This window comes from Nyctereutes procyonoides, unplaced genomic scaffold (assembly GCF_905146905.1).
Source record: "Nyctereutes procyonoides isolate TBG_1078 unplaced genomic scaffold, NYPRO_anot_genome, whole genome shotgun sequence".
Lineage (NCBI taxonomy): Eukaryota > Metazoa > Chordata > Mammalia > Carnivora > Canidae > Nyctereutes > Nyctereutes procyonoides.
In genome coordinates this window covers 50759230-50831318 of record NW_026575140.1, presented here as the reverse complement: position 1 = coordinate 50831318, position 72089 = coordinate 50759230, and the positions used below count along the sequence as shown (strand labels likewise).

The 72089-nt window shown below is 43.1% G+C and overlaps 1 protein-coding gene across 2 annotated transcripts; it reads right to left on the bottom strand.

The window, feature by feature from the left end:
- Nucleotides 1-38439: 38439 nt before the first annotated feature.
- PMP22 (peripheral myelin protein 22) lies at nucleotides 38440-70822 on the bottom strand. 2 transcript variants are annotated; one of them, XM_055306428.1, is made up of 5 exons: nucleotides 70654-70822; nucleotides 66220-66331; nucleotides 64656-64755; nucleotides 47305-47445; nucleotides 38440-39761 (listed from the first exon to the last, which is right to left on the bottom strand). In XM_055306428.1, exons 2-5 carry the CDS (start codon nucleotides 66295-66297, stop codon nucleotides 39598-39600), a joined length of 483 nt encoding a protein of 160 aa, XP_055162403.1. In that variant the 5' UTR covers nucleotides 66298-66331; nucleotides 70654-70822; the 3' UTR covers nucleotides 38440-39597. The 2 variants fall into 2 exon arrangements, with proteins under 2 accessions (XP_055162403.1, XP_055162402.1); XM_055306427.1 differs by lacking the exon at nucleotides 70654-70822 and adding an exon at nucleotides 67988-68137.
- Nucleotides 70823-72089: the final 1267 nt, after the last annotated feature.

Here is a 72089-nt window from a genome sequence, read left to right as displayed (position 1 = left end):
CTTTCTTCTCTTTCTTTGTGATTTGATTATTTTCTTTAGTGTTAGCTTTGGATTCCTTTGTCTTTATTGTTTTGTGTTTCGATAATAGGTTTTGGTTTGTGGTTTCCATGAGACTTATATATAATAACCTATGTATAGCAATCTATTTTAAATTGATGGTTATTTAAGTATGACCACATTTTAAAAGCCCTACATCTTCCCTACCATGTTTTTTGGTTTTGATGTAATATTTTCCATATTTTCATTTTGTGTGTCCCTTAAACCAGCTTAGGGAATTTTCAGCTATTATTTCTTCAAACATGCTTTCCCCCCTTTCTCTCTCTCTTCTCCTTCTGAGGCCTCTATAATGTGAATGGTAGCATGCTTGATGTTGTTCCAAAGGTCCCTTAAACCATCTTCATTTTTTTAATTTTTATTTGTCAATGTATGGTTTGGGTGATTTCTACTACCCTGTCTTCCAGATCTTTGATCTGTTCTTTTGTATCATCTAATCTGCTTTTGGTTCCCTCTACTGTACCGTATTATTAAAATGGTACCTTTTATTATTCATTTTTGTTATTGTGTTCTTTAGCTCTAATTGGCACTTTCTTATATCTTCTATTTCTTTGTTAAAATTCTTACGTGTTCTCCATTCTTTTCCCAAGTTTGGTAAGCATCTTTATGACCATGACTTTGAACTCTTTATTGGGCAGATTGCTTCTCTCTATTTAGTTTAGTTCTGTTCTGAAGTTTTATTTTGTTCTTTTGTTTGGAAAATATTTCTCTGTCTCCTCATTTTGTCTAGCTCTGTTTGTTTGCATGTATTATGTAGTTCAATTATATCTCCCCATCTTGATGGGGTGGCCTAATGTAGGAGATGTCCTGTGAAGCCCAGAAACACACCCCCATTTGAAAGGCATCTGCTATGTGGACACATGCATCCTATTGCTGTGGTGAAGCCATAACTGCTATTGGCATGTGGATTGGTAGGGTTATTATCCTGTTGACTGTGAGGCCTGGCAGAGGATTGTGCAAGTCTCTCAGTACAGTGTGACCTTTGGCATTAGCAGTCTAGAGGGGAGTTTCCAAAATGGTGCCCATCAACACCAGTATTCCTTCTTCCTCTGGAACACTGTGCCTTGGATGTGTTTTTTTCCTTAGTGAGACCTTATGTCTGCCTCTTCTACCCATCTTGGTGCTGTTTCTTGTTATGGAGGCTCAGTTTATCCAGTTTCTTGGTTCCTTTCAGGTGGAATTTTTCCATATGTAGTTGTAGATTGCTGTGTCCATTGGTCAAGGTGAGCTCAGGATTTCCATACACTGCCATATTGAACCCTCCCTGGTCATCATTGTTATTACTATGTTATCTAGTATTCTTATCTAATTATTTCATTAAGCAATTATTCCAATTATTGGAATTATTCCATTCTAATATTTTTTGTTCTACTTGGCCAGCCAGAAAGTGTGCTACTTCTTCCTGTCTGGGCACATCTGCATCTTTTTAGTTTGTATTCCCCTTTGAAGTCAGAAATTCACTTACCTAAACTCCCTGAGGCTAGGACCCAGACATGTGATCCACCAATACAATATGACCAAAAATACAAATTCATGAGAGACTTCGGGATTTCATAAGGCAAAGACATCATTCAAACGCTATTTCTGGTACAGGTTGTGAGTGTAACATCTAATTTTCAGAGACTACATTTGTTCTAGAGGTTGTACCCAATGTCCAGTTTTAAGTAACACGTTGAAGTCCCTATGCTCAGCAGGAATAGTAATAGTATCTCCATGAACACTGTTCTCATGTGGTTTAAATTGGTGGTTATTACTAACTCCATACTCTTGTTCTCTGGCTCTCTTGAAGAATGAGTAAGGTAGCTGATTGTTATGAGCTGCATTGTACATCTCCCAAACTTCATGTTGTTGAAGCCCTAATCCCCAGTACACCAGGATGTGACTGCGTTTAAAGATAAGGTCTTTAAAGAAGTGACTAAGCTAAAATGAGGTCATCACAGAGGCCTTTAATCCAATCTAGCTGGTTTACTTATAAGAAGAGGAGATTGGGGCACAGCCACAGGCAGAAAGAAGAGCATGGGAAGACATAGCAAGAAAATGGCTGTTTGGAAGTCAAAGAAAGAGGTGTCTGCTAGAGGAAACCAATCCTTTTTTTTTTTTTTTTTTAGATTTTATTTATTCATGAGAGAGACAGACACACAGAGAGAAGCAGGCTTCCTGAAGGGGGCTGAATGTGGGACTTGATCCCAGGACCCCAGGATCACACCCTGAGTAAAAGGCAGATCACACCCTGAGCCAAAGGGAGACGTTCAACCACTGAGCCAACCAGGAGTTCCGAGGAAACCGATCCTGCCAGCACCTTGGTCTGGACTTTCAGCATCCAAAAATGTGACAAAATAACTTTCTGTTGTTTAATTCACCCAGTATGTAACAGTTTGTTATGGTAGCCTTAGCAAACTAATACATTGATATTGCTTGATATACCTATTTCCTACTTGAATTTACTAAAATTGACTTGGTTATTTGAAACTAAGAACACTGAGTCTTGAGTCTTAGTGTTTTAATTATAAAATATTATATAATTATAAAAATTGTTTCCACTTCTGACAAGACCAAATAGATTCTTATTGAATCAATCTTCCTTCAGATTACAAGTATAAACCCTGAACAAATTAAACAAACAAAAATTAAAAATTAAAAACAACAATTCCAACTAAAGACACTGGAAAGCAACCAAAAGCAGACATATTCTGGAACAGACTTGATAGTTGACAGATGGGGGACAGCACTGAATGTTTCCTGTTTTCACAATTTCTAGCCTGAAAGCAGGCCCCAATCTTTGCCATGTGGGCATGGCAAAAACTTTAACAGAAAATCTGCTGGGTTTTGGCCAAAAACACTGAAAGAAAGTGTTTGAGGAAAACCCAAGTACTGGAAAGTGAGGAAGGAAACTTAGAAAGGACAGAGCAGAGGAGGGAATCCCAAGTTCTGTGTATGTACTTGGATCACATTGCTGGCTAATTCCCAAGCCACACGTGTATGGGACAGGCTCCAAGCAGCTGAGCTAAGGATAAAATAACAACTGAAACTTGAGCTGCTGCCCAAGAGACATAATTTGCAGTTTTAGTCCTACCAAATTAATTACCTGCTAAAATAAACAGAAAGCAATCCTCTTCAGAGGAGTATTTTAAAAATCCAAGAGTCTTTATAACACATTTATAATTCCCAAGATATATTCTAAAATATTCTAAAATAATTTTACATATAAAAACAAACATATGTGACCTATTATCAAGAGACAAAACAATCAATAAAGACTACTCCAAGATGACCCAGATGTTTGAGTTAGGATTTTAAATCATTATTATAACTATGCCCTAAGAAATAAATGAAAATATACTAACAATGCATGAAGAGATAGTAATTTTCAGTAGAGAGAGAATAGCAATAAAATAAAGGGAAATTCTAGAACTAAAAAAAAAAATTGAAATAATTATTTAAATACATATATAAAAATACAGAGAAATACATGGGAATCCAAAATAAGAAAATGAGCAGAAGCTTCCACAAGTAGAATGTTCTCTCAGTCTAGATTGTTACCCAGAACCTAGGAGAGAAAGGCCCATGACCCTTCAAAGGGTGCCAGGTACTTCATGAGAGGGTGAATAGAAAAGATGGGACAGGTCTACAAAATTCATTAGCAATAATCACCTTATTTTGCCAAGATAGAACTTTTTTTAAAGGTGAACTTCTATCATTACTATCATTTCATTTGAAAAGAGAACTTTGGAAGGAAAAAGTATACAATTTCAGAATATTTGACAGTCCTTCCCCATAAAGCTTATATTTGGCAATCTTACACTGATTGTCAAAAAGGGGGAAGGGATGGAGAAGAAGATTTATTTGAAAAATAAGAATACAATAAAATCACAAATTGAAATGTTATTTAACGGTACTGCATCATATATAATTGCTTTCCTGGTACAAATTTTAGATCTATAGTTTACATTATCATGTTTTTAGATACTTCCTTTTTATTTTAATCCAGTTAAAATATGAAAATCCAGTTTCACACAGTTTTTTTTTAATTTATTTATTTATTCATGAGAGACACAGAAAGAGAGGCAGAGACACAGGCAGAAGGAGGAGAAGCAGGCTCCATGTAAGGAGCTTGATATGGGACTTGGATCACGCCCTGAGCCAAAGGCAGACGCTCAACCACTGAGCCACCAGGCGTCCCGACACACAGTCTTTTTTTTAATGAAACAAAATTCTTAATACCATTTCACTTAATTTATAATATTCTGAGTTAACAGAATTTTCAAGAAGAAAACTCAACTCTTTTTTTAGGTTTTATTACCTATGGGCTGGGAAAAAAACAAGTGAAAGCAAGAATGATTCAGATGATACAAGCTGCAGGAATAGAGCTAAAGACACTCCACAGTCAATAGCTTTACCCTGTGCTCCAGGGTAGCTCAGAGCCCTGGAGACCAATACAAAGCCTAAGGAGTTAAGTGCCCTGGTGAGACCTTTAATATGGGTCAACCATGAGGGAATACTTAGTACCCACTGATCTAATGTCCTAAGGAAATATGACACACATGTTCTGACTTGGTCTGTGAAATATATAAAGCCCATCCTGGAATTCAAGCCACCAGGGCTGATTAAAACTAATGAATTCAAGTTTAAGGACTTTTGGCCCAAGAGTGCTTCCAAGTTTCTTCAGGGTCATCCATGGGATCCGTCAATCTTCCCCTGTCTACCAGACTTGAAACTGGAGGATTAATTTCCCAGCATCAGTCAGGCCCACTTTGCTCAAGAAGCCTACATCTAAAATTTGTATTGCACTAACCTTCCTGAAATGGATGATTGCTTAATTTGGGGAAGATATATATATATATTAAGAGAATGTTCTACTAATATGTTAGGCCTAGGCCAGTCACCTGTAGCATTTATCTATTACCTCATCATTATCATGTCTTCTAATTCATGTCATCTAATTCTGATTTTCAGCACAAATCAAAGTGTTTACTGCCTTCATTTTTTTAACTTTGACAGTGGCTTCATCCTTATGCAATCTCACATTGTTGCCATAATTCACGTTTTATAGATGTGATGCCATCATGAATCTTATTAAAACACCAACTGGAAGATTTTTTTTTTTGAAAGTCTCTTCATTCCACAGGGTTTGAAGGAGAGAATTGCTTTATACCATATTGCTTCTTTTCCTGAACAGCTATATATTTTCAAATGACTATGATTTATATGTGGTGTTTTTCCCCCAACTTTTCAAAGGGCATTGATCCAGTATTTGGAATAGAGATGGATTATTTTTAGGAATTGCTTTTTTAACATTTTTGCCCTTCTGGGAGAAAGCAACTATTTAAATTTACTCCAGTGTCACTTTGCCAGATCAGAGACCCAGCAGCATGAAGAAATAAGAAAGTTTTATCCATTAGCCATATAATTTCTCTTTCATATTTATTGTGGTGGTTGGAATTTATCTGACCTCAATCCCCAATTCTCACTAATACATCTCCTTTGGTAGCACCCATTTGTGGAAACACCCCTGCTTTATGCTGGCCTGAAGTTGAGCACCACAGAGCGTTTTCAGCTGTGTGATCTCCTGGAATATAGGCAATGTTTGCATTCTAATCCATCCTTCCATGACCACAGGCCCCAATGTCTACCTCTTGACCTCTCTGATCTAAATTAGAAGGCATTAAAGGACATTTTCACTTATTTCTTAATGAACATTGCTTTTTCACATGTAAAACATATTAGTAGAACATTCTCTTAAATTCATTGGATATTGAGCAAATATGCTTCAAAGTTTCTAGTATGTGTTTGCATGCTATGGGAACATGAATTTTTCTTTATTTTTAAGTAAAGTCAATAATCAAAAAAATAAAACTTAAGGAGGCAGGCACATAAAGAGAATTAAATATATGTGACCAACTCCCTATCTTAATTATAATCTACAGGGCACATACTATTTTGTCTAATCAGCATACCCTTTTTAAGGAAACAACTCAATATTTTATCCATCTAGTTTAGTGGTTTAACCCCATCCCCACTAATATAGAAGTAAACATGTGACACAGGCCTGATCAATCAATTTCTAGTCCCCACCCACATTGGTCCAGGGTAAACACATGACCCAGGCCTGGCCAGGGTCTTCCTCAGAACTTGGATTTATTGAAGCTATCAGAAAAGATGTACTCATTTCTCTGAAGTCAGGGGCTCTAAGGACCATATAGGCTGGTGGCCACCGAGGCCATCTGCGCAACCATGTGGAGGGAACCTATTAGAAAGTTTCCAAGCAGAGGCAAGAATTTTTAGGAGATAAGGAGAGAAAGAATCTTGATGATGTCAGCCAAGTAATTCTCTGAGACACCAGCTAGGTGTCCTACAGCTTAACCTAATATGACAGTATCTACCTGGAAAGAGCATCTGATCTCACAGGTTAAGGCCTCAATCCCACAAGACTCCCCCTTACTTCAGATGCTAATCACAAGTAAGTCTCCTAGTTACCCACAATTTCTGTCCAACTCGGTTATAAACCAGAGGTTCCCATGACCCCATCCTTGGGTTTGACTAATTTACTGGAAGGCTCCCAGAACACAAGGAAACAGTAAATTTTGTTCACCAGCTTATTAGCTTAAAGGACATGGTAAAGGATACAGATGAACAACTAGATGAAGAGATACATAAGAAGTCTGGAATGGTACCAAGTGCAGGAGCTTCTGTCCCTGCGAAGTTGAGGTACATGACCCTACTCATATATGGATATGTTCACCAATCTGGAAGCCCTGCAAACCCCAAACTCTTGGGATCTTTATGGAAGCCTCCTCACTAGGCAAAATCAATTATTAATTCCATTTCCAGCCCCTCCCTCCTCTCTGGAGAATAGATGATGGGGCTGTAAATTCTAAGCTTCCAATCACAGCTTGGTTTTTCCTGTGACCAGCTCCCCCCATCCCAGGAGCCATTCAAGGACCCTCCCAGAGTCACTCCATTAAAAGATACCCCTATCTCCCAGGAAATTACAAGGGATTAGAAGCTCTGTGTCAGGAACCGGAGACAGAGATCAACTTTTTTTTTTTAAGATTTTATTTATTTATTCATGAGAGACACAGAGAGAGAGGCAGAGACACAGGCAGAGGGAGAAGCAGGATGTCTGTGGGACCCTAATGCAGGATCATGCCCTGAGCCAAAGGCAGATGTTCAACCACTGAGCCACTCAGGTGCCCCCAGAGATCAATTTATATTTTCTATTATCTCACAGTACCCAATGCCAGGTTTGCTTTCTTGGATTTTCCAGTTACAGATGCTAATCAATTCCCATCTTATTTAAACTACTTTGAGCTAGATTTCTGTTGCTTGCATCCAAAATAGTTCTGACAATTGGAAAATCTGACCTAGCTACTTCTCTTATCATCACTAAATATATTAGTAAAATAGCCTTTTCCTATTCCATCTGGTTTATATGAACTATATGGTCTACTCCATATTTCCTACTCTGTCAGTCATTCATATGAAAAGACAAAATCATGAGAAGTAGAAGTCTGAATAAAACATTCACTGAGCACGTATGTCTTAGGATTCATGCTAGGCCTTTTATATCAGTTGCTTGATTTAATTTTCGCTGTTCTCTTTAGTACTACATTTAAATCTTACAACTCCTCTTAAGAGATATCATTTTCACTACTTTATGGGATAAAGACCCCCAAAGTCTCTATGCTGAGTTCTGAAGCCCTTTTGCCACCACCATGCAACCTCCTTCCTTCCTCCACCATTTAATTACCTCACAGAGATGAAGATACAGTGAAATCAGATTAATACAACAAAGTATAGAAAACATTATGTTGCCACCTTTAGGCTTCATTGAAAATCCCTTATTTTCATAGCATCTTTCATTTATTTTAAATAGACAAGTTAAAAATTTTTTGCATTTTAAAACTAAAAAATTGAAATATGCCTACAACTGATCTTACAGTTCAACAGATGTCTTTTCTTTTTCTTGACAAGTTTTTATTAAATCAAGGGCATATCAGACATTAAAAGTATGTGAGGATTAATGAAACGGGGCAATAAATCTTCTACTTAAGCCAGACCATGTCATTTACTTAGTGCTTGGAGTGCATTAATCCACCTGATGAGTTTTTCACCCAGCAGTCAACTGAGGCTAGACACAGGACACTTGGTAGAATAGAGAATAAGAGTATCAGATTTGCCACCCCAAAATATGCTACTTGTGGCATATTGATTATTTTGAGCTGGAAGCACCTGAAAAAACGAAGAGAAGGATGAAGCTTTCTCTGAATTCTCCTTATCTTCTTAAAGACAGATCCTCCAAAGGGACTCAATTGTCGTAAATCTGCTCCTCATGAGCTTCATCACCCAGGGAAGGCTGATTCTTGTCCCAGGAGAGTAGCCTAGAACTTGATCCCACACCCAGACAAAGTGTGTCACAGACTCACACCTCACATCTACCCTCCATAGGGCACATTCACTTTCCCTTAAAAATCGTTTGTTCTCCCCTAGGAGGCTGACATCCTCCTCCCCTTTCTCTATTAAGATGATATTGTTGAATAACAAAAATTTAACCAAGTACATTTTAAAGATCTAAATGGCCTTACTAAGCAATTCATGAATTGGGCAGCATCGCACCTAGAAGGAGAGGGGAGCTCCAAATGGCTACAGATAGGGAGAGGTTTTCAAAGGCAGGACAAGGGGGTCATAAACAGAAAACGATTATTTCATTATTTCAGTAATTATTTCATTATTTCATCAAAATGGTTTTAGCAAGTAGATTAGTTCATCTCTCTTTGAGGCAAAGGGGAGGGCGATGTGACAGATTGCCTCCTTGATGCTGATCAGAAAAATCCTGATTGACTGGTTAAGACTACATTTCTGGGGGGTTGAAACTGCAGGTAGGTGAGGTATTAAGTCTTGGTTTACCGACTAGGGGCCTTAACTTAAGTGACACTATTTGGGGGCATATGGCTTTCTTTTTAACAATATTAATAAATAATAATATAATAATAGTAATAAATTTATTAATAAATAATAATATAAATAATAATATTAAGAATGTCTTTTTTCTTAAGCTACCCAGGGAAATTACTTATTTCTCCCTGGAATCTCTCACATATACATCTTAGTAAACTTCTATTTGCTTTTCTCTTGTTAATTTGTGTTTTATTCAATGGTCTCAGCTAAGAACTCATAAGGGTGGAGGGAAATTATTTTTCCCACCCAACGAGAATAATACATCCCCTAGCCAGGACATTGCCAAAGGAAGTCTTCAGTCACCATTATTGTACAAAGGGTTCTCTGGAAGTGCCAGGATACTGAGAATCCAGAAGAGGAAGGAAGCAGAGTGGGCAACTGTGCTAGAAGGGGAGGGAAAGACAGAAGACAATTCACCTACCTGATCAGCATGACTCAAGCGCAACCATGCATGCTATTTCTTTTCGGGCTCCCTATTTGATATTCTTATCAAAAATAAATTTTTTCAAATTTTTTATTTATTTACGATAGTCACAGAGAGAGAGAGAGAGAGAGAGAGAGAGAGAGAGAGCAGAGACATAGGCAGAGGGAGAAGCAGGCTCCATACACCAGGAGCCCAACGTGGGACTCGATCCCGGGTCTCCAGGATCGCGCCCTGGGCCAAAGGCAGGCACTAAACCGCAGCACCACCCAGGGTTCCCTCTTATCAAAAATAATTTAAAAACTCAGAGTACCTCAGACTTCTTTTATATAAAATATTGTCTATCAATATTTACAAGGAACAAAACATCAAATCCAATAAGTGAATGCAAAGCCCATCATTTTTCTAGCTTTATTCCATAATGTGTCTATGACCAAGATTGCTTCTGCTTATTAAGCACATTCCATGGTACAAGGCCTAGCATTATATCACTATTGACTCTTAAATTTACATACAATAGTACTTTAATATCTTTTCATTTATCTCATCTGAGCTCCACGGTTCTGTTGTGAGATAAGAGAGAAAATTTGATTACCCTCTTTTTTCAGCTAACATGCCCAGAGTAGATCTTCAATAACTATTTATTGAATAGATAAAAAATGAAGAAATTGCAGTTCAGAGATTGTGTGTGTGCACATGTGCATGTGCATGTGTGTGCTTTGCCCCAGGTCATACAGGGCATGAAAAACAGAATCCATATTTTCTGCTATCAAGCCAGGATATTTTGCCTGCAATGACAGTCTTTCCTAAGCCTCTACCAGCCAATCCTCCTGGTGAAGGATCAAAGTGAGCCCCAGATCTCACCAGAGCCGGTCCCAAGGTGAAAATTTCAGGAATCACACAAAGAAGCAAGTACATTCTTTCACAACTCTAGTTCAAAGTCATATCTTGGGTGAGGCTTGTGACATAAATGATGACTTTCAACCAGATCACCAGGCAGAAAAGAGAGAGGACAGGATAAGTCTCCACTCTGGAGAGCTGGATCTCTTGATCTTCTGGAAGACAATACTTTTAATTTTCATCAGTGCAAGACTATGTACCAAACCAGAAGGGGTTTGTCTAATTCATCATGCTCCCTGGCCACACAATGGGACCCCTGACAAGCAGAACATTGGGGAGTGAGAGAAATGAACATCACGAATGCTCATGAATTGCAAATGCTTCTTCCTTAAAGGATGGTCTCTTGCTTGGGACCATCTGCTTGATATAACTGGATCCAGGTCCTCGGGCTAGAAACATCTGCCACTTTAATAATTTTACCTCTTAATTAAAGCACAACCATAAGGGAGCCAAGCATAGCTATGACCCCGGACATATCAGACATTAGCCACACAGAGTGGAGAATTCATCTGCCTCGGTTTGGCATGAATGAGATCACATAGGTGTGTAGTTCACCCAATGTGTGGGATCCCTACTGAGATAAAACAAATCCTGGCAAATGAGTACCTTTTCCCCATTGACTTTGTGTATCATTTCAAAAATACTTTATCTTCAGATTTAATTGCTCTTGCACTGGTGGGGCCTCCTGACCAGTTGTCTTTATGCTGCTCTGCCCTGCAGCATCTTGGTCAAGTAGTTAATGACCTATAAATAAACACTTTAATACACTAGGGGAGATGCTATTTAAGGGAACTCTGCACAAAACCTTTTGTACCACAAGAGTTCTTTTATAATGCAAATAGTCACCCTTTAATTGATCTATTTTGTAAGTTCAGGCTTTCATATCAGTTTCACATGCATCATCACAGAAATAATGTGTGAAAATACTCCAGTGCATACACAGTAAAGCACTAAATAAATGGTAGGTGACACTGTTATGTCTCACTTTGGGATGCACCCACATTATCTTGAACTTAGGTCAAATTGTAAGCATACCACAGAGATTCTGGGTATACATCTGTCTACACCCACCTCATTGGTCTATGGTCTCTCTAAAAGCTAGACACTTACATTGTTTATATTTTGTTTCTCCTTTAGCTGTTTTGTTTTGAGTGCTGTACCTTGGTAGTAGATGCCTTCAAAGTGATTAAGTGAGAAAGAGGACCCAATATTTGTACATCATTCATTCATTCAACAAATTCTTATTCAGCATCCCTTTGTGCATTGGGAATGTAGCCATAAGCAAGACAAGGTAATGCCTTTGTAGAGCTTTGTTCAAGTGGAGTAGAGAGAACTAAATATATAAATAAATAGGCTGCTCAGTAAAATGCCAGTAATAAACATTACCTGAGAGACAGAATGAAGTAGAGGATGGAGATGGAGAAGGTGTTTCAAGTAGGCTTGGTCACAGAACACCTCTCTTAGGAGCTGAAGAGAATGCTGAAGAGTGCCATGGTGGATGTCATGCAGAAGAAACAGCAAGTGGAGCGGCCCTGAGATTGAAATGTGTTTGGTATCTTTGGGGAACAGCAAGATGGAACATAATGGATGGGAAAGAAAGGATAAAAGAGATGATGGTAAGAAGCAAGGTTTAAGAGGTAGGTAGGTAGGTGCCAGATTATGTCAAACCTTGAGGGTACCAGGGAAAGGATGAATGCTATGTCTCACTGGACTGTGAAAGAGAAGACTTGTTATAGCCCTTTCAGTTCCTTCTCTGGAGGAAAAGAATACAGTTGAGTGATTATGAAACCCACAACAGAATTTAAGAGACTCTAAAAAGCCACCAAAACTTCGAAAACTACCGAGGTGTCAATAAAGACCCAGCATCCTCATTTGACTGTTGTAACCTGAATAAATTTTGGTATTTTATATGGTCCAGGCTCAAGGAAATGTCTGGCAATCAAAAATAATTAAAGTCATTCAAATATATACTTAAAGAATTGTAAGGGAGATTAAGTTTATAATGAAAAACTGCTTAAAGCCCCTCCCTTCTACCATTGGCTCACACTCCACCATCGCTTTATTTTATGTTCTCCTTCCTGGTTTCCTCAGCTTCTCCCACACATCTCACAAACACCCCAAATTTGCAGGCTCGGCTCTTTGCTCCTTCACCTAAACACTCCAGAAGGTACTCTGCCCCAGTAATGTCTGCAATGGCCAAAAAGACCCAGAAGCTCCACACCCCAATCTTCCTCCCTTCGATACTTCCTGGAGGGTATAGCTCTTCTCCCCTTCTAACTGCTTTCCTCATGGGAATACCTCCTAAAGACTCTGGAACAGAAAATCATTCATTCTACTCCACAAATAAGAAAAGATTGTGCTCAGAATGGGGAAGCAACATGTCTCTTTTATGGAATAAAACTAAGATCCCCCTGTGTTTTCAATACAGCACTTTTTCCAGGATGGGTAAAACACAATGTAAGTGCCAGATGCCAGGCATTGACACCTGCACCAACTCGTGTGGTCTCCAATGGAGGAAAACATTCAGGCTTTGAAAAGATGATTTTAAATTCCAAATGACACTCAGCTGCCATGTTCAAAGCCTGGAATGGAAGCCATGACTACCAAGGTCTAATCAAGTTCTCTTACACCTGGGCTTCTAATTTCAAGCCTGGTGCTCTCACACTAAGACAAAGGAAGGGATTCACTGTCTTCACACTATCAAAGGCAAGACTCCACTTCTCCCCCTGGGGACAGAATTTGAGAGAATAGTATTGATTTTCTATTATCTGCTTTGTGAATCATCCATGTCACACAGCTTATCTGTTTGGGGCTTATTTTTTTTTTCTGTGAATGGGCAATTCAGCCATGGGTACAATATTCAAAGGATATGAATGGGCTAAAGTGAAAAAGCAAGAAATCCTACACACTCCAGTTGTCTAGGTCCCTTCCCTACACGTTTTCCAGAAGTATTCTGTGCATCTATAAATGATAGATTGATGTATCAGTGATAGACTACTAAACTGATTTCCATCTTGTAGTTTTACAAAACACATAGTGTTTCATATATCTTGTTTTCTATAATAATTTATCTTCGTTCTTATTTCATGTTAGTGCACAAAGAGCTTTCTCATTCTTTGTGAGAGTTAAATAGTGTGCCATTGTGTGGGTGCACCACAACTATTTAACTGGTCCTCTGTTGATGAACATGTATATTACTTCCACTACTTGACTGTTGCAAATCTTGCTGCTACATTTAATTTCACATCATATCTCATATAGGCAACCATATCTAGCATATACCAAGTAATTTACCTAGCTTGGAATTACTGCATCAAGAGTATTTTTTCATTTTAATAAATATTCAATTGCCAAATTGACCAGGGCCTAGACCAATCTACAGAGCAATCAATGAATTATGAGCAGGTACCAAACACTTTTGTCCTGAATTAAAAATCTTACTCCAGGACAGACACCAAATTGCTTTCTTAACCATGCTTAGGGCAATGATTTCATAGTAAGCTTGAGAAGAGCTAATCATTTTGGAAAATCTACTAAAAAGGAAACATAAATGTGTACATTTTATAAAAATTCATACTTATGAAGAAAATGACAAGTGTTGTAATATCCAATTTCTAAAGAACTCTCAAAATCTGGGCTTTTAAAAGGACACAAATTAATAGATGATGTTTCTTTTTCCTAATGAAAGAGGCAGGGTGGAACATTTTTCACCTTTGATGAAAACTATAAAGCCACAAATCCAAGAACCTCAACAGCCCCAAGTACAAGAAACATGAACAAAACTATGAAACACATTATAATAAAATTGCTCAAAACCAGTGATAAAGAGAAAATGTTAAAAGTAGCTGGGGCGGGGTGGGGGTGGAGATATATTACCTAAAGAGGAGCAAAGATAAGGCAGATGACAGAATTTTTGTAGGAGATAATGCAAGTGGGATGACAATGGAGTGACATCTTTAAAGTAATGAGAGAAATTATTACCTTGGAAGTCTATACACAGAATAATCATCTTTCCAAACCAAAGTGAAATGAAAACTTTTGAAGACAGAAAAACTGAAGGAATTCATTCCCAGCTGACCGGTGCTACAGAAAAGTTAAAGTAATTAGGAAATCTTTCAATCAGAAAAAAAAAAAATTCCAGGTGGAAAATAGATCTATAAAAGGATGAAAAACACTAGAAATAGTGATGGTGTAGATAATATATAAATATAGAAGATATTTTCTTATCATTTAAATCTTTTTCAAAGATCATTGATGACTTCCATTCTGGGCAAAATGGTGTAGACTTATCTGTCCCTGTTTTTTCTCACTAATTAAAATGACAAATCCTGGAAATGATGCAAGAGACAGCCAAGGAGAATTCTGACAAGTGGAAAGAAAAAGGCAGATTGTTCAGAACTCCAGAGCAGGAGGAATGAGATAGAGGCAGAGTATCAAATGACCCCTCCTCTCTAAAGTCCTTCACACAACAGAATAAGGCAATTCCAGCATTTCCCAATCCTCAGCCTACAACAGATGATATCCCAGGTTAAGTTCATTTCTTCCCCAGATCAAAAGGGATTCCTAGGGATGACACCAGGAAGGGTAGCCAAACTGGCAGCAAAACTGATCAGAAGCCCCTGGCCCTCTAATAATAAGCTGCAGGGTGGGTACCATTCTTCCCTATTGGGCCTTATATTCATCTTCCTAATCCAGAGACATGGCATAACCAGGGACACCAACAAAGGGGAACCTGCACAACAAATTTCCCAGCCCAAGGAGTGTTCTGCTTCCATGCCAGTTGTAAGATACATTTCCACCACCAAGACTGATGGCTTTGCCATGGGCAGTGGCAAAAAGGGATCCCAACACAATAAGCACCCATGTTAGGAGGAGCTCTCTGTTCCTGTGAATCAGGGTCTTCTGCTTAAAGACATTAAGAATGGTCTGGTCTGAGGAAGCTCTTTCCACCCTGTCTGGCAGGAGGGACCCAGGGGAGCCATAGAAGCATTAGATAAACACAATAGACCCAGGTGGCATCACAAAGCATCAGATAAACATAACAGACCCAAGTGGCACCACCAAAATTAAATTGTGATTGGAACCTCGGCCTACAAAAAATAGGTCAGGATCTATGAGCTAATGTTAAACAGTGTGACTTCTTGACAAAATTTGAAAATGTAGAGAGTCGCTAAACTTAATATTCAACACTTGTCCAGGATAAAACACAAAATATATTGTCATATCAATAATTAGGAGAACCACGACTTGAATAAGAAAAGACAATTGATACCAACATGAAGATAAATCACATGTTGGAATAATGTAAACAGGGATGTTTTAAGCAGCTATCATAAAAATGTTTCAACAAACAACCACAAATTCTCTTATAGAAGAAAAAGGGAGTAAGTCTAATCAGAGAAAGAGAAATATTAAAAAAGAAACATGGAAATTATAGAGCTGAAACTTACAATATGATAAAGGACAGAATTATTTAGCTTGAAAACAGAACAAGAGAATTAACACAGTGTGGGTGTACCTGGGTGCCTCAGTCATTTAAGCATCCAACTCTTGATCTCAGCTCAGGTCTTGATCTCGGGATTGTGAGTTCAATCCCCATGTTGGGCATTGCACCTACTTAAAAAAAAAAAAAAGAAAGAATTAATACAATCTGAACAGTAGAGAAAATAATAGTAGCCTCAGAGACCTGTGGAAGAATAACAGAAGATCCAACATTTGTATCATTGGAGTCCCAAAAGGAGAACAAAAAGAGAGGGGACTGCAAAACCGTTTGAAGAAAAAAATGAGTGAAAACTTCACAAATTTGGCAAAAGACATAAGCTCTCAGATTCAAGAAACAAAAAAACCACAAATAAGATAAATCCAAAGAAAGTCATGCCAAGACACATTATAATTAAACTTCTGAAAACTAAAGACAAAAAAGAAAAAAAAAGCTTGAAATCAGCCAAAGAGAAATGATGCATTACCTTAGTATCAACTTGAATGTCAGCTGACTCTTTAACTGACATCATAGAGAACAGAAGGAAGTGACATTTCTCAGGTACAGAATGAAGAGCACTGCCAACAACAAATTCTACAACCAGCAAAACTACCCACCAGCAGCGAGGGGAATAAAAATGTTCTCAGACAAAGGAAAATTAGCAGAACGTGTTGCTGGCAGACCAACCATTATAGAGTGGATAAAAGAATTCTGTCAACAGAAAAGAAGTAACAAAAGAAGAAATTTTAAAGTGCCAGGAATGAAGATGTTAAAAAAACAACAAAAATAGAGAAACATGGGTATATGTAACACACTATCCTTCTCATCATGAGTTTCATAAATCATTTTTTAAAAGATTTTATTTAGGGATCCCTGGGTGGCGCAGCAGTTTGGCGCTTGCCTTTGGCCCAGGGCACGATCCTGGAGACCCGGGATCGAATCCCATGTCAGGCTCCCGGTGCATGGAACCTGCTTCTCCCTCTGCCTGTGTCTCTGCCCCCCCCCCTCTCTCACTGTGTGACTATCATAAATAAATAAAAATTAAAAAAAAAGATTTTATTTATTTATTCATGAGAGTCACAGAGACAGAGGCAGAGACACAGGCAGAGAGAGAAGCAGGCTCCCTGCAAGGAGCCCAATGCGGGACTTGATCCTGGATCCCAGGATCATGCCCTGAGCTGAAAGTAGATGCTCAATCACTGAGCCATTTAGGGGTCCCTATAAATAATTTTTGATGACCGAAACAAAAATTATAAATCATCTGATATTCAAGGTTTTTTAACAGAGAAGGTAAAAGGATCTAGATGAAAATAAATTCTCCATATGTCATTCAAATGTTGAAATGTTGATATCAGTTTATATCAGTAAAAAGTTACATGCAAATTTCAATACCCAGAGAATACACTAAAAAAACTACACATAGATATACAAGCACTATAAAGATATCCAAAATAATTGAAATCAGCATCTCAAAGAGATATTTGTATGCATGTTCATTGCAGCATTATTCACAATAGCTAGGACGTGGAAGCAACCCGTGTCCCTCATGAATAAGCAAAATGTGGTATATGCATATGAGGGAATATTATCAGTCTTAAAAAGGAAGAAAATTCTGACAGAGGCTACAACATGGATGAACCTTGAGGACATTATGGCAGGTGAAATAAGCTAGTCTTAAAAAGATAAATACTGTAGGATACCATTGAGTACCATGAGATACTCAAAGGAGTCCAATTCATAGAGATAAAAAGTAGAATGATGGTTGTCAGAAGTTGGGGAGAGGGACCAATGAAGAGTTATTGTTTAATAGGTAGCGAGTTTTAGAATTTATAAGATGAAAAAAGTTGTGAAGATGAACAACATTGTGAACGTATGTAATACTGCTAAACTATATACCTTAAAGCAGTTAAGATGGTAAATTTTGTTATGTGTATTTTACCTTAAAAAGTTGGAGGAAAACACTATAAAAGATTATTGTTTAGACAAGTACAACAATATAATGTGAGGTTGATAATATACGTAAATATATAATGTATAACAAGAAAACTACAGAAGTTGGGAGAAGAGAAACTCAAGTATACAATTGTAAGTTTCTTATACTGTATATGAAGGGCATAATATCAATTTATGTTAGGATATTATAAGTTGAAGATGTATCTTGAAACCCTAAAGCACTAAAAATGAAACAAAGAGCTGTAGCATATAAGCCCATGAAGGAAATAAAATCCTGCGATGGTTTTTGATGGGTCAACTTGGCTGAACTACACACCAAGGACAGGAGGAAGAACAGCAGTCATTTTGTGGCATGCACATACCTCTCCCAGTGTTCAATAAAACATTGATGGGGTGCTGCATTGAAGGAATTTTGCAGATATAATTGATATCCCTAATTAGTTGGCTTTGAAAAAAAGAGATTATCCTGGTGAGTTTGACTTAATCAGTGGAAACCCCTTAAAAGAAAGCTTAAGTAATTCCTGAGGCAGTTACTGAACAACAGTTCACTCTATACCTGCTCTCCATTTACTGAATTTTCCTTTCTTAACTGCCTGCAGATGACAGCTTTTACCTATGTTCATGGGGTTGTAGGCTACTTACCATTTTCTCTTCTTGACAGCTGGACTCATGGACTCAGACTTACTTAGCCAAGCTCCATAATTATCTAAGCCAGTTCCCTGGCTGGTCCCTAAGACCAGAAAAATACAAGACATCAAGATCAGAAATAAAGAAGTAAAATAGTATTTATTCACAGATTACATGATTGTTTACATAGAAAATCTGATGGAAACCGCAAAAAAGCCACTAGAATTAATTAGTGAGTTTAGCAAAGTTGTAGAACATATGTGACAAATAAATCGATTATATTTTCATATACTCACAACAAATTTTTGTAAATTGAAACTAAATAATAACACTTCTTATAATAGCATTAAAAATGTGGGTTAATGCTGATAAACCATATTAAAACTACAAAATATTGAGAGAAAATAAAGAGTATAGAAATAGAGAGATGGGCTTGTTCATGAGTTAGGAGACTCAATTTTGTTAAGATATCAGTTATTCACAAATTTACTTATATATTCAATACAACTCTGGTCAAAACTCCAGCAAGATTTCTATAGAAATTGACAAACTGCTTCTAAAGATCATATAGAAACACAAAGACATAGAAGAGACAAAAGAACATTGAAACAGAACATGAAGTTTGGTGTTAAGCTGATTTCAAGACTTATTATAAAACCAGAGTAATCTAGACTGTTTTAGCATCAAGATAGAGAAATAGACCAAAGAAGTAGAATAAAGCATCCAGAAACAAACCCTTGCATATATGGACAACTGATTTTTGACACCAGGGAAATTTAATGAAGAAAAGATTCTTTTCAACAAATGATCTGGGACACCTGGATACTCATGCAAAAAGAAAGGAGCTAGGGAGAAAGAAAGGAAGAAACAAATTTGGATCCACATGTCACACTATATAACAAAATTAACTCAAAATGGATTATGGAACTAGATGTAAAACCCAAAACTATGAAATATTTGAAGAAAATATAGAAAATGATTATGTCTTTGGGTTTTGCAAAAGTATCCAAAATCATAATCCAGAAAATTAAAAAACTGATCAACTGGGCTTTACCAAAATTAAGCTTCTGCTCTTTAAAATACACTATTAGGAGAATGGAAAGGCAAACCACAGACTAGGAGCAAATATTTAAAATTTTATACAGATATTGACAAGGATACAGAGGAAGGGGAACCCTCTTACACCATTGGTGGGAATGAAAACTGGTGCAGCAAACAGTATGCAGTTTCCTCATAAGGTTAAAAACAGAACTATTCTACAACCCAGCAATTGCAATACTAGGTTTTACCCAAAGAATGCAAAAATACTGTTTTGAAGGGTCATATGCACCCTGATGTTTATAGTAGCCCTATCAACAGTAGCCGAATTGTGGAAAGAGCCCAAATGTCCATTGACTAATGAATGGATAAAGAAGTTGTGATGTATGTACACAATGGAACATTACTCAGCCATGAAGAAGAATGAAATCTTGCCATTTGCAACAACATGGATGGAGCTGGAGTGTATCATGCTCAGCAGAATAAGTCAGTCAGAGGAAGACAAATACCATAGGATCGCATTCATATGTGAAATCTAAGAAACAAAACAGATAAACGTAGGGAGGAAAAAAGGGGAGAGGAAAACCATAAACCAGACTCTTAACTATGGAGAATAGAGAGTCAACTGGCAGGGGAGGTTGGTGGGCGGAGGGATTAAATGGGTGATGGGTATTAAAGAGGACACTTGTTGTGATGATCACAGGATGTTGTATGTAAATAATGAATCACTAAATTCTACTCCTGAAACTAATATTATGCTATAGGTTAACCACCTGGGATTTATATTAAAATCTTGAAACTCCAAAACAAAGATACACTGATTGAAATCAAGCACATCAAGAAATGTTTGACAAAAATAAAAAAAGAAAGAAAAGTTTGACAACCCTCATATGAGGTACTACCACATAAATACTAGAACGTGTAAAAACAAAACAAAAAAACCCACAACACTCATTTTCCCCCTCCTGTATGGGGAAACACCTAGCTCTTTCTCACTGTGTGTTTCCTCCCTGTGAGTCTTCTTTACTTTACTACTTACACAGAACACTATGATTCTGACACTTCTGGTCACCAAATGTGAAGTTTGTTCCACACCAAGCAATTCTCTGTGACACCGGCTGGGTGTTCCACGATTAGCTCAATTCTGGCACTGTCTACCCCGAGATAGCATCAGATCCCACAGGTTAAGGGCTCAATCCCACAAGACTGCCCCTCAACACACACACACACACACACACACACACACACACACACAGCAGACTCCAATCACAATCACTTGTGCTTCTGACCCACCAACTCTAGATAGAAAGTTCCAACTACCCCCACCTCAAGTTCGCTTCATTTGTTAGAGCATCTCACAGAACTCAGGAGAGTTTACTTATATTTACTCCTTTATTATAAAAGAATATGATATAGGATATGGATGAACATCTGGTTGGAAGAGTAGCAAAGGGCAAAGTATGTGGGAAGGGGCCTGAGGTCCCATGCCCTCTTTGGGTGTCTGCTCTTCCAGCACCTGCCACTCTCCCAGCACCCAGAAGTTCTCCAAACCTTACACTTTGGGGATTTTGTAGAGGCTTCCTCACATAGGTATGATCAATCACTCATTCCATTTGCAGCCCTTCTCTCTTCTCAAGAGACTGGAGGGTGGGACAGAAACTCCAAGCTTCTGACATAGCTTGATCTTCCTGGTGACCAGCTCTCATCCAAGAACTATCTGGGAGTCCGCCCAGAGTTGCTTCATTAGAAAAAAAGATGCTCCAATCGCCCAAGAAGTTGCAAGGTTTTCAGGAGCTCTATGCCAGGGACAGAGGTCAAAGACCAATAGTAGAACAAGACATTCTTCTAGCGTTTTTTTTTTTTTGTATGCAAGTGCTTTATTTAAAAAGAGCTTAAAAATAAAAAATAAAAAGTGTAATAATATATGCTATAAGACAAGAAAACACAATATATGATACAATAATAAAATAATATCTAGATTTAATTATTGTATTTGGGTCAGCATAGTATAGTAGAAAACTTTGCAATTAGCATATCTTGGGTTTCGATGTGACACTCACTAATTAGACTTAAGTAGGATTGCCAGAAAAAGAAATGCAGGACACCCAGTTAAACTTTTATTTTCAGATGAATAACATTTTTTTCCTTCAGTGTTAAGTATATCCAACTATTGCATGGGACATACACTTACTAAAACTTATTCATTATTGATCTGATATTTATTTTTTTTAAGATTTTATTTATTCATTCATGAGAGACACAGAGAGAGAGACAGAGACACAGGCAGAGGGAGAAGCAGGCTCCATGCAGGGAATATGATGCAGGACTCAATCCCGGGACTTGATCCGGCGACTCAATCCGGGGACTGGATCCGGGGACTCCAGGATCACACCCTGAGTGGAAGGCAGATGCTCAACCACTGAGCCACCCAGGCATCCCTTTTTCTGACATTTAAATTTAACTGGGCTTTTTGTAATTTGTTTGCTAAATCTGACAACCCTATATTTAAGTCAGCTTACCTTCTCTGATCAGATTTCCACTGAGAAATGTATAGAATTGTTGAATCCTTATACACCTGAACTAATATAACACTGTATGTTAATTCAACTTGAGTTTTAAAAAAAGAAAGATAATATAAAACTCTTTAATTTTGAGTTTTCAAGATACTATATTGTCTCATATGCTGCTGTATCGGGAGTAAAGTGTCCTAGAAAATCTGAAGTCACAGCTGCTCACAGTATCTCCTGTGGTCTCCCGGGATAGCACATCATTTCACAGACAGGAAACCAGCACCCAGTGTTCTTATCACTTAGGAAGTCACAAAGCATTTAGGATCCCTCTGCCAGGAGCCAGGGACAGAGAGCATTATATATTTTCTGCAGTCTCACAGAATAGCTAACACTGAAGATCAACCAAATGATGGCAAGAATGTGGAGGAACTTGAACTCTCGTGCATTGCTGGTGGAGACATAAAATCACTTTGTACACAGTCTGGCAGTTTCTTAACAAGTTGAACTTACACTGGCCAAAGGAGTCAGTCATTTTATTCTTATGTATTTGTCCAAGAGAAAAGGAAACATATGTTCATTCAAAGACTTGTACACAAATGTCCATAGCAGCTTAATTTGTAATAGTCCCAAAATGGAAACAACAGTAATGTCCCCTAACAACTGAATGGATGAACAAAATGTGTTAGCCATACAATGGAATACTCGCCCCCAATGAAAAGAAATGAACCATGGGTACACTCGACAAAGATATTTTTAAATACTTTCTAAAGTGTACAATGAGATAGATGAAATTAATTTCAAAAATTATATTTAACCCAATATATCTAAAATATTCTCATTTCAACATATAATAAATATACATATTATATATACATATATATATACACTGTGGTTAAAGTCAATATAAATTAATTATAACTAAGTTGAAAATTCACTTCCTTGTCACACTAGCGACATTTCAAGTGCTCAATGGCCCCTAGGGGCTGACAGCTACTGTAAGGAGAGTGCAGGTCTAGACCACTCAAGAATAGTCTAAAGTTTCTCTGTGGTTGGTATTTATGCAAAAACCAAAGGTCAACTTAATCCTTCAAATACTTGCAACCCACCTACAACAAATGACTGGAGCTTCCTTACAAAGCAGCAAAAAAGGAGATAGTCTTCTCTTTTCTCCTCTCCATGACTCAACACTTCATTTTTAGAAAGAGATACCAGTGGTATGGTGAGAACAGCTGGATGTGTTCAATTTGTCCTAGTTCTTTAGAACCATTCTCCCTCATCCCTCTAAGCCTCCAAGTTCCCTGAAAACAGTCATTTATTTTTGCAACCTCAGGTTCCCGCAGCCTTCCCACCTCTCATTCTAAGAGGGGTGCAAAAATATCTACAAAAAAAATATCTCAGGGCACCTGGATGGCTCAGTCAGTTAAGCATCTGCCTTTGGCTCAGGTCATGATCCTAGGGTCTTGGGATTGAGCCCCAAGTCAGGCTCTGCACTCAGCACAGAATCTGCTTGCCCCTCTGTCCCTCCCCTACTCATGCTCTCTCTCTCTTACTTGCTCTTTTGCTCTCAAATAATAAATAAAACCTTTTAAAAATCTCATAACTTCAAAAATGCTTCCTCTTGCAAACCCTGTTTTATTGTCTTCACTATGGATGTCTAGAACCTCCTCCCACCTAAAGAGCAGACTATATAAATGGTTATGGGAGAAAAAGAGCAAAGTCAATTTTTAAAAATAAACTTTTACAACAACAGACTTTTTTCTTGCAGAATCAGAAGTATGAGTGACTCCCTGGAGAAATCCAGTGAATAGGGGTCAATGTAAGATAATCCATTAAAACTCAGAGTGCATGGATTAAAATCTGAACCTTGATGTTGAGAGTTTTGCTAATTTCTTTAGTTTGTGTCAGATGTACTCATAAGATTACATTGTTATATGCACAATGACAAGGGCTTTTCCCCTCTTGTTTTTCCCTAATTAAAAAAAAAGTTTCTGGTGCCTTAAAGTGAGAACAATCATTGGAGCTGCTGTGTTGGCTTGGTCATGGGGGCTGTCTTTGTAGGCTTCATTTTCTAAGACATTTTCTTCAACAACTAAAAGGAGATTTTGTGTCCATTCTCATGACCATGTCCATTCCTACCCCCTAGAAACACAAGCCCCTCAAGAGTTTTGGGAAGAGGAGAAAATGGCACAGTACTCCTTAATTCCCACTGATACTACATGATAAAAATATGCCCAATCTATGAAATGTGCAAAAATTGTATATGTATTAAGTATAACAATTGTCTAACTATGTTGTCCTACAGTTGCCAGTAAGCTGCTAAGGGTAAAGCAGAGCTGGTAGGAATTTGGGGAGGAATTAGAGGTCTTAAATGAAGGAATTTTGGACACCAAAAAAAACCCACATCTAATAAAATCAACAACAACAGTAATACCTAGCATACATTAGACGCTTGTTATTTGCCACCATTGTGTCACTTGGACTCAACTCTGTGAGCTAAATACTGTTATTATTTTGGAAAGGTTAGACAATGTGTCCTAGTTACACAGTGAGTGAGTGAATGACCTAGGGTCTGAATGTAGAGTATAAGATCTCCAGGATCTTAACCTCCACTTCATTTGGGCTGCCTCTGAGTCTACATGGCTTTTAGTGGCAACTCCAAACAATCCCTAAAACTGGTCACTTCGAGAATTAAAAGAACAAGTAAACACCATTGTTTGGCATCATGGAGACAACCACAGGATTGAATCTATGATGAGTAGGCATTCTTTTCCCCAACTAACTCAGAGAAATCACCAAGGAGCCAATTTGATTTCATTCCCCAAACAGTGCTCAGAATGCTCTATCCCCAAAGAGAAAGGATGAGCCCCAGTCTCTCTCTCTCTCTCTTTTTAAAGTAAGTAAACAAATAAATAAATCTTTAATAATAATAATAATAAGTATGCCTCATTTGACTGCAAAATAAATGCGATAAGACCAAAAACCCCAGAACAGATGGACAAGTCTCGAATACTCCATGATTTATGGTCAATCACCAGCCACTAAATCCAGAGTCCTGAACGTTGGGGGATTCCTGCCCTAGGGTCTAGGCACAGAAACAGTAATGTGGTTCATTTCAACCAAAAAAAACAAAAAAACAAAACAAAAAAAAGCTTGTGTTTAATGTGCAGATAGAGCTGGGGGTGGAAAAAATATGAAAATGAATCCTATTCAAAATTTTTAGGATATGAGCTTCAACAAGGTACGAACAAGTGGGAAGAAAAAGGTCCCTCCATTGTATTAGCCAAGCAAGGGCTCCCTCTACTGGAAATCTGCTTTGAAACCCATAAATTGTAATTGACTCCTTGAAATGCCTACTTGGTGGTGGAACAAGTAAAGCACCCATAATTTAAACTTTCAAGATTGGCATTCCCTGTCTACCTAGGTAATGATACCCTTTCAAATTCATTTGAAGCCCAGACACTGACTTAGTAAAGTAAAAGAATATTCATTTGCTTTAGGATGAACGAGAGGAATATAGAAAGATGCTATAAATCCTAGGAAAAGGCTCTTAAAGAATATTTTTCATTGTTGTTGCTATTCTTAATTTGGCAGAGATCTACAATTATCCTGGGAAATACCTAATGGAACCCAAAGGAGCAAAAAGAGTGAAGGGTATGATTTTTTGCTTGACATCCTGATGGGCAATAAGGGAAATGTTTCTTGGCTGCAGTCCATCTGAGATGTGGACTTGCTGAATATTTCTCAGATTTAGGTCTTGACTAGTGACATGGTGCTCCACACCTCTCTGCTTTACCTCTCCAACTCTTAAACCTACATGCCTGCCCAATACGAATCAGCACACTGAAGATTTTATATGCTAAATCTCTGATGTAGCCATAAACTTCGGGCGTTTAAAAATCTTATATTGCCTTCTCCTTGGCACCACTTGGAATTTTTCTAAAAAGGACCAATACAAATTCCAAACAATATCCATTTGAAAGTCTAAACATGTAGAGTTAAATTTTGGAATCTATATATGAGATCATGAATGACCGAGTCTAAAAGGTACTACTGATTGTGTCGTATAATTAGGTCAATCAATTGTGAATTATCTTACAATTCCCAGCAGTCATTTGCATAGAAGTGTACATGGCATGAAAACTGCAAAATGGGGGCACCTGGATGGCTCAGTCGGTTAAGCATCTGCCTTTGGCTCGGGTTGTTATCCCGGGGTCCTGGGATCGATCCCCACATGGGACTCCCTACTCAGGAGAGAGCCTGCTTGTGCTCTCTCGGTCTCTTTGTCAAGTAAATAAATAAAATCTACAAAAAAAAAAAAAAAAAGGCAAAAACAAGAACAAGAACAAAAAAAAAACCCCAGTTTTGTAAGAGAAATGTTCTTCCTCACAAAAAATATAGCCTTGTTCCCCTACATCTATTATAGTATAGTAGATAATAAATAAAAATAAGTAAAGTTGAAATAAATAGAATTATATTAAAATACTGTTTTGTAGCCAACTTTTTCATTTTATAATGTATTCTGCTTTTATGTCCATTTTTATATTATTCTATTACAACATTTCACTTGTAATAGCTATCTGATACTCCATTTTATGGATGTATCATAATTTATTTAAATAGTTTCTTATTTTTCCAAGTTCTTTATTATAAACAAGTCTGAAATTAATATATTTGAAGCTAAATAGTTGCACACAGCTTTGGCTATCCTGTCAGAGTAAAACCCAAAATGTAGAATTGCTAGGGCAAAGGATAATTTCATATGTAATAATTTTGATGTATATTGACAAACTGCCTCCCCAATACTTATAATTCTATACTAGCTTCTCTTTTCCAGTTTAGTAGACAAAAAAAAAGGAGGATCTTATTTTAATTTTTTTTTTTTTTGAGAGAACGAGAAAGAAAGAGAGCAGGGATAGAGGCAGAGGTGCTATTACAAGATGCTAAATGTGGGATGCCTGGGTGGCTCCCTCAGTTAAGCCATCAGCTCTTGATTTAAAAATATTTTATATCCAACCAATTGATGCATTCAGCCGGCAGAAGCGCATTCTGTTATTCAGATTCAGAAAACACTGTGCCCAGGTTTTCTTGAAAGTACAACAAACTATAAAATGAAGCTCATTTAAGTATTCAAGAGTGGGGAAGGCATGGTATAAAATTACTTAGGAATGCTTGGCATTCTCTTTCAGTCTCCCTTGGCCCCTCTCCCCACTTGTACTCTCTCTTCTCTTTCTCTCTCAAATAAATAAGTAAATAAATAAATTTTTAAAAGAAGATTCTGAATGTTAAAAATCAAGTAAAGCCATGTGCAAAGGTATAAAATAAACAAAAAATGGGATGGCAGTGCTCTTTTCCTACAAAATAAAATCCAATGCAAAAAAAAAATTGATTAGGACAAATAAGGCCATGGTATATTCTAAAGGATATAATTCAGATAGACCTATATCATAATATTTCTTTATACAACAAATGTTACAGTATCAATGTTAATAAAGCAAGAAATTATTAGAGATCAAAGAAAGAACTGGCAAGAAAAAAGAAGAAGAAAAGAAAAAGAAACTGAATGAAAGCAGAAAGGGAAAAGCAAGGAAATTAAGAGTCTTCATGAATTAGAAAAAATATGTAAAATTGTTAAAAAATAATACTTTTAAAGAAAACAAGAGAAGGAAACCAAAATTAAGAACAAGAAAGTTAGACATGGAGGGTTTAAACTTCATATTAGGAAAGCCTATATCATTTTAAAAAGCAAATCAGAAATATGAAGAAAAATATATAATTTCCTAGAAAATATTGAAATCATCAAAATAAATTAATAGTTCAAACACTTAAATAGGAAACAAATTGGGAAACAGAAATTTGAGGAAGATACCAACAGTGCTAGTGTAGCTGGTAGGATCACTATACAAGAGCCACAGAATTTCTGCTGCTGGGGAACACCTGGGTGGCTCAGTGGTTGAGTGTCTGCCTCTGGCTCAGGTCGTGATCCCGGGGTCCTGGGATCGAGTCCCACATCAGGCTCACAGGGAGCCTGCTTCTCCCTCTGCCTGTGTCTCTGCTTCTCTGTGTGTCTCTCATGAATAAATAAATAAATCTTTAAAAAATAATGATAATTTCTGCTGCTGAATACTATCCCATCTTCCAAAAAACCATTAATATCTGTATTCCAGAAGACCCATAAGGAAGCATAATAAACAAGTCTTCATTCCTGTGACAGCCCTTACATAACCCTAAGATTAAAACTTATTTTAAAAAGCACATAAGAAACTTAAAAATCAATTTAATTTATAAGTTTAATAACTACCAAAAAAGCCTCAATAAAATGCCATTAAAATTTGTCAAAATAATTTGTCAAAAGAATAATAACCCATAAAAGGTAGTTTTTATTCCATTAACAAAATGGATAAGTCAATATTAAGAAAACTAAAGTAACTAAAGGTAGAAAACATAGTATTTACCATAGTAACTAAAGGTAGAAAACAAAAAACAGGATTCTTGATTAAAACTGAAAAAAATTTGGTAACATTTTATATAAATTCTTGGTCAAAATTCCTATTGAGAGTCAAGAAATGCATACTTATTGAGAGAAATTATTTTTAAATAATGATATATTTATTTATATTTTAAATAATGATATTTTTAAATAATGATAAGCACATTCTCATTAAATTCAGAAAAATAAGATAACAACTACTATCACAGGTCTTATTTGGCATGTTCTGAAAGTGTTAGATGATCAATAAGGTGGTCAAAAAAATTAAGAACTATAAATATGGGAAGAGAAAAAGGGGCACATTATCTCATCTTTCTATTTTTGCCCATGCATTGATTATCTATGTGAAAAGTCAAGATAATCCGAGAAATATTGAAAATAATAAGACAATTCAGCAAAGGAATCAAGTATGAAACTGGTTAGGCAAAGTCAATAGGCTTCCAACATGCCCACAATAACCAACAATAAAATTCAGTGGAATGAAAACCATGCATAAAAGTCAGAAAAACATGTAAATATCTAAAAATAGAATTCATATAAAAGTGTAGGATTAGGGGGCAGCCCTGGTGGCCCAGCGGTTTAGCCCCGCCTTCAGCCTGGGGTGTGATCCTGGAGACCCGGGATCCAGTGCCACCTCAGGCTCCCTGCGTGGGCCTGCTTCTTCCTGTACCTGTCTCTGCCTCTCTCTCTGTGTCTCTCATGAATAAATAAAATATTTTTAAAAGAATGTAGGATCAGTATAAAAAAAGCAAAATATGTTCCTAAAGCATAAACTAAGAACTGAGCGATTAGCATTTATTCATTGTCTGTACATTGTCAGGGAGAGAAAATTCTCCCTCTAACCAAGGTCCTCCAGCCGAACTAAGAATTAAATTTAGATGAGTCATGTTAACAGAAGAAAAAGCTCAAAGTTTTATTATGCATGCACGGAGGTGCAATAATGAAATTGAGACCCAAAGAAATAATGAAAGCAGGCAGTTTTTATACATTTTAGGCAGAGACAGTAAATTTGTGAGAAATGTATAAGATAAGGAAAACAGGTGTTGGGAGTTTTAACAGTAAGAAATTTGGGCTGAGTTAGTAGATTAGCAAAAAGGTAACAAGGTTTGTTTTTACAGCCTTCTCAGCTTTAAACTCCCTATCTGGTGATAAGGATGTCTTTTTACTTCTTAATATATGGAGGGTGTTTTTTTTACACTGGAGATTTATTTCCTGTTTTCAGGGGGATGGAGGATAGTCAAGTGTCCTTCCTACATGGACTGTCTTTTAGGTAATTTCTATTTAAAATAATCAATATGGGGATGCCTGGGTGGCTCAGTGGTTGAGTGTCTGCCTTCGGGTTAGGTTGTGATCCCAGGGTCCTGGGATCAGGTCCTGTATCGGGCTTCCCGCAGGGTACCTGCTTCTCCCTCTGCCTGTGTCTCTGCCTCTCTCTCTCTCTCTCTCTGCGGCTCTCATGAATAAATAAATAAAATATTTTAATTAATTAATTAATCAATCAATCAATCAATATGATAGGGGAGCCTGGGTGGCACAGTCCATTAAGCAGCCGACTCTTGATTTTTGGCTCAGGTTGTAATCTCAGGGTCCTGAGGTCAAGCCCCACGTTGGGGTCTGGGTTCAGCATGGAGTCTGCTTGAGATCCTCTCTCCCTCTCCCTCTGACCCTCCTGCTTCTGCGCATGCACTCTCTCTCACACACACACATAATTTATATTTTTAAAAAATTAAATAATCAATATGACAAAGTGGCCCATTTTGGGGACAGCCTGGCCTTGGCCCCTACAACCTGCACAGGAAGATGTGGATTTTCTCCCAGCTAAAATTTATAAATTTCACATAAACTTTTTCAAGGTAAATAAAGAATTTTTGTTTTCAAAATAAAAGGGCCTTCTTGTACAGCAGCTTATAGCAGATAAATTCCTCTGGCTGGGAACAACTAAAAAAAAATCTGGATAAAATTTTTTCAGTATCTGTTTGAAAGTGTCATTTTGACACCAAGACCACCAGGACGTGAGCCAACAGATCAGAGAAAAGGAAACCCAGTGAGGTGAGCCCACCACAAATCCCAAATTTCCCCATTTGCCAATTAATAAGCAGCAGATCAAGAGGATTGAAAAGCTGTCTGAAAGCAGATGCTAGGGGCAGAAAGACGAAGCCATTTGTAGCACTTGGGAGGATTACAGACAAAACTAGAGGTTCAAGTTTACTAAGACATGAAGGTACATGATTCTGGAGAAAAAAGAAATTGGAACAAGCACACCCGCCGCCCTGAGTTGCGATTCCCCTCCCTGCATTTGCGGTTCTGTGAATGGTACCCTCCCCAACCCTGAGCTCTCAGCAGAAAGCAGGCTAAGAGGGTGGTTTCTAATCAAAACTCCATTTGTATAAATTCCTAAGATTGAGATATTTCTCAGAAGGGCTCAATCCCCTGGGAAACCCCGAGATTATTTTAGTGAAGAAAGATGTTAACTGTTCGTCTTCAACATACTGTCTTGCTTTTGATTGCTCAGAAGGAATAAGAATCTTGTCCCATAAATAAATAAATAAATAAATAAATAAATAAATAACCCAAACCAGGAGAATCAAAGGTGTATTCCTTTTCAAACAGAAAGAACAGGCTCGATGAGAGAACTAGGAACAGCTGGAACAGATGGCAATCACTTTTCCTTTTTATTAACACCTTTATTGAGATGTAATTATCACAGCATACAATCAACCCATTTATTTTTTTATGATATGAATAGCATGCCTTTTATCTTTTATCTTTTATTTTTAATTTAAATGTAATTTGCCAACATATAGTATAACAGCCAGTGCTCATCCCATCAAGTGGCCTCCTCAGTGCCCGTCACCCAGCTACCCTATTTCCCCTATCCACCTCCCCTTCTGCAACCTTTTGTTTGTTTCCCAGAGTTAAGGGTCTCTCATGGCTTGTCTCCCTCTCTAATTTTTCCCATTTAAAGTGTATAGTTCTTGGGTCACCTGGGTGGCCAGTGGTAGAGTGTTTGCCTTTGGCTCAGGTCATGATCCCGGGGTCCTGGAATCGAATCCCAGATCTGGGTCTCTGTAAGGAGCCGGCTTCTCCCTCTGCCTATGTCTCTGCCTCTCTCTGTGTGTCTCTCATGAACAAATAAATACAATCTTTACAATAAAATAAATAAATAAAGTGTACAATTCTTTGTTTTTTTAGTATATTCACTTCTGTGAAAAGATATGCAACCATCAAGACAGTCAATTTTAGGACACATCTATCACTTCAACAAGGAAACATGGTACCTGTGAGCTATGACAAGCCTACACCCCCATTCCCCTTTCCCCAGCCTTAAATAGCCACTGATCTGCTTCCTATCTCTGTCTAGTTACCCACTGTGGACTTTCAAAGAAATTGCTTTGTGGAATATGTAGTCTTTCATGCAACATAAATTCTCCTAGGTTCGCCCATGTAGTAGCATATAGCAGGACATCCTACCTCTTTGTGGACAAATAGTGTTCTGAAAAGTGGATAAATGACATTTTGTTTATCTGTTCATCAGTCGATGGACATTTGGGGTGTTTCTACCTTTTGGCTGTTATGAATAATACTGCTATAAATACCTATGTACGAGTTTCTGCATTTTGCATGTTCATGTCTCTCAGCTATATTCCTAGAACAGAAATCACTACGTCATACGGTTTAATAAACACACTACATCCTTTTAATCCTTTGAGGAACTCACAGAGTGTTTCCTAAACCAGTTGTGCCATATACATTGCCACCATCAGTGTATGAGGGCTACAATTTCTCTCATCCTCAACAACACGTGTAATTATCAGACTGTTTGATTCTAGCTAAACCAGTGGGTATAAACTAGTATCCCATTGTGGCTTTAATTTTCATTTCCTCAATGACTTAGAATGCTGAGCATTTGGTGAGGAAGGAGTAATAGTGTTTACGTGCCATTTATATTTATTCCTTGGACAAATGTCTATTCAAGTCCTTCACTCATGCTTTAATTGGGTTGTCTTTTTTTATTATTGAGTATAAGGGTTCTCTATAAATATATTCTGGATACAGGTCCCATATCAGATACAGGGTTTGCAAATATTATCTTCTATTCAGTGGTTTATCTTTTCACTCTCTTGATGGTGTCCTTTGAAACACAATAGCTTTTAATTTTGATGATGTCCATTTTATTGAATTTTTCTTTTTTGGCTGATGATTTTGGCATCATATCTAAGAATCTTTGCCAAACCCAAAGTCATGAAGATTACTCCCAAGTTTTCCTCAAGAGTTTTATAGTTTTAGCTCTTAAATTTAGGTCTTTCATCCTTTTTGAGCTAATTTTTATATATGCTGTTAAATAAAGGTCCAACTTAATTTTTTTTTGCATGTGGATGTTTAGTTGTTCCAGCCCTGTTTGTTGAAGAGACTATTCTTTTCCTCATTAGCTGACCAGTTGATCATAGAATGTGATCAAGTATATGTGGGTTTATGATATACCATCACAGATATGTGGGTTTACTTCTAGATTTTCAACTATATTCCACTGACCTATATATCTATTGTTGGGCTAGTACTGCACTGTCTTGACTACCATTGCTTTGTGTAGCAAGTTTTGAAATCAGGAATTAGGAGTTCCTCCTACTATGCTCTTCTGCAAGATTGTTTGGGTTATTTTGGATTTTCTGTCATTCTATTTGAATTCTAGAAACAGCTTGTGAGAGGTCCCTGGGTGGCTCAGTGGTTGAGCATCTGCCTTTGGCTCAGGGCATGATCTTGGGGTCCTGGGATCGAGTCCTGCATCGGGCTCCCTGCAGGGAATCTGCTTCTCCCTCTGCCTAAATCTCTGCCTCTCTCTCTGTGTCTCTCATAAATAAATAAATAAATAAAATCTTAAAAAAAAGGAGAATAGCTTGTGAATTTCTATAAAGAAGTCAGCTGGGATTCTGATGGAAATTGCCTTGAAAATATGAACAATTCAGGAGCATTCCATCTTACCAATGTTAAATTATCTGATCCATAAACATGGATATTTTTCCAATTATTTAGATTGTCTTTAATGTCTTCATCACTGTTCTAGAATTCTCACTATAAGTTTTGTACCTTTTTTGATAAATTTATTCCTAAGTACTTTATCTTTTTAAATGCTATCCTAGAAGGGAGAAGAAATGTGTGGGAGATATCAGAAAGGGACACAGAACATAAAGACTTCTAACTCTGGGAAATGAACTAGGGGTGGTGGAAGGGGAGGAGGGCGGGGGGTGGGGGTGAATGGGTGACGGGCACGGAGGGGGACACTTGACGGGATGAGCACTGGGTGTTATTCTGTATGTTGGTAAATTGAACACCAATAAAAATTAATTTATAATAAAAAAAAAAAAATAATAATAATAATAATAATAATAATAATAATACTGTGGGCCAGTGATACCACTGGGGCATACTCTCATCCAAAGATGCACAATATTCTCATGCATAAAACCTTGCTGAGGATGAGTTTATGATCCAAAATTACAAAACGTAACAGGAAAAACTCTTCCACAAGCAAGAGTTGGCTGACATTACAAGAACCCAATAAAAACTTGTTGGTTGAAAAAATAAATAAATAAATGCTATCCTAAGTGGAATTGCATTCTTATTTCATTTTTGAATTGTTCATTGCAAATATAGAAATACAATAGATTTTTGTACATTGACATTTTGTCCTGCTTCTGCTAAATTCATTTATTCTAAGAGCTTTTATTGGATTACTTAGGATTTTCTGTATACATGATCATTTATTTGTAAATAGAGATAATTTTAGTCTTCCATTTTAATCTTGATTTTTTTAACCTAATTTTCTTAATTGTCCTAGCTGAACCTCCAAGGTAATGTTAAATAGAGGTTGTAATCACAGACAGACATCCTTGTCTTGTTCCTGATATTAAAGGGGAGGTATTCAATATTTTTCCAATAAATAGGATGTGAGGCATGGTTTTTTTTATAGATGTTCTTTATTAGGTTGTGGATATCTTCTTATTCCTATTTTGTTGGATTTTTTTATCATGAAAGAGCATTGGATTTTGTCAAATGATTTTTCTAAGTCTATTGATTGAGATGTCATGATTTTTGCATTATTGTACTTTTCAACAACATAATTCCACTTGTTCCTTTTTCATAATTTCCATCTCTTTATTGATATTCTTTATCTGATGCAAATTGTTATCATACCTTCAATTACTTCTTTAATCATGATTTCCTTTCATTGTGTGAACATGTTTATGATGACTACTTTAAAGTCTTTTTCTGATAAATCTGACATCTAGTCTCTCTCATGGACAGTTTTTCTGCTTTTTTTCTGGTGTATGGGTCATATTTCCTGTTTCTTCACATGCCTCATAATTTTTTGTTGGAAACTGGATATTTTAGATAATAAATAAATATATTATAGCAACTCTGGATATGGCTCTCCCTACTCTGCTACTGTTATTCGTTTGTTTAATTACAAGCATACCTCATATGACAGGTCCTGTTTCAGGCCACCACAATCAAGCAAATATCATAATAAAGCAAGTCAAGTGGGTTTTTTTGTTTCCCTATGCATATAAAAATTGTGTTTACGCTACTGTAGTCTACTAAGTGTGCAATGATGTTATACATATGAAACCTAATGGATACACTTTAAAATAATTTCCTGCTAAAAAATGCTACCATCTGAGCTTTGAGCAAATCATAATCACTGGTCACAGATCACCATAACAAATGTGATAATGAAAAAGTTTGAAATATGGCTAAAATTATCAAAATATGATATAATGACACAAAATGACCCAATACTGTTGGGAAAATGGTGCTGATAGACTTGTTCAACGCAGAGTGTCACAGACCTTCAATTTGTAAAAAAATTCAAGATCTGCAAAGAGAAGCACAATAAAATGAGGTATGCTTGTATTCAGTAACTGATTAGATTATTTTAGTGAGATCTCTTTCCTCTCCAGTGTTTAGCCTCTGATGTTGTTCTTCAGGGAAGCACAGCTTTGGAATGCTCATTGTCACCCTGGGATGTCAAGAGATTCAGGAAGCTTCTCTTTCTCTATTTTCCAGACCACATCCCACTGTTAGACCCCATTGATTTACTGCTGGCTTCTCCACTGTTTTCAACAATGTCCTGGGTCATGAACTGATCTACAGGGATGCCTGGGTGGCTCAGTGGTTGAGCGTGTGCCTTTGCCTCAGGTCATGATCTGGGGTTCTGGGATCAAGTCCCACATTGGGCTCCCCACTGGGAACCTGCTTCTCCCTCTGCCTATGTCTCAGCCTCTCTCTGTGTGTCTCTCATGAATAAATAAATAAAATCTTAAAATACATAAATTGATCTACAAACTAATCCAGTCAATCCTTACTCCTTTAAAGGAATAGTTTTTGAAGTCAAGGTTTGATTTTTTGTTCTGATTCCAGAGGGTTCCTTCGATCTGTAGGGTTCTCTTGTTCTCTCCTGCAAACCAACTAGCCTACAGTTTAGAGTGTGTCTTGAATCTCCTCTCACAGTCTTCCCCCAGCACTTCCATTATTCTTGAGAGCACCTTGAGGCTTGAACTTCTTCACTCTTTGGTACAGATGAAGTCTATTCCTTGGAAGGAGAGTAGAAACTATTCTACCCAGGCAAAAATCTTTGAGCCAAGGCTCAGTAAGGTTGGTATAGCTACACAATAAAATACTAATGCAGAATTTTGAAAGAATTAAACTGAGCTCATTGAAAATAATGAAGTATATGCTGATATGAAAAGAACAGCATGATACAGAACAGCATAAGCAGTTTGATCCCTTTGGTATACATTATTTTTTTTAAGTAGGCTCCATGCCCAGTGTGGAGTCCAATGTCAGGCTCAAACTCATGATCCTGAGTGCAAGACCTGAGCTGAAATCAAGAGTTAGACACCTAACCAACTGAGCCACCCAAGTACCCCCACTTTGGTGTACAGTTTTTAAATACTTATGGATTTCTATATATGGGCATTGTCTTTTTTCATGGAAGACATCATAAGCTATGTTTTATAGGTTATCTTTGGCAAGAGACTGGGGAGGGCAGAAAGAGGCTTTCACACATTATTTTTCCCCCTAGATGTCTTTAGGATGTTACAATGCCAAACTATTTTTTTTTTGCCAAAATATTTTTTTTTGCCAAAATATTACTTAGGTGGGGAGATTTGGGCCACTTTTGATTTTCTTTATTCTTACATGTATACATTTTTAATTTTTAGGTAAATATTATAAAGGAAGGTTTATGAAATGAAAGTATACTTTTCAAGGTACAAGCTCCTGAAGTCCCTAGTTTTCCCAATTACTTGTCTCACATGCTCCTGTAGCAATCTGTGCCACCTGACCCCATCTCTCCAAGTCACAAGCAGAGTTAGCTTATCATCATTGAAAACCTGGAAAGGGGGAGGCCTTCCCATCATAGATGTTCAAAGACACAAGAGCACGAGGTGCCTGAAGGTGGCTTTATTCTGGCGCTTGCTCCTCAAAGTGTTGTCCATGGACCAGGAGCATCAGCATCACTTAGGCACGAATTGGAAATGAAGAACCTCAGTCCCCACCCCAGACCTACTGAACCAGATCTGCATTTCATAGGATTCCCAGGTGATTCCTCAGCACACTGAAGTCCTGAAAAGCACTTGACTAGCTCCTGGCTGGTCATCCTGGCTACGCACTGTAATCACCTGCAGGGTCCCTTAAATCCATCAAGGCAGGGTGGGACCTAACACAGACAGAAGGAATCCAAATCTCTGTGGTGGCCCCTGCATGGGAGATTCTAATGTTGGGCCTAGAATTGCAAATTTCCCAGAATAATCAACGTCTCCTTGTGATACACCTCAAACATTGCATCTCTGATAACCACTGATTTACAGAAGGCTTTCTACCTACTGCTCACTATACTAAGCACTTTATATATTCCATCTTTTTTTAATCTCTACAATCCCATAAATTTGGCACTGGCATGTTCATTTTACAGATGAGGAAATGGAATCTTAGAGTTTGAATAGCCTTCTGCAGTTGGTAAGGGGCAGAGAGCAGGTTCAAACCCAAGAAGCCTAATCTATATGTTCTTCATTACAATATAATTGTTTGCCTATGCCTCTCACTAAAATATTACCCTTTGTGATTAAGAGGTATATGATTCCAGGGGCACCTGGGTAGCTCAGTCAGTTAAGCATCCGACTCTTGATTTTGGCTCAGGTCCTGATCTCAGGGTCCTGGGAGCGAGCCCAGTGCCAAGCTCTATGCTCAGCACACAGTCTGCTTGAGATTCGTTCTTCCTCTCCCCTTGCCCCTCTCTCCACACATGGTATTTCAAAAATAAATAAATCTTTTTTAAAAAGTGTATATGATCCTTTCTCGATACCTGATGCCCAGTTCAATGTAGGTACTCAATGAGAATTGGATCAACGTTGAGTGCATCGTGAGCTCAATGTTTTACACACGTGCAATATAATGTCAATGGGTAAAAACATCTACGGGTGAGACACACCCCAGAACACTGGAGCTAGATGACACAGTCGGCCTGTGCCCTCCCTCAGGACCACATCAGGCACTTAGTTGATGCCTAGTAACCTGAAAGTGTGGCCTCAAGTCATCATCATGTAGACTTTCTGCCAAAACATACGTCCCCTCCTTTTACAGGTCAGGGGACTGTGCTGCTCACGCCAACATTCTCCATAGGTTAGGCAAATGCATGACATGCCTCCATGGTCCCCACGTGGCTCATCACAGAAAAGACCACGAGAGAGAGGGCTGAGCTAAACAAACATTCAAGTCCCTTCCAGCCCATTTACAGTTTGTTTCAGCTGCAACTCCCAGGCCTCCCCAATTAGCAGACATCTTGCATAGGCTTATGGGAGGCATGACATGCTCCCTGTAGTCTATAAAGAAAGCCAAGCCAAAGTGCAACCTCGACCATGAGCTCAACCTTGCTCTCTGCTGCAGCTCCTCTCTCCGCTCTGAAACACACATCCCACCCCCACCGAGGTCCCCACAAAATCCCAGGAGAGATCAGTGAGTTACTCTGATGTTTATTTTAATGCATCTTAGTCCACACAGTTGGTATAAAATCAGAAAAAGCAAAGCCGAAAAAAAAAAAGGTCTGGAGTCTTAGCATCAGAAGGGCACCGTATATACATCTACAGTTGGTGGCCAATACAAGTCATTGCCAGACAGTCCTTGGAGGCAGAGAACAGTCTAGACCCAGCTGAGCCCTGGGAATGCGCTGTCCCAGGGGGTCCAGAGGCTTGTCCTCATGCTCCGACCGTAAGAAGAATGTAGGAGCAATGAAGGCTGTGTTTATTATTCATTTATTATTGTAATAACTGCAGCCTAGCTAGGTACAAAAGCAGTTATAAACCATTTATATTACACAGAATTATTCAGGTCTCCATTCTACTTTATGTCGTAAAATCGTTAATTGAATTTCCAGTGAGTAGTTTAGATGATTAGTGATAATAAGGAATGGTAAATACATAGCACCATTTCATAGGTTCGTTGTCACCGATTTCTCATCTAGACGTGTGACTGAGACACCCACCATCAAGGGCAAGTATTCCAAAGCCACAAGCTGTTGTTTTTGCCGAGGGCTCCAGTTTGGGGGTTTTATCCATGTGAGTGGGAGGCTTCGCACGGAGGCCTGGGCAGTGCCCGTCTCTGTGCACAATGCACTGGGTCCCGCACAGTTTAAGGGGTTTTGGCCATTCAGGGGTTTCTACCCACACTTCGGTTTTCTGAATGAGGTGGAGCGGAAGGGAGGTATCTTCTTTCAGATAAAAGGGAAGGGGCAAGATGGAGTTATTGTATGTCCGGGCAAAACAAAAAGAACAAAACACAGAACAAAACTACTGAGCTTGATTATACGGTTAAGATGTCAAGTTCCTTAGCTACGTCTTTAAGATTCAACACAAGGCTGATGGTCAACATAAAAAGCAAACAATACTATGTACATATATGTAAAAAGTGTTATAAATAGGTTTTATAAACCGTAGATATTATATACATCTTCAATCAACACTAACCCCCCCCCCCTCGACTGCTTTCTGTTTGGTTTGGTTTGAGTTTGGGTTTTTTGGCTAGCTCTTTTTTTTTTTTTTTTTTTTTTCAGGTTTCTGGTTTATTTCCTCCCTTTCCCTATGTATGCTCAGTGCCTCAGACCAACTGTCTGGGCGCCTCATTCACGTTTCCGCAAGATCACGTATATGACACCGCTGAGAAGGGCCAGCGGGAAGGCCACCCAGGCCAGGATGTAGGTGAAGCCATAGGCGTAGTCAGAGTTGAAATGCCATTCTGGGTGCCTCACCGTGTAGATGGACGCTGCGCTCATCACGCACAGACCTGCCGAAAGAGAGGGACAAATAGCATGAGGGAGCGGTCACAGTGAGGGGTCACTGTCTACCACCCCAGTGCAGACTCCACAGGACCCTTGGTACCTGCCCCGGCCCCTGTCTGCCCTGGACTCTCTCTCTCTCTCTCTCTCTCTCTCTCTCTCTCTCACCACACACACACACACACACACACACACACATACCATATCGCCCAATCTTTGGCAGACAACACTGTACAAGAAAAGCATATCCAGTTCTGGAAAGAATCTGCTGCCAGATGCAGAATTGAGAGGAGAGGTCTCAAAGATATAGGAACACTGGAAGCAGTCTGCTCTCTGCTTCTGACCTGCGTGCCCCAGACTGACATCTCCAAGGTGCCTTGTCATCTTTCTGGCCCCATTTCTGTGCCTCCAACTGTCACCAATTCCTAGTTGACAGGAGGAGGTGGCCAGCAATGATGTGAGTTGCAAGATAAACCAACCTAGCTCTTTCCAAGGAGATTTGGGTGGGGGAGCCCCTGGAAACCCGCGAGTCGCTCTACAAATGGGTGGTGGCGTCATCTGAACCAGTAAGGTGAAATGACTGCCATTATCTGAGTGGTGCCAGGGCCGGAGCACTGGGCTCGGGGCAGAACCCAGGGCCGCTCAGCAGGACTGCCACGTAACTGATCGAAACAAAGGAATATGGAGAAAAAAGGTGAGGAGGAAGGACAGGATATGGGTGGGAAGCAGAGAGAGTAAACTATCATCGCACTTGATCCCTTCCAATAGTTTCTGGGGCCCAAAGGTTGGTCTGAAGCCCAAAGAGGAGGAGAAGGTCATCGGATACACAGATAAAATCAGGCCCACCTCTGCAGCTGTTTGGCATTAAAAGGACAAGAAAAACCTCCACCTAGAGGCTCTTGAAGCAGACAAGTTCAAGAGTGATGGTCCATGCCCACAGTGACAGTCGGCATCCCCCCACAGGAGGGGGCCCGGTGATGTCAGCACCCCGCCCGGAGCTGCACAAAGCCTGCTCTGTTCACTCTGCTCCCTCCTTGAAAACAGGGTCTGTGAGAGGCTCTGAGTGACTCTATTATAAAGCCAGCATGTTATGTGGGATGCCTGTGGTTCCAAAGCTCCCAACGCCCGAGACCACCTACATCTAACCTCGCTGCTATTTGGGCTGCTATTCCACGGGACACTGCAACTTTGTTTGAACAAAGTGCCTAAGTGGGAATACGTTACATTCACCACCCCGATAAGACTGGCCTTCTCCAAGTCAGAGGAGTGAACTCCCACCGGGTTGGCCCCCGTTGAGAAAGCCACACAATAGTCCTGGAACTATGGCGGGATAGGATCCAGGACCTGCCACCTACAGAAAATGCAGGAGGCAGCGAAGACGCCTGTGTTAGAAGGGAAACCACAGCTGGCAAATTGTCATTGGAGAAAGACAGCCGTTTGGATCTGCCGGGGACAGGCTTCGTTGGGCCTCAGGCTGTGATCCCCAATTCTTTTCCCCCCACAGCTCCATGGCTCACCTTTGCAGAGCGCAAATTTGTGTCTTTAGGAAAGATTGAGACTATCTCTTGGGCTAACCTCATGAGAGCAGGGCTATGGAAAGAGAAATGTGACCAAGGGAAAAGCATGCTAAAAGACCAGGTGATGCTTGTCATGCTGGCAAGGCTTCCAAATGGGCCATCTGGAACAAGAGTTGCGTCGACCAGCTGTGCCCAGATCTCATTGGCAAAAAGCAAACTATCTGTGACCCAGAGGGACAGAGGGAGGCAGGATTCAGAAGTGTGGTGACTGACCAGGGGGCCTAGTTTATATGATATTCGCTGCAAGAGAATCTCACCAGTAAATGAATTTAAGCTTCGCTGCGACAAGCACTGAGCTCAGATCCTGACAAAGCCCGAGAGTGGACACACGCCTTGTAATTACGGTCGTTGGGAGACTGATGTTTTAAGGAATACATTATTACCAGGCTGTCTGCATGTACAGCACGAGAGGTGTCCTGGAAAATAGGGTAGTTGAGGCCACACGGTAGTCCCTCAAATGTCACACACCTGTCCCCATAAGTGGGCTTCCTCAGCCACTAGCAGGTGGGGGCGTGGTGATGAAGGCCCCCACGGGGAAGGTGAGTAAGGTCCTTTCTTCTGGAAGGACCAGAATCTGTTCCCTGGCAGTGATGGGGATGCCCTGGTAGAAGCCTGAGTCCCAGAGGGCAGTCACCTGTAAGTGGTGGCCGCTGACCCTGTCCAGACAACATTGAGCTGCATCTGCAACCACCAAAGCCCCCTTTAAGGGGAGGCCTCAAGTCTCCCTTAACAGCGATAGTCAAACACAGGTGAGCGATCAGACCCCAGAACCTTTAGAAGGGAACCAAAAAGGGGCCAAAGGCAAAGGCAGAAACGGAGGGAATTCTCGACACTTCCTTATCTCCATTCTGTCTGGTTCAGAACACATGTAATGAGTCCCTAGTGTGTGCAGCACTGTCCTAGCTACTGAGGGCACCAAGATGGACAGGACATGGCCCCTAGATTCAGAGGGGAGTGTCATTCAGAAACAGCCACGCCAGTAGAACCTTCCAGTGTCGCATGACATGATTTCAAGAGAGTGAGAGAGAAAGGCACTAGATGATGCCCTGAGAGCATGGACAGGCCCAGAGTCCTAACTGGGGATCCCAGGGAAGGCTGGTGGGGGAGCTGGTGCATGACCTGAGTATACAGGGTGCAAGAGAGTCAGCCAGGTGAAGAAAGGGTGAGAAGGGGGTGCCAGTAAAGGAAGAACATCGGGGAGGCAAGGAAGACAGAGAGGGCTGGGTGGGAACCACCAGCACGAAGAACCACCAGGACAAAAATCTCCCAGAACAGAGCGGGGGCAGCGTAAGGGGAGGCAGGGGAGCCCCCCAGGCCCGGCGACAGAGCCCTGAGCCACACACTGAGGAAGTCGTGGTGAGAAGCACATCGTTGGCAGAGGGGAAACATGATCTGTTGTGTGTTTTAGGAAGATCACTACAGCAGCAGCAGGCGAAACGGATTTAGGGGCAGGGATGAGACAGGGGGCAGGAAGGCACCTGAGTTGGCTTTTGCACACCTGCGGTGGTGTTAGTGAGTGCAAGAAGAGAACAGAAATGGACACAATATCCACCCAGGATGCTACACAGTCCCCCAGGCGGGACTCAGGGCTGGACTGGATCTGGGGTGAGGGGGAGAGGGGGACCCTGGCCTGCCCCCCCGCCCCGGTGGGCTAAGTGAGCTAACTGGGCAAACAGTGGTCTTGGAAGCCACAGAATAAACAGTTGGGAGCAGTGAGAGGTCAACAGAACTGAAAGGCGTGCAGGGGCCCAGCAAGTGACTTGAGCAGTTACAACAGTGATCTCTGCAGAAGCCGTTCATTCGAGAACCTGGAGCACAAGCCAGGGTGAAGTTGGCTAGAAAGTAAATGGTGGGTACGAGGTGCCTCATAGCCTTGGATGGATGAGTGAGCACCTTGGAGGGTCACAAGGTGGGGCAGGAAGAGGCCGGAAGGTCCATTCCACTGAAAAGCGTTGGGCTCTCTATCTGACCTACACAGAACCTTCTCTGCACTGCTGACCCCATTTCCGTCTTCAGCGTCCAAGTGACCCCTGCTGCCTTGAAAGCCACCCACAGCATTCCTGGATTCTGACCTGGGCATGGCCAGGGCAACATTTGGAACAGTTCACCCCTAACGGGGGGGGGGGGGGTCTATAAATGTGGTAACTGGCCGCCACTGCCTTTGAGCCCCGCAGAATAGGGAGGGCGCTGTGCTTTTATTCATCCCCCAAAGTCTTTCATGCTAAAGCCCCCAATGTCTGTATCTATTTGATAGAAGAAACAGAACAAACAGAAAAACTCACTCAGGAGTCTCTTTTTTTCCGTCTTTTCCTCTTAATCACAATAAATACTAACTACACATGTGACCCGCGTTTGATTCTGCCAAGGGAATACAATTATCCAGTCATCCAACAAGTGGGTTATTCAGGGCCTTCTACGTGGTATGCCCGGAGCTTGGTGCTGGGTGTTAAGCAGTGAAATACAGATCAAAACATGTGGCTCTGTCTTTCAGGTCTGTATCTCTATGAATTTCTTGATGCTTTCCCATCGAGTGCAACCCAGCCCAGTGGAGCTAGGGCCAGGGTAACCATTGTCTGAGAACAGATGGGTACCGGTTTTGAAAATAAAAAAGACTCCAGGGGGCAACTGGGTGGCTCTGTGATTGAGCGTCTGCCTTTGGCTCAGGTTGTGATCTCAGGTTCCTGGGATTAAGTTCTGCAGGGAGCCTGCTTCTCCCTCTGCCTATGTCTCTGCCTCTCTCTCTCTGTGTCTCTCATGAAAAAAAATTTTTTTAAAAAGACCCCCAAATCCATATAGAGGATACAATGACTCTTCTCTAAGAAAGAGGTTTAGTAAAAAAAAATAAAAAAATAAATAAATAAATAAAAAATAAAAAATTAAAAAAAAAATTAAAAAAAAAGAAAGAGGTTTAGAAGAATCTATGGCTTATGAATGGGATGAGCTGTCAACAGAGAAATTCTTTGAAGATCTTATAGTGGAATTAGAGATGGTTTGATGGTTTACATGAGTCATTCCCAACCCTGGATGAACATGAGAGTCACCCAAGGAGCTGCCCCACCCAAGAGCTCTTCAGGGATGAAGGCTGAGCACTGGTATTTATTTTTAAAGCATCTTCTTTTTAAAAAGGTGATTCTTTTTTTTTTTCTTTTTGAAAAAGATTTAGTTGAGAGAGAGAAGGAGTAGGAGGAGGGGCAGAGGGAGAGGGAGAAAGAGAATCTCAAGCAGACTCCTTGCCAAGCGCACAGCTGGATGCGGGGCTTGATCCCACAATCTTAAGGTCATGACCTGAGCCGAAACCAAGAGTCAGACACTCAAATGACTGAGCCACCCAGGCACCCCTCAACAGTGATTCTGATGTACAGCTAAGATTGAAAAGCGATGAACTAGATGAAGCCTCTTGACACGTCTCCAGGAAGCAGCCAACCTAAGAAGTATGTAATCAAGGGAAGACAGCTCTTAAATGTGAGGCTTGTGGCTTATTATGAAAAGCAGAAGGGGATGAGGCAGCGAAGCAGGCAGACCGATAACCACACGCAGAGGTGTAATCTAGAGCAAGCAGAGACTGCTCCTAAAGCTACAGTCGGCCTAAGAGCCCCCCCCCACCTCAGCCCTGCCTTTCCCGCATGCTCCTGTGCATGATCTGTGAAGACTGAACCTGAGACCTCCAAAGAGAAGCCAGGCAGAGACAGTGCAGCCTAAAACAGCCACCTGGGAGACTCAGAAGATCTACCAGTGGCTTCCACTCAAAATACTTCGGTACTTTGAAGAAGCACGGGAGTCTCTAAAGGAAGTCCCTTCCTCCTTTAGTCCTCAACTTGAGTGGCAAGGCCCTACACGGCAAGTTCAAACCCGACATTCTGGAGAGCCTGTGGTTGCCAGTGGACTTGCTTTCAGCCCACGTTAACTGGAGCAAACAGTTAGGAACAGAACATTCTCTGGGCTTAAAAATTATGATGGCTACTGTGGCTTGATGTTCCTAATTCATGACAACTTCCTCTTCCAACATGGGCTACTGGGTTGACGAACAGATAAACTGAAAATTGGGTCCCATGAGAGATAAGAAGTGATATTTGAAGGGGAGAAGTGAGGAACAAATCATGTGCTTTTAGATATAGAGAGGTTTTTTAATAGCAGAATTCTAGCAGGCATGAGTTGAGTTCAGAGGAGATTCAAAACAGGACAGATTAGCACATTCACTTTGGAAAAGCCAAGTTTCTGCCTTGGATTTTGTGTTCTGTAGCAACTTTGGTGGATTCTGTATCTCTAACTATAAGGATGTTCCTAAGTGTGTATTGAGTCCATGTGGAATGAGAGGAAGTAGAAACATTCACTTGTTCTTGCATGAGCTGGGCACTCTTGGGTACTCATTATCCTCTCCCGGTCTCAGTTTATTTATTAATAAAATAACACTTGTATAGGTCAGATATAAACATTTTGTGAAATATCTGGTTCCTAAGTCTGGCATGCATCCATTGATGCAACAGATATGAACATCATTTGACTTGATATCAAACCGTAAATAGTAAGCCAAAAAAGAAATCCCAGAATACATTCTAGTTTTGTGTGTTACTTCTGGAAATGGAGTGACCAACGATAGCTCTGCTTCTAACATACCTAGGAATGATACCTTATTCCATAATTAGTGATCTAACAAAATTGGCAACACTCCAGGAGCTTGGCTCTGTATAATAACACCTACGCAAGGAGCAAAGCCCTATTTGGTTTTGAAATCCTCAAACGGTGTATATTGAAATGTATTTAGTATTTAATGATAAGTAGCTGTCCAGGCTAATTCCTTTTTCCAGGAAAAGGTAACTCTCTGGCTTCTAGAAAAGGTCAACATTCAACCTCAGGCCGTACCTTATATAGCCATGTGTAAACCATTCTATCTGCACATCCATCCACCCACCAAGGACATGTGGGCTGTTTTCAACCCTCTGGCCTCCTGAGCACAGAGTGGTGATTCAGCACCATGGACATTCCAACAACCAAGGAAAATAAAAGACAATAGAATAGCCCTTTTGCCTACTCAGATAGCCAGACACTAGAACATCTCATAGTACGTAGATGTACTCTGGTACATATGGAGTTTGTGACTTATTAAATGGACTATAAGATCCACCACATCTACCTCTTATTTCTCTCCATTGTCTACTGACTGAGTCAACTAGTAGTCAACAGACACAAGGATAAGAGTCAATGAAGGAAGATGTCTGTCAGAACCTAGAGACAAAGTTGGAAGATGTCACCTTCTATAATAGAAGCTCCTAGGACTCTGCATATTGTACATATGGATAACCTGTACAGTGGGGGAACTTGAAGGTAATTTTAGGAGGAAGCAAAGGAAACCTCCCATGTGCTGTCACGGCCCCATATTTGGAAATAATGGCATGTTACTGAGGAGTGTCAAAATGAAGAGACATGAGGATGACAACAGTAAATCAAAGCACAGTGGAACCCTGGAGGGGGAATAAAGGAGAGTAAGAATTTGCCATAGCTTCGTCACTGCTCAGAGGGAGGAGACACATACCTGAGAGCAGGCTCAGCAGCACACGGGAGCCACTTTCCATGCCAAAGCAGGGATGGCTCCTCAGGGCAGAATGTAATCTACGGAGACACACCCTCAAGACTGGCCTTTGCTCTACTGATACTCTTTGCATTTACCTCTTATATGTGTCCCAATTGTAGCTTCGTTCCTGGTGATAGGTCTGGCTTGGTTAGGGACCTTCCTTCCAGACTCCCTAAGTCCTATTCCCTATGGATCTCATTCTGTGGAACAGTGGAGAGTTCCCAAATCCTAAGGTGTAGGTATGCACTCAACGCACATAGTCACCCACCTGTACTTTATAAAAACCATCCAAGGTACACTCAAATATCAGTCATTCTGGGGCCGTGTCCCTTTACTAACTGATCATTCCCCAGCCATGGACATGGACAGGCACAGTCTCCCCCATGAACTTCATTTCCAACTTACCAGCAAGGATTTGGAAGACTCCAGTGATGTAAAACCGACCCCCCTTGGTGAGGGTGAAGAGTTGGCAAAAGAACAGGAACAGCGACAGAACACTAAAGATGATGGACAGGATCATGGTGGCCTGGACAGACTGCAGCCATTCTGGGAGGGGAGAGACATCAGGTTAGGAAGAGCTGGCCAGGACCAGGGGAGGTGCTGTGCCACGAGGAGCATGGCGCCTGGTGCACCATGACCCCTGAAAGCCATAGTCCTCCCAGGGGGCAGAAGCCATCTTGTATGAACAGAACTCAGACAATTCACTTTTATAATACATACTTAATTATGGCCATTTTTAAGGAAAGGCTGTAGGGAAATAGCTCTAGTTCCACTCATAGAAGTTAAACTCAAGTTAAAATAAGTCGAACTCCTTCCCAGGCTTTTTCCCAGTGTACACATGTTAGAGGGTCCTAGCCCCACCCACTATCTGCTCTCTTCTTGCCCCCAAAAGGTTTTAAAGGGCTTGCTTAGTGGAACCCCTATATTCCAAGAATAACTGAAAACCACTCTTCAAAATATCAACATCCATCAAGGAGGTAGGAATCGTGAGGATGGCTGGGAAGAGCAAACAGTATTGAGGCCAACACCAATTTTGTAGTAAATTGGAAGAAAACGCAGATGGAGAAGAGGAGGCTATGAAAATCCATTTGCTCTGCCAAGCTGTATCTTGGTATCTTAACCCTAGTCCTTAGCCTCAGCACAGAGCAGTCTGTGCTCAGTCAAATCACCAGGTGGGACGCTGGGTTCTACTTCTGTAGATTCACTGAACTCCCAGGTTGGATCAAATCTCCAAGCTTCCAACTGATATTCAGGCAGAAAAGAGAATTCTGTAGTTCACCTTCTACTGCAAAATAATGTTATTTCAGGGAGGAAGGGAGAAGAGGATAGCCTGGGTTCAGCACTACGGAGGGAACCTTTGGTGTCCAGCTAGAGGAGCTGCGTTTAGCTCTGTCCATCTGTCACCTGCGTCCTTTCTTCCGAGTGCCAAAGAATCACTGGGGTGAGTGCAGCTCTAAACAAGGCGAAGCAACTGGAGAAGCCACAGGGCTTTATCCTCTCAGCCCAGTAACTGGCTACCATGTAAAAGCTTAGAGAAACACATCAATGCTCAACACGGTACTCAAAGCTATGAAATCTGCATGGCTTATAATCAATCACCAAGTAAGATGAACCTGGTATGAGTTGCAGGGAGATCACGACAGAATTTTAAGGGCACCGGTTGGGTTAACTGTCACCAGAGTTTCATGGAAGATTTTTCCAGACACAAACTGGAAGCATTTTACAGTTGGAAGAAATGTCAGAGATCAACTAATCCAGCTCCTTTGTACTGAAAGGGATTTCCGGAGATGTTTTGATGAGCCCAACTGGCACAGCCAAATCTGGGAGGCCCTTGATTCCAGTCTAGTATCCTTTTCACTGTGATGGAACATATGCTCCTTTTATGTTTTCAATTTCTTTGTCAATTAAGGTAAGAAAATGATGTCCTACGTTGTGAGCCATCCTAACTTCATTTTTTTATATACCTCTCCATTAAATCTGTTTGTCTTTCTCCAGCCTAGTAATTCCTCCAGGGGAGCAGTCTGCAATAAAGTTAATGTTGCCATAATACTATTTTTTCAAAAGTAAATCAATTATCCGGTACTCTGGTAGATGAGGCTGGAAATATCAATATATGTGAGATCCAAATCCAGAACTGAAACAGTGATGGAGTTTTGCTGGGAAATGTTGGGTGTACACCCACCCAGGCAGCATGGCTGGTACAGATGACAGCCTGGATTACCTCCTCCAATTCTAAAACCTTTACTTACTCTTTACCCCCCACTACCACTAATAACAGACCTCACATTTAGAGAAAACTCAAAATCTTTGTTTTTTTTTTTCTTTTTTTTTTGAAAATTCAAAATCTTTGATGTTAAATCTACATGAATAGGAAAAATCCCTTAGACTTAAAAATGTAACTAAAACCTTCTTGAAACTTCTTTTGCCAATACTTTGGACTTTAGTCCCAACCCCATTACAATGGAGTTATTTTCCCATAATCTGTCAAATCAGATCAGAATAAAGGGCTTAAGGAAGTTTTCATCCAATGAGCATTTGCTGAACATCTGCTGTTTTGAGGCCAGCCCCCTGGTTGGCTCTGGGAATACAATGCTGAAGGTTTTTTGCCACAGGTACAATAAATAAAACACATAGATAAACATAGTAAGTATAATAACATCATCAATCACAATATACATAAATGGATTCACATCCCTTGTTAGATGTAGAACTTCACCTTGAATTACATAATTCCTATCAATAGTCTGATACAAGAGATACACCTAAAACAAACAGCTGAAAAATCAAAAGGTTTTAAAAAGAGGTGCCAGGCAAATATTAACAAAAAGGATGTAAGTTTAGTAATAATGGCATCAAACAAAACAGAATTTAAATTGAAAAAGACGAAAGGGGCCAAACAGGGATACTTCATAGTATGGAAAGATCCAGTTCACCATGAGGAAATAAGAGTCATAAACCTTTATGCATATAATAACATGGCCCAGAAAAGGTATAAAGCAAAGGACACTTAGAATATGAGAAGAAATCGACAAAATCACAATTATAGTGAGAGACTTCAGCATACCACTTTCAGAATAGACAAATCAAGTAACTAAAAAAATTACTGTAGCAGAGAGATTATTGATAAAAGAAATTTTGTGTCCATATAAAAAAGATCATAAATTATTTTCAAACTCAAGGAACAGCCTTACACACTACACATTAGGCAACAAGAAAAGCTCAATAAATCTCAAAGGAAACAGAAGTGATAAAGGCACAACTGGAGGAGAACAGAAAGTAGAAATGAAAAACAAACTGGCCAGAATAAGATTGGAAATTTAAAAAATAGTATTGGGACAAGGAAATCAAGATGAGAACTAAAACGTTCTTCAGCAAGGATTGGTATTGAGAGTAGTAAATGCCAAATCTACAGGTGGTGGTCCAAGCAGTACTCAGTGGAAATACACCCTTAGAGCATTCACTAAGAAATATAAGTATTGACAAAGAATGAACTAAACTTTCAACTTAATAAGTTAGAAAATGAATAATTAAATGAATCCAAAATTAATGGACTCATTTACTAATAAGAGCAAATTTTAATAAAATTTTAAAATGACAGAAATACAATCAATTAGAGAATCACTTTCTTTGGTGGGAGTGGTGCTCAATAAGGCAGATAAATTTTATTAAAGCACATAGAAGAAGTGTCAAAGACACAGAAACGTACTGTTTCCAGATAGAAACACTCAAAATCTTTAAGACACCACTTACCCCAAAGTAATGTACTAATTTGATGCTATCTTAAATAATATCCCAACTGGAACTTGACCAACACTTTAAAAACATATCTGAGTGGAGCCTGGGTGGCTCAGTGGTTGAGCGTATGCCTTCAACTCAGGTTGTGATCCCGAGGTCCTGGGATCGAGTCCTGATTGGGCTCCCCACAGGAAGCCTGCTTCTCCCTCTGCCTGTGTCTCTGCCTCTTTCTCTCTCTCGCTCATGAATAAATAGATAAAACCTTTAAAAAACATATTTAATGGTGCTCAACCTTTTAGTATCTAGGAAAATGCAATGAAATGCACAAGGAATGTGATGCCAATGTTTATCTATCAAATTGGCAAAAAGCAAAAGGGTTGATAACATCAAGAGAGTACACGTACAATAGATAACCTCTGTACACTGTTCAGAGGAATGATAATATGATAATCCTGTGACTGGCAATTTGTAAGAATGCATTTTAATCGTTAAATGCCTATAATATGAGTCCACAATGTAATTACTATATTCTGGATAAATACTTAAACATATACTCAAAGAGAAATGAATAAGGATGTTTATCATACCATCACTCCTATGAGTGGAAACAAGTTAGGGTAAATGCCTATAGTGGAGTATTTTGTAACAGTTAAAAAAACCACGACTTCGAAAATGAACCACCTTTGAAAGATCTCCAAGATGATGAAAAGATTAAGGTGTACACACAACATGATGTCACTGTGTAAACACACACCCAAAAACTACATAAGGAGGTGTGAATATGCATACACACATATCAATGTGTGTGTATGTGTGTGTGTGTATGTTCATTGGAAAAAGAGCCAAAATAAATAAATAAATAAATAAATAAATAAATAAATAAATAAATAAATAAATAAATAAAATAAAAAAAATAATAATAAAAAAAAGGAAAAAGAGCCAAAGACGTGCCAGAGTGATATTCACACTGTCTCCACGAACTGGAGCTGGAATGGAGGAGAGTTTGGTTTTTGGTTGAGATCTCTATCATTTGATTTATTTTCAATAAGGAGAATGCTTTCATGTAATATTTGAATAATTAAAACTAATTTAAAAGACCCCAAGGTACACTAGACATTGCAGGTCATAATAGGCAAGGATGCTAAAATTCGAAGAAGAGCTGGAATCTGGACAGGACTGATCTTCCATTTGCAGAGAGGAAAGACACTTCTTCCCTCAAATGCTATCAAATCAGAAGCTGCACATGGGAAGCAGGGGTGGGGGAAGAACAGCAGCGCTGAGCCAGAAGGGAGCAGCCTCCGCTCCAGCCTCAGGAGGCTGCCTGAGTAGTCCAAAGGCCTGTCGGTATTAATCAGAAGGAAGCCCGCGATGTCCTCGCAGCTTCTGCACTGCAGAGGCCACTGCTCCAGACCCAGAATCCTTCACCTGGACTGGACTAGGCCAGGAGAGCAGGGAGGTATCCCGGCTCAGGACACGGCAGGTGTTGCATCCCATGGGAGGATACGCGAAGCCTGACCACCAGCAGTCGCGCGCTCCAGTTACAGTGGTCCAGGGGATGGCTCTGTCATCTGCTTCTGCGGACCATCGGCTTAACTTGCCACTTACCACGTGCCTGGCCTTGAATTTCTCTTCGCTGACCTGACATACTGACTGGCTGGTCGGCCTGGCGCAATGATCAAACACGCTGATATGAAAGCTCTGTCAAAGGATGATGCCAAGTACCTCATTTAAAAAGCTGATGTTAGGAGCACCTCGGTGGCTTGGTCAGTTGAGTGTCTGCCTTCCACTCAGGGTGTGATCCCAGGGTCCCAGGATTGAGCCCCGAGTCGGGCTCCCTGCTCAGTGAGGAGCCTGTTTCTCTCTCTCTCTCTCTCTCTCTCTCTCTCCCCCCTACCTTCTTCCACCCACATACATGCTCTCTTGCTCCCGATCTCTATCTCAAATAAATAAACATTTTTTTTTTTTAAAAAAAAAGCTGATGTTGAGGACCAGAGTAAATAAGCATTTACAGACTGTTCCAGCAGACGGTTTGCTCCATCTGCGTCACTCCCGTAATGATTGATGGGGACCACAGTGCTCACACAAGCCACCATATCGTTGAAGCACCAACCAGAACTCCAGAAGTATTTGGAAGTATTTGCAAATTATCTGTAAAGAGTCAGACCGTGAATATTTTAGGCTTTGCAAGTCACAGGTCTGGTGTCCATGGCAACTATTCGGTTTTGGCATCTTAACACAAAATGGGTCTTAGTCAATATGTAAATGAATGGGTGTGGCCCACTCCCCCAATAAATCCTTATTTACAAAATCGGGCAGTGGGCCAGATTTGGCCTGCAGGCTTCAGTGGCTAACCTTTTGCTATGGCTAACCATAGCAGATGTACCAGATGTCATTATTAGGGTAGAAAGATATCCGATATAAGGGACAGAGCTATCGATGACAAACCTGCTCTGTACAGAGCGAACCTAACAGGCCACCACTCCAAGGGGCAGATCTGAGCTCCTCTCCGAGCCCCGGTGCAGACACACTTTCACTCCGAATGCAAGTTTGCGATCATCTGCTGAGCCCGTCACGATCACCCAGGGTCATCCTCTAGGCCCCAAGTGGATGCCTAGGTAAGTATTTGTGGAATTGCTCGTGGCAGCGTTTTAATCTCCAACCCTGGTGCGGAGCACAGGGATCAGAAGGCCTAAAACTCTCCGCAGACTTGGTTCTAAGGCCCCCGCCAGGCCCAGGAGCTGCTGACAGCTTTGTGACAGGCAGGTCCAGCTCCCCAGCAGACAAGGGCAAGCTTGAGTTACTCAGTGATCAAAGCTCACCTCAAGGTCAGATTCCTGCGGCTGTGGCAGCTTAGCAGTGAAGGAAGTACATGTTCCCCCGCAGCTGTATTCTTAGCCCGGCCTGCAGTCCAGGGAGCTACGGGCTCCGAAAGGATGAAGCACTTTTAAATGCACCAGATCTTCTGGGCCCTTCCGCACCTTTCATTACAGAACCACCTGCCCCTCCCATCCCCTGCTCCGCCTGGAGTCCCGCTCTGGGGAATTCAGAAAAGCTTCCTGACTCAGTCAAGAGGACGGGTTTTCTTGGAAGGGAGAGGAAAGGGCAGATGCGGGAGAGTCAGAGCAAACACAAGGGAGCCCAGGAGAGAATAGAATCTCCAAGAAAGAGGCCATCAGAGGGGATGGATCCCAAGGGCAAGAGATCAGACTGCACAGTGGCATAAAGCTAGGCTGCTTTCAAAAGCACGTGACCAAGGGACGCCTGGGTGGCTCAGTGGTTGAGCCTTTGGCTCAGGGTGTGATCTCAGAGTCCCAGGATCCAGTCCCACATCCGGCTCCCTGCAGGGAGCCTGCTTCTCCCTCTGCCTGTGTCTCTGCCTCTCTCTCTCTCTCTCTCTCTGTGTGTGTGTGTGTGTGTCTCTCATGAATAAATAAGTAACATCTTTTTTAAAAAATAAAAATAAATTAAAAAAAATAAAAAATCATGTGACCAAAAAATAATAATAATTTAAAAAATAAAAGATTTTTTTTAAAAAAAGCACGTGACCACCAAGGCCTGGCTCTCCCCACCTGCCCTCCCATCACACCCTGCTATTGTCGTTCCTTCTCCATATGAATGCCATTCCAGGAATAGCTGAGTTGCCAAGAGGTCTCTATCCAGGCTTCACCCACTAGCTGCAGTACGTGCAGGGCCGAGCACGGGGCTCTGGCTTCTTCCTCATCCAGACCAGCTGATGGCTTTGAAAGAAGGTTCAGGTCTCAGGCTGAATGCAAGCCAGAGGGGAAAGCTCTGTGCGGGCCCTCAGCCCACAGATCTGGCCCCAGAGCTCAGAGACCAGGAAGGCCACATGGGGAGGAGGTCCTTTCAGAGTCTAACTTTTATCTGTGGCTTAATATCAACAGTCTTCTGCTATGGGAAAATAATACAGCACAGAGGTACCTGAAAATATGAAGCTGTCAGAGGCTTCCTTTATTTCTGGTTGGAAAATTCTAGTAACTAGAAGATCAGGTTAGGCTAGGCTGTGTTTGTTTCTCAAAGAATTGTCCTGGGACCACTTTTTAATCAACCCATCAGTTGATTAAAAAAACAAAAACAGGGCACCTGAGTGGCTCAGCGATTGAGCCTCTGCCTTTGGCTCAGGTCATGATCCCAGAGTCCTGGATGGAGTCCCATATCAGGCTCCCCACAGGGAGCCTGCTTCTCCCTCTGCCTGGGTCTCTGCCTCTCTCTCTGTGTCTCATGAATAAATAAATAAAATCCTTAAAAAAAAAAAAACAAGAGGGGATGGGTTCCATGGTCAAGTCCATTAACCTCCCTCTTTGGATGTTAATTCCAAGGTGCAATAAAATATTAAAGGCTCAGAGAATTCTTGCCATAAAGGAAGAAGCCTTCTTAAGTTTCAAATTTGTGTGTTTTTCAAATTGACTCATCAGAAAACCTTTTTTGTTTCAAGAACAGAGCACTTGGAACTGTTGGGTTGGGCCAGAGAAATGGCAGTCCAGGACAGAAACGCATTGTTTCTGAGCTGTACTCTCTGAGAGTGTACAGTGGATGAGGGGGGACACCCGCATTATTCTCAGGATATTTGGGCCTGAAAGGCATTTTCCACATAATAATAACCCGAAGCCCCCTCTCCTATTAATCCCAAAAGTATTTTTGAAAAGGTCAAGCACCATGGTGATTAAGAGCTAGAATCAAAGGACACCTGGGTGGCTTAATGGTTGAGCGACTGCCTTTGGTTCAGGTTGTGATCCCAGGATCCTGGGATGGAGTCCCACATCGGGCTCCCCACAGGGAAGCTGCTTCTCCCTCTGCCTGTGTCTCTGCCTCTCTGTGTGTGTATCTCTCATGAATAAATAAATAAAATCTTTATTTAAAAAAAGAGCTGGAATTGAGCCCCTACCTCACTGGTCACGATAATCCCCCCTTCCCCTAGCACAATGCCCTAATCTCCCTTGCACACCTACTGAAATTCTACCCAATTTCCACAGCCCAGCTCAAAGGCCACCTCTGCTCACGACTGTCCCCCACGCCATGTCACAATTATATCCTGAATATGAAGAGGCCCCACGACATGATGTGGAAGGTGTCAACTCCAGGCCCTACCTCCGTAGTCGTTCTACTGGGCAACCAGGACACCTGCCCCAGGGTCCCAGTTTGTTAGAGGCAGGCCCAGTGCAAAAAAGCAAGGACTCCTGGTGTCCATTCTACTGGGTTTTCCACCACAATACATGGAGGTAGTGGTGATGGTGGTACTGAGAGGTTGAATGATGTTTGAAATCTGATGAATTAAATGATCCTGCTGCCCTGCTTTAGGTTTAGAATTCACAGGAGCTGGGGAGGGAGGAGGGCAAGGTCATGAGGTCCCCTTCATCTCTGCTTATGCACCCCTGCAAAGCCAAACCAGCACCACCCCCCCATCCCGCATCCAAGAGGCAAGAGGAGGCTCATGCCTGCTTTCTAGAGGCAGTACTTGACACCAGAGAAGCCACTGAGAGAAGGAGGCATCACCCAGACAAGGGAAGACCCTCCAATCTGAGTATTTGAAGTCAGCCTAGGGACCCTTCATGGCTTGAGGATGAGCCTAGCACCTCATGCCTAGCACCTCATCAGAAATGACCGGACATAAGAGGGGACACGCTTAGGTCCAACACAGTCACTGCTTCGTGCCAATACCTCATGGCACTCCTCCCATCACTGACTACTCTTTCCCAATCCCTTCCACTAACTCTGACCCTCACCCCGTTTAATCACTGGAGTATCCCGACCCTCAGCTCTGGACTCTGTTCCTTTCTTCCTAACCCCCCCTCTCTCAACAACCTAGGTAAGACCATTCAGCTCTAGACACAACACCCTCCCGTAGGGATGAGTGACTCCCATATTTGGATGTCTAGCGGAGGCCTCCGCCATGAGCTGCTGACTTGTACATCCCAGTGCTCTGCTCCCATTCCATAATCTCAACCTAACAGCCAGATGAGCTCTCAAAACATGGATGGAATCATCCACTCTTCTGCTTAAAAACCTTCACGGTGTCCTGATCATCCTCCTCAGTCCAAAGCCTTGCAATCTGGCCCCAAACCCCTCAAACCTCACCTTACATCTTATACCCCTTCCTCCAGCCAGCACACTCAGCCACACTGGCCTCTTTTCATTACCTTCTGGAATATTCTTCCTGTGATCCATCACAGGATGGATCCCTCCCATCTCCATCCATAAGACAGGGAAAGAAGGAAGACACCTTCCATAACCGGCTCCCCCCAATATGGTGACTTTCCATGTCATCTCCCTGTTTCCTGCAGAGTCTTTTCCACTGCCTACATCTGAGTATTTATTGTATATCCTTGTCTCCGCCAAGTAACCGTGAGCCCCACTAGAGCAAAGGCTGGGTCTTTCTGGTTTGGCTCTGTGTGGTCAGTTTGTGGAGCAGTGCCTGGTACATCAGATGCACTCAACATATTTGAGGAATATAGATGAAAGGACTGTGCTATTAGCTCTTCGAAAATGAGAGGCCCTCTTTAAAGGTAGTGAGTTCCCCATCACTAGGAGGATGAACATGGGGTGGGCACAGTGAAGAAGGGTCTGAGCTGAGATGTGGCAGGAGAGGGATGGACCTGATGACACGCCCAGACCCCTACCAACATTGAGAGTCTATGTGTGTGCCCGTGGAGAACACTCAGGAGGCTTCATGCCAGACATCCTTCTCTCAAGCTCTGAAAAACCAACGCCCACAACCTTGGGCCGCATTATGGCCAATCCCCGCTCCTGAAATATAAGAGGTGCTTTCTTGACTCTGTTGGAACCCTAGAAACTGAAATTCTTTGAAAAAGCAAAGACTGAGCTTCAAGGGCCATGTGGTTGAGACTCAGGTTTGAACAAGCGTTCAGAATTAACTCCTGGATGTTGGCATCTGATGAGAAACTCTGCGGGTTGAAACATTAGCATTATGACACCACATCCCATCCCCTGTACCTCCCTCACCCGCCAGGGCCTCAGCAAACCCACAAGGGCCTGTAAAATCAAGAGCCATCACTTGGGTAGAGATTGTGGGTTGGCCCAGAGAGCAACGGAGATTTTAAATTGCAAAACATGAACTCATAAATGCAGAGGGCCTCCTGTGTTCTCTAAAGCCTGACCAAGAGCTGAGCCACAGAGGAGGAAATGGTCTGATGTCCTTGCCGAAATGACAATGCCACCAAATGGATTAAAAAAAGAGAGAGAAATCTGGAATCTTGGAAGACACAGACAACAACTGACCGCTGAGGCTCAAGCTAGGGGCTCCCGAGATTGGCAAGCTTTATATTTCTCTAATTTTCAATCCAAAGCGTCAGTCTCATGCTGCCCACAACCTGATTGCCATGAATTTGTTGTTGCCATTGTTGCTTAGAACAGAAAGAAAAAGCATCAACTGCTCATTTTCTTGGCTTGGGATCCTGGCTGTAGCCCACACTCTGGCACAGCAGACCTGCCTGGCGTCACTGGGAAATGGGGGTGCATGTGTGCAGCTGCCCTCAGACATGAGAGGTGGCCCTGGATGTTCTGGGGACAGACTGGAGGAGGGCCTTGTTTTTTCCTTCATGCTTTCGTGTTCAGCATGGGCCCTCTCTTTTAAAATGAAGAGAATTCAAGAACATACACATTTTATGTGCAGACACCTTGGTATGAAAAAGTTTGTGAGCTCTCTTCTGAGACAAAGGAGGACTTTTTCAGTGGGGGCAAGGCACAGGAGACAGGTTTTATGAAAGATGGAGTCTGTGAACCCAATGAAGACCAGGCCAAGCAAAGGGGCAGGCAAGGTCAGGGCTGGGCCCATCCAGCGCCTGGGGTCCCAAGCAGCCCAGGGCCTGAGTCCAATACTCCGACCCACTCAGCTACCCACCAGGTCCACGCAGATAAAACAAAGAGTGGGAGAATGCATGTGTGTATTTGGACCTAAAATGTGCAGACTATGGAGAATTCAAAACAAAAAAACATTAGTTGGGTCAATGCAAGGCACAGGTTTTGTGGAACCTTCTGGGTCAGTAGATTTTAAACTCACTCACTGTGTAAGGGCTTCCAGGACTTAGCGAGAAGGTTCAGTGCATCCACCCCCGACTCCCCAGATCCCAACTAGAGCTGCTCAGATCTTATTAGTTCGAAAACCAAGGCTCCAGGAACTGGCCTCATCTGTCTCTGGATGGATGTCTGCTCGTGTGGACGCTGCCCCACGGGCCTGTCTGCTGTACCTCGAGGCTCCACTGTGCTACTCAAGGCAGAAAGAACCTATGTGTTACCCGATACTAATTTCCTATCAGGAAATAACATTATGGCTATATGGAAAATTAGATGTGAAATAGGTAGATTCCTAGGGGATTCTGTATGAAAATAAAAAATCCCAACGAAGAAGATGAGCACGATGGCGGAGGAAGGGCAAGCAATGATGAAAGTGGTAAGAATCCCACGTCTCAGGACAATCACCAGACAGTCATCAGTGCATTTCTACTACCAAAGATGTCTCATATGTTCCGCCCCCTAAATGATCCAGGCTGCCACTCCAACTTGGAGTAAAACGGACAGCTGAAAGACGCATATAAAACACAGCAGGTCTGGGTGCCCAGGCGACTGGGTTGGTTGAGCCTCTGCCTTCAGCTCAGGTCATGATCCCAGGGTCCTGGGATCTAGCCCCGCATTGGGCTCCCTGTTCAGCGGGGGCTTACTTCTCCCTCTGTGTGCTCTCTCTCTCTCTCTCAAATAAATAAATAAATATTTAAATCAATCAATCAATCAATCAATCCAGCCAGCCAGTCTAAATGAGATCAGAAAAAGTAGAAATGCACCTGTATGCACCACTGCCTACTAGGCGCTAGAAGGACCTATAGACAGGCCTACTCTTCTGCCCCTCGGCCTGTCTTCCCACACTCTGGCCTGCCCTCCAGCCCTCCTCAATGCCAGGCCCCTCCCCTGCCCTGAGGCCCTGCATTGAGTGGCCCCTCTGCCTGGAACCTGCCCCAGACATACATATGGATGCCTCCCAGTCATCCTCAAGGGGTCAATCCGACAAGAAGCTTCCCACCCCCAGCCCCAGCCCTCATTACACATTACCCTGTCTCACTCTCTCTGCACTTCCCATCCTTGGCCCCAAATTATCCATGTTCTTTGGTTGTTTTTATCACCCGGTGAAATGCAAGCTCTTGTTCACTCTTGTAACCTGGGCGTGTATAACAGTATATGGTCCTCGTAGGCATCCATGAGTAGCTGTGCACCAAAGGACAGGAGAAGGGAGAAAGGGGGAGGGGAGGACCTTAGGATGGGAAGTTCATGGTCAAGGAAGTAAGAGGAGGCTAGAGTTCCAAGATGATGGGGGAGAAGAGATGGGAGATGAGGGTTCATGGGAACAGATCATTTAGGTAGATTCCTATGCCTTTTGGTAAAGATCTCCATCTAAAGACTGAGACCAAGGCAGGGACTTTAAAATGCTTCAAGCTCAGAGTCCAAGGACTGGCTTTGGGTTTTTAAAAATATCACCCTGGGGATCCCTGGGTGCCTCAGAGGTTTAGCACCTGCTTTTGGCCCACGGCATGATCCTGGAGTCCCGGGATCGAGTTCCATGCCGGGCTCTCTGCGTAGAGCCTGCTTCTCCCTCTGCCTGTGTCTCTGCCTCTTTCTCTCTCTTTGTTTGTCTCTCATGAATAAATAAATAAAATCTTAAAAAATAAATAAATAAATAAATAAATAAATAAATAAATAAATAAATAAATAAATAAATAAAAATATCAACCTGGATTCAGTATGAAAAGCAAGTCACAGGGCAGCCTGGGTGGCTCAGTGGTTTAGTGCCGCCTTCAGCCCAGGGTGTGGTCCTGGAGACCCCGGATCAAGTCCCACGTCAGGCACCCTGTATGGAGCCTGCTTCTCCCTCTGCCTGTGTCTCTGCCTCTCTCTCTCTCTCTCTCTCTCTCTCTCTCTCTGTGTCTCTCGTGAATAAATAAATAAAATCTTAAAAAAAGAAAAAAAAAAAAGAAAAGCAAGTCACAAATAAACAAGAGAAAGGTGGGGAGTTCAGGGGCTGCCTCCGGGGCTCTGATAAGTCCTGCAAGGTATGGCGACCCACAAGGGAATGGCCAATGGCCAGGGGGTGCTCTATGATGGCGCTGAGGAGCAAGGACGAATGCATGCAGACATTAGCAGCATTCACTAAAATCCTGAACCCTGTCAGAGAGGTGGGTTCAGTGGAAGACACGGACTAGTTTGGGGATGCCCATGAGACAGCCCCGTGGAAATGTCTAGAAGGTAGCTGGATATGCAGGTCTGGAGTTCACAAGAGAAGTCTAGGCTGGAAGAAAAATAACAAAGATCCAAACCAGAACAGTGGGGTGGTGTTTCAAGCCAGGCTTACTGGGAGGTGCTCACTATTAAATTTCTAGGAATTAAGAAGCCATGTTTCTTACAAAGCCAAATGACTACATTCTCAGCCTCCCTTGTTAATGAGGTGTGGCCGTGTGACTAAGTTCCTGTACAAGACAGAGGCAGAAGTGTGTGGTCTATTTGGAGACATTTCATAAAAAGGGAAGGGCACACATTTCTTCTCTCTTCTCCACCCTATTGCCTGAAATGTGGATGAGATGGCTGGTGCCCCAGCAGCCCTTATGTCCATGAGGATGAGGACCAAATCCAAGGGATGGCAAAGAAATGAGCTAGAAAGTGCCTGGGTCTTTGACAACTTCATACGAGTGCCATAAACTATCTTATTTAAGCCACTGCCCCTTGAAGATGTTTTTTTATATGCATTCAGTCTTAATCCTAACCAGAATATTAGCCAACTGGCCCAACACGTCCCCGGCATCGCAGTCTCCTTGCTGTTGGTCACGTCATTGCCTTGATAGGGAATATCCTCCTCCTTGCCTGTATTTATTTAAATCCTGCCCATCCTCTGGAGGATGGATCAAATTCCACCTCCCACACGAGACCTCCCTTCCACTTCCTCCCCTGAACTCTGGTGCTGCCTGCCTGCCCCCATTCCTTGGGCATCTGGCCTACACTGCCTTCACAGTGATTCATCCCTCCGCACTTATCTCCTAGCTCCTCAAAGAGGCTCGGGAACCAGCAAATAAATTGAGAAAACAAGAAGGCAGGCAGGATTGAGGGCGGCTAGTAAGAAATCTGAAACCACTTCCAGTATCAAGAGGTAGCAAGAGGGAAAGATGTGACATCTCTTTCAAACTATGTACCACAGCTGTTTGACCACCATGAGGCGAGGGTCACTGTTCATAGAGATGACAAAGGCCACAATGACCCCTGGAGGGGGGCCAAGCCCTGGCCCCACAAACCTACAAACACAAGCCCCTTCAGGAAAAAACCAGCAAGTCAGATCAACCAACCTATGTTCACCAGACACACTTGTAAAGTGCTCTTTGCAAATCAGTATCAGTAAAGAATTACTTGGATACCTTCGATAAAAAGTGTGTTTGGAACATCCTGAGAGCAAACTCACAGACCAAGGTAAGTGGCTCCAGACTTAGGATAGTTCATTCGTAAAGACCGTCTCATTTTGTAATTATATGTTTTTGCGTCTACTGTTTGCCACAGAAATTGGTCAACCAGATCAGCAAGGTGGAGGAGGTCCAGAGGATTCCCCTCTATCAGATCTGACATCGCAGCTCACGCTGACCCACCAGGGAGATGTCGGTAAGGTCAACAGCTACTGGCGAAGCTTCCATGGAAATTTCTAACTTAGAAGAAGCCCAAATCCAAACCAACCCAGCTTACTTAAGGGCATGTCCAGATTCCCTCAACACATCTGAGAAAGCAGATGTGGAGGAGGGAGACCCCAAGCTCCAGGGTCCCCCCCCTCGCCGAGCAACAAGAAAGACCCCAAAGTCATTGTCAAGGAACCCAAGGAATGAGCTTGGTGCATAAAGAGCCAGTTGAAAGATGAGAAGTTTCCTGATGCAAGTGACACTGGTGCCTCTTTGAGATGGGCTGCGACAGCCTGAACAGCCCGACACAACCACGGCAGGTGCGGCAAGAAGGGTCACAGACCCCGACCTGAGGACCACTCTCCTTCCGATACACGGTTTGAGCACAACTCAGACGGCTGCTCCTCTGTCCTCTCCAGACCTAAGAGTCCAGGATTCCGCCCCAACCCCACGTGGCCAAATGCCTCTAGGGAAGGGTAACTGTGGACACTGCCCCTGTGCCTCAGGGAAAGCCACTCACCCTCTGGGGCCCGGTCACCACTTGTGACCACCAGGTGTCAGCAGCGAGCGGGGCGCCTACCATCCTGAGGCTTCAGGGAACTTGAGCCAGACCCTGAAGGGGGAGGGGGGGGGACACCGGATGCTGTGGCTTTGGGGCCAGGCAGGGCTCCGGCCTTGTTCTCAGGCAGGCATGAGTACTTCATTCCATTTGCCAGCTCACCGTGCAAACTCATGGTGCCACCTCGAGGATGTTTTCAATGCAGCATCTTTCACTCAGAGGAAAGATTTGGGACTGCTTGCTTCGGTAAAGACGGAGGCCTTTCTTTTTTTGAGCCCCAGAAAAGTGACGACATTAAGTACAGTTTTCTACTCCTTGCCTCTCCTCCCCACATAAGCTCCCAATAGCTATTCTAGAAGTTTCTCTTTATACTGAGGTTCGAGAGGCTTGGTTTGTAATGCTTCAGTGACAGCCTGCCTGTGGAACCCACAGGAGGCAAAGCCCAGCAAAGAAACTGCACTGTGGGAAGCCAGAATGGAGGGCCCCTTCACTGCTTTACTGTGCTGGATCGAAGCTGCTCTCTCTCACTGGTTGTAGCATCTTCAACAGAAATACTGGATCGGGGGGCACCTGGGTGGCTCAGTAGTTGAGCCTCTGCCTTTGGCTCAGGTTGTCATCCTGGGGTCCCGGGATCAAGTCCCACATCGGACTCCCCGCAGGAAGCCTGCTTCTCCCTCTGTCTGTGTCCTTGCCTCTCTCTGTGTGTCTCTCATGAATAAATAAATAAAATCTTTAAAAATAAAAAAGAAATACTGGATCATGAGCACCTTTAGCAACAAGGCAGGCCGTCCGTATTTTATTGGTCTTTTAAAACCCAGGATGACAAGAAAGCTCTGTATGTCCTAAAGCTACTCCCCTCTCCAGGCTGAGGATAGATGCTTTGAAACAGGAGACCATGCCAAGCCAACCCCACTATGTCCTCAACACCAAGCACTACAGCTCCTTCCATAGTGGCTCCTTCCATTTAGAAGCCACTAAACAGCACCTGGCCACCCAAAAGAGGCACCCTCCTTCCTTGGCCTCTCCACATGCAAAGACACAGGGCTCCCTGCTGAGGACTGCTCTCTCTGAGTATTTGAGATCTCTAGTGGGTGCTTCACTGCCAATTATCCCCTTAACTTGGATCCAAGTAAGCCTGGTTTCAAGTATCTCACAAGCAATGGTGCTGAGGACAGAGGAAGGAACACAATCCTCTGGATGAAGGGCCCTCCCAGGCTCAGCTAACATTCTCCCAATAGCTTCAAGTTCCTGTCTTGCCACAAGGAAACACTCAAAGGCTTTGATGCTAAATGGCACCAGGGAGGCCCACCACTTAGAAAAGCAGTCTTGTAAATGTGGGATCAAAAGCTGGCCCAACCACCCTTGGGACTGTCACTGAAACAGGACATTTCTGGATAGAGACAGCCACCAAAGCAAAGATGCCAGTTGGATCCAAAGTCCAACCGGGGTCTGCCTAAAGTTTTGCCATTGTGCCACCTTGACTGCTTGCTTATCTGTGTCTGCATTTCTTTGCACACAGGAAGCATCACACCAAGTGACAAGAGGGCGCTCCAGGGCATCTTCCCAAGTACAGATGATGTACAGTAAATACCCAGGGTCTTGGCTTAACCAGTCCAACTTCTGTTCCTCTCCTCTTGTCTTGGATTCCTGGTCCCCTGTTGCATTCTGCGCCCCACCCCAACGACGACTTTGGAGCTGTGTCTTCCAAGAACAAGCGTTTCCAGGTATGGACTGAGAAACATGGCACCAACAGACAAGGGCAAGCATGTAGAGCAAAAAGCCAGTCTCACCGTTTGCTGATGATGAGTGACAGTGGTGGACGTTGCCTGCTGAGGACGTGCTACAGTTCTGCCAGAGGTCAGTGGCGTGTCCATTGCCCACGACCCATTGCTAGAAAGAACCAGATATCTTAAGTCAGACGAGCCGGGTGAGGAACCAAGGAAGGGGGAGGTAAGAGCAGCCTCCTCCACTCATCTAGCCAGCCTGCCCCTGCCCTGCCCTGCCCAGTATGGCCTGGCCAGAGGTCACAGTTATGCTGGAGAAAGGAGAGACGTGGTGGGCTGGCTCAGACATGGTGTTGCAGGGAGCCCCAGGGTTTACAAGTAGAAAGCACATTGTCATTAGAAAAATAGCATGCACGTGTCAGCTAGTACGTGCAGAAGTATGTACTCCGGCAGGAGCCACGGCCTCGGCCCAGGGCACCCGCATGGGAGCCAGCTCTTGTCCTGGATCCCCTGAGTGTCTGCCCCACCTCTCTGAGCCCATCTCCTTACCTATTATTATTCCTATAATCTGACAAGATTCTTTAAGATGTTGTAAAGGTGCTTATAAATGATAGAACAATCCACAAGTCCCCAACATCAATATTTCTCGTTCTGACAGAATTATCTCTCATCCTTTGAAAGGCACAGGAAAATCATGCCTGGGATTTGCCTTATATTAAAGTTAAAGCCAGAGCCACAAGACAGCCTGAGTCTGTGCTCATCCTCACAGCCAAGGAAGGAAGTTTCAAATTTAAGGTGCTTGGGATGCCTGGCTGGCTCAGTGGATGAGTGATTGCCTTCCACTCAGGGCGTGGTCCTGGGGTCCTGGGGATCCTGGGGTCCTGGGATCAAGTCCCATATGGGGCTCCCCACGGGGAGCCTGCTTCTCTCCCTCTGCCTATGTCTCTGCCTCTCTTTCTTTCTCTCATGAACAAATAAATAAAATCTTAAAAAAAAATCTAAGGTGCTTAATGTTTGAAGTCTCTGTGACCCAAGAGACCCTGATGACCTGTTCCTATAGTGGAGGCTTATCTGATGGTGGAAGGTGCTGTGTCCACATCATAAAACAGAACAGGGGGCTGTGAACTCTTTTCTGGAAGAACCCATTTTAACTTTTCAATCTCCAGCCCTCCAGGGTGTTTTATGAACCAAGTCACCCATCTGACCTATGACACGTGGAGAAAAACAAAACTTCATAAATACTCTGCTTCCTTCCTCCACGAATCTACAGCGGGGGCGGGGGGGTGGGGGGGGAGTAAACGCTAAGCAATCTCGTCAAATGAAAGTCGGGGAACCCTGGCTCTGTTCTGAAATTATTTGGCACACGTGGAGGCCTGCGCAGCTAACCTAGCGCGGCGATTGCTTCCTTCCTACCCCATGAATCTGCTCGGGTTTTCTCAAAACAACTGAAAGAGGGCAGACTGCCAGAAACTGCAAAGACGCCCCGGGACGACGTCTGAGACTTCACGTTGTCTGCAAATAACGACAGGGCGCTGAAGGCGAGGCAGGCACCCCTGGACCTGCCGCCCGGGAGGCCGCGCCCCGGGCTAGGGGGTGTTGGGGGGGTCGGGGTGTCCCGCCCGCCACTCACGCTGACGATCGTGGAGACGAACAGCAGCACCAGCACGGCGACGTGGAGGACGATGATACCCAGCAACAGGAGGAGCATTCTGGCGGCGAGAGGTGCTCAGCGGAGGTCCTGCCTGCGGGGACACGGAGCCCGAGCGGGGCGTGAGGCCGAGCGAGCCGCGGAGGAGGAGCGCGGGGGGCGGGTCCCCGCGCCGGCGGAATGCAGGGGCCTGGCGCCGCGCCCGCCGCCGGGGCCCGGCCGAGAGAGGGCAGCAGCCGACCGCAGCAGCCCCGCCCGCAGCCGCCCGCACCGAACAGCCCCCGCTTGGGGAGCAAAACAAGGGGTACGCACGCACGTCTAAGTCACCCCAGGAGGAGGGGCGTTCCCGGCAGCCGGGCGGAGGCCACGGCACACCTCGACCCACCCGGGGTTGCCTCTGGGGTTCCCCTGCCTGCGAGGGGAAGGGGGCAGGAGGAGGGCAGGGTGCCCCCTTCCTCTACCGAGGTGGGGGGCGGGTAGGGGGGCAGGAGGCAGGCGCCCGGATTTCTGCCCGAGGCCTGGGGACCCGGCGGCACCCGGCGAGGGAGAGCGCGCGGCTGGGAGCTGGTTTCCCACACCCGCTGCGCTCCGCATCCCGTTAGTTCCCGAGCTCCCACCCGGTTGGGCCAGCGCCGGGGCGCCGTCCTGGCCCCCGCTCGGCCCGGCAGGGACGCGGGCGGCTCGGGAGAGGAGGCGCACAGCCCGGGGCGCGCGGGCAGGAGAGAACCGCCGCCGGGAGAGTGGCGGGGTCCCCCGCCTGCCGCCCACCGCGCGCGTCCCCGGCGGCCCCCGTGGGCCGGGCCCTGCGCTCCCCTACCCGGACTGGGCCCTGGGCGGTTCGCCGGGGTCCCGGCTGCCCCCCCGCCCCCGCCCGGCACGCACAGCCAAGACGCAACCCCGTCCAGCTCCAGCCTCCTCGGCGCGCCGGGACGCGCGCCCAGAAGCCCGCACAGAGGGGGCCAGACGTCGGGTGCGAAGGGACCGCAGCCCGCCAGGGCCGGCAGGACGCCTTCCCTCCTCGGCTAGCCCCTCCTGCCGTCCTAGCCCCTCATTTTACAGTCCTTGGGGGAACCGAAGACCCGGGTGACCCGTTAGGCGGATACGTGTGGCTCCGAAAACCCTGCTGCTCTTGAGGGGGCGTTTCAGCACAAGGCCTTGGGCCAGGGAGACGACGTTTCAATAACTCAGTTTTAATTTAAAAAGTACCCGACATACCGGGCCCCTCCGTTGCTCTGCATAAGCAACACATTCAACGGGAAGAAATGAGGTTTTCTGATGTCTCCCAGAAGGTTTAAATTAAATCCAGTGGCTCCTAGAGCCGGGGAGGGACACGAGAAGGATAATCGGGGCTAGGGTATGTGAACAGAAGTTGGGGGTCCACGGGAGTCCCGTAGCCCCCCTCCCCGGGGTCCACCGCAGGGACCGCTTTGCCAATGAGTCCCCAAGTAGGCGCCTCTCCAATGAGAAGAAAACCGCTCAGCCCCTGCTCCGCATCCCAACACCACCACCCGCGCGCCCTTACGACTTATGGACCATGAGGCAGGCCGCACCGCGTCCCTAGAAGCCCGGTAAGAACTATTCGAGACAGATCGCGGTCCGTCTGTCTGTCTGAGCTCGGAAAAACAGCGGGGAGACCTGGCCAACCCAAAGCCCGCGCCTGCCCCGCGCTTTCTGGCACCATCGACGGAAGATGCCCACGATGCCCACGTTTCTCCTCCATCTCCTCCACGCAGCCTACCAAAGCACTTACAGCCCAAAGGGATAGCGGTCCCCGATCCTCCAAGTGGCCTCCGGCACAAACTCGGTGCGTTTGCTCGGCTGCTGGCGTCCCCGAAGACTCCTGCGCTGCCCGGCTGCGCGCGCGAAGCGAGGGGCCAGAGGGAGGCTCCCGGCGTTCCCCTTTAACGGGAGCAACGCCCTGTCTGCGTCGCTGCAACAGGGTGTGTCCCTGGGTCAGCGTGTGCAGGGGGGCGGGCCTCAGGGAGGAGAGAGGGCAGGAGGGAGGGGGGGAGGCCAGGCGACAGTTACTCGGCCTTCAGTCCGCCCCGGGAGAAAGTCGATCTCTGCAAAACCGCTGCGGCGACTTTTACTCCAAACTAGCGGCAGCTGAGCTTTGTCACCTCCGCTTCCTCTGGCTCCCCGAGTTCCTGGAGACCAAGGGCTGGCCAATAAACTGCCCTCCCCCCCTCCCGCCCCCTCGGCCACGAGGGAAAAGCCCTCCCGGGGTCGCCTCCGAAGGTGCCGGGCGCTGGGCTTGGGGGGCGCACGCACGCGGACTGCGCCCACGCGGGGGCCGAGCCTGGATTCCTCTCGTCCGGGTAGGGGGGAGCTGGGGAGCTGGCACTTAAGGGCAGGAGGACGCCCCTGTCCTCTCGGGTCCTGGCCTGCCCTGGCGTTTCAGCCGGGGGCGCACCTGGGCCGCGCCGGCGCTGCGCTGTCAGTGCCTGCGCCTAGGCGGTGAGCCAGGTTCCCAGGACTCCAGGGGACCCACCTGCGGGGCCTGCTTGGGTGAGGATTAGCGGGAGGAGGGAGAGTCCCGTGGACTACGGAACAGCGTCCCCCCAGGGGGGTCTGGGTGCTCCTAGCCTGGGCAGAACCGGACCACAACCCGGTAAGCTCCAGACGAAGTTGACCTGGCTTGGCTCCCAGCCTCCGCTGGCGACCGGGCCATCGGGTGGGGAGTTGGCCATTGGAGGTGGGGGAAGAACAGCCAGGGAAATCCGCTGATTCATAGTGGCCTGAACGCGGTCCACCCAGTCCCAGCGAGAGAGGCTAGCCCTTCTGGGCGTGGTGCAGGTGGACCCAGATACCAGGATGCGGGAGCCTTGATGCACAAACAGGGAGCCCTAACGTGGGTTTTAAATGCCTTTGCTTACTAATGCAGCACTTGGCGCACACACCCCGCCTGCGAGTGTCCTGTGTCATAAAACCCTATCACTCTAAATGATTCAAACAGTTCCATACGATTTTACTCCTCAAAGTAGCTGCTTAGGGCAGCCCCATTGCATATTCTTCTCTTTAAGTACATTATCTGAAGGATTTTTCGAACAGCTGTCTTTTAAAGATTCAGAAAGATTCTTCTGATAATTCTATTATCAGATTACAAAGAAGATGACATGTAAAAGTTTGATTCAATGCCCATGGTGTGGCAGGCACTTTAACAGGACTTGACACACAGTCTGGGAGAGGTGGGTTGGGGCAATGCTTAGGACCTCTGGCTCTGGACTCAGACACACCTGGTTCCTCAGGGTTGTGAATTTGAGTGAGTAGCTAAAGTTCCATGAGCTTCCATTTTTTTCGTCTGCAGGCAGGACTGGTAATGCCTGTTTTATGGTAGTGAGTAAAGGGGCCGAAGTGTGTGAAGCTTTTAGCACAGTGCCTAGAACATAGGGACCAGGAGCCAGTAAATTGTCACCAGTTATTATTGTATCACCTTTAGCCCTCAAGGCAAGGCCGACACCCCCCACCTCTCCACCCCCAGCTAAAATAGCTTAGAAATCGCACTGCTCGGAAGTGCATATGCCAATAGAACAACCAGCCAGAGCAATGGCAGTATAGCCCCTCCTCCTGGGTCATTTTATTTTATTTTTTTCCTGGGTCATTTTATAGGTCAAGGCTGCCCCCAGGAATTATGGCCTCACTTTATGCCATTCAGACTTTTATTTATTTAGCCAACGTTTATGTGGTCACTGTGTCCCCAGAACTATTCTAAGCACTTTACAAATATTAATTAGCATATTTAACTCAGGATTTTCTTTCTCTTCCTTTCTTTCTGTTCCAAGTAACATTTTAATGAGGTATCTACCTCCAGAAAAGCACACACATTGTAAAGCACAGCTTGTTTCTTCCTCTCCCGTGAACCCGATATTTTAGTCAATGAGCAGGTCACACCGTGCTGTGACTTTTGGACACGGGAACCTAAACCCTTTGGTTCAGCCCTTACTGCCTTGTCCATGTCTCCCACCTGCCCGATTCCCAGGATAGGAAAGGAAACACTGCCCAGGGAAGGGTCAACCAGGCTTGGCCACACCCAGGGCCCTGCCAGGGCTTTGCTACAGGTGGAAGCTTCTCCCTGACCGGCTTCCCAAGCCTACGTCCCCTGCCAGCTGTGCATGCAGAGCTGTCTCCCATTAGGGAAATAGCATCGGGTCCCCTTGCTCCCTTCAAACCTGGATGTGCTGGGGTTTCTAGTTGCTCTCAGATAGTCCTTCTCACCTCCCCAGCCAGTATATAGCCAGCTCTTAATCAAGGATTAAAAAAAAAAATGCTCCAACTCTGTCAGTTGCAACACAGAGCACTGTCTCCACTGCAATCCCTTCCAGTGGTGGTTTGCAGGGGGTGGGGGACCGGGCACCTCTCCGAGAAACATAAGCATACACTCACTATGCAGGGGGACGATTTGCCAAGAAAACTCACCAGGCCAAACGGTGTAACCCCTTCCTCCACGCGGATTTCTTTGCAGTCAAACACAAGGGATGCCACGGCAAGGCCCTCCCCACAAGGCAGCAGAGAGACCAGCAGCTGGCAGACTGTGAGCCCCACTGCTTCCAACCAGGCTCCCTGAGATGTTCCCTGTTGGTGCTCCCTGTAACTGAAGCCAGACCAGGCGTCTTTCCAGTTTATTCAGGGGCTGGTCCAATGCTGGGATATGTCATGGTGGCCTGAGAGCTTCTCAGCCTCTACTACTTAAAGAGACAGCACCCAGCTTTTTGTACTTGCCAGAGCACAGTGATCCCAAGAGGCGCTCTAGGGTATAGAAAACCTGGGGTGAACAGGGAGAGGCCTTTTGGGTTTGCCCACAACCTGGGAAGGCAACCCTAGTCCCACTGCAGTGCCAGGCTGTGGGACAGCAGAGCGCCCCAGCAACCAGTGTCCCTCCTCTCCCCCCTCCAGGGAGTTCCTCAAGGAGGAAATACACCATGTGAAAGGTCTGAGTGTGTACTGTCATATGTGTTACATACAGCTTAAGTCTCATTTTTAGTCGACATCATCATTTTGAGAAGTTCAAACATCGCACAGATCGTGTTGACCTTCAAGCCATGATCCAATTCAAGTAAACAAGCCTCTGTTGAAGACATTCCAACCTGTCAGGCGGAACAGGCCGGGAGAGCAGTTGGAAAGCTATGGGGTAGTAGATGAACTCAAGTACCGCCTCTTCAGGCTCCTTGCACTCTCTGCTCCTTCAAGCTCTCAGAAAGGGTCCTCCATCTCCAGCAAGTTCTCCTGGGTAGAAACCCCAAGACAAGGGCACTTGGTTTTACTGAAGGAGTCTCTTGGAATTCTGGCACCTTTCCCCACCTCTTATGTCAGGGGTGCCAATCTGTAGTGCTCTGTAGAGTTTGGGGAAGTCTTTCTCTGCCACAAACACTTTATGTTTTATTGGGCTTTGTGATCAGAAGGGGGTCCCAAAGGCCCTCTCCTTGTTCTGCTACCAGCCAGGATCTTTCATGCCCAGTAGAACAGCCTGACCCAGCCTTGGGGCTCATTAGATCTGGCTGCTACTTAAAATGACCAAGAACTTTGCATACCACCCAGCCTGGGCCTGAGTGCAGAGTGGCTGACTCAGTGCTCTGGGATGCAGCTCAGGTGTGGGTAATTTTTAACACTCCTCGAGATGCTTCAGTGTCCGGCCAGGTTGTTGTAAGTTGTCAGAGGGTCCCTGGTTTCCTGCTCACTGCCTTTGTGGTAGAGCCCGAATGGTAGTAAGGCCCAGTGTGGCCTGCAATGTTAGACAAGTTATGGTTTGGTCTTACCAGGTAACACACGGGGTGTGTGTGTATATCTGGAGTGTGTGTGTGTGGGGGGGGGCAGAGAGAGAGTGGAGTTCCCTCAGTCCTCCCCTGACATAGGCA

Coding starts and splice junctions, on each gene's coding strand:
- PMP22 (XM_055306428.1), bottom strand. CDS start 66,297: ATGCTCCTCCTGTTGCTGGGTATCATCGTCCTCCACGTCGCCGTGCTG. Junction 47,446..64,655: donor TCACTCATCATCAGCAAACG/GTGAGACTGGCT, acceptor CTCCCCTCCCAG/AATGGCTGCAGTCTGTCCAG. Junction 39,762..47,304: donor AGTCTTCCAAATCCTTGCTG/GTAAGTTGGAAA, acceptor CTCTTTCGGCAG/GTCTGTGCGTGATGAGCGCA.